Source organism: Lolium rigidum, chromosome 4 (genome assembly GCF_022539505.1).
Source record: "Lolium rigidum isolate FL_2022 chromosome 4, APGP_CSIRO_Lrig_0.1, whole genome shotgun sequence".
NCBI lineage: Eukaryota > Viridiplantae > Streptophyta > Magnoliopsida > Poales > Poaceae > Lolium > Lolium rigidum.
In genome coordinates this window covers 124,893,039-124,965,127 of record NC_061511.1, presented here as the reverse complement: position 1 = coordinate 124,965,127, position 72,089 = coordinate 124,893,039, and the positions used below count along the sequence as shown (strand labels likewise).

Sequence of the window (72,089 nt, the reverse complement as noted above, 5' to 3'; positions counted from 1 at the left end):
CACAACCTCCTACTTTACAGTGAGGTAAAACTTCAAATAAAGCTCCAGAAGAATGACTCGTAATCTATCTTATTGCTAACTCAAGTTCAAGAGCTACTTGGCTTGCTATAGAAATCTAGCTACTTAGGTGCTAGGATTAGGGAAAGGTTCCCTTCTATTACTAGTCTAGGTTTCCATTATAGCTGATACAGAAGTTGACTCCATTGACTTCTTTGATTGGATTCTTCATCTCGTTGCAGTTGACTCCTTTGTCTTCGAGTTCCACGGTAGTTTCTCCTTCGGTGCCTTGATCTAAGAAGGGGGTTCAAACGAGATAGAATGAGTACGCGCGTACTCAGCAAGTTCATATTAGGAAATATGTGTATCATGCACTAGCTACAGCCATAGACTAGAAAGTCATAGGCCAATGCAAGTTTTCATAAACATTTCTTCAAAAGGTTTATTTTATTCTGAAAACTATGCCCGTCGGTCTTCACGGGTTGACCAGAACTTCGTGGAGTTCCTTTCTGCCCGCGTTCGCAGTTCCCTTCCCGGAACAGGGAGTGACCGACACAATTCAGTATCCTCTGCAGAGGTGCGTTACTTTTCCCATAAGAGAACTTATCCTTGATACCAACCGGGTGATCGTTCCCGTCCACACTTCCTTGGTGTGGGGCCAGGTGTAAGGTCCAAGCCAATCACTGCCTTCTCCGCGACCCTGCAAACCCACCCTTTTGTCCAACCGTACACCTCCAGTAGACTTCCCCCGATAATACGGCTTTACTCATGGTGTACTCCGGACAATCCATCATAGATGGTAGAGATTAACATCACTAATGGATGGGGATTTAAAAGGATATCCCAACCTATTGCGGAAGTGCCTCCAACACCCCACCGTCTCTACCAATCCGTTGGCGTGCAGAAGGGAAAAGATACAGCTGACTTCCCCAGAGCCATTATAGATCTTATGGTCAACGCAATATGTACGGCGCTAGAATCACTGGACGGCATTGGTAATTAATCCTAGGGTGATATAACCCATGCAATGGAACCTCCACCATATCAACACATACCATGGTTCCATTGCCCACCACATAGTCATATTCATAATTGTAAAATAATATTTGCTTTTCAATGCATGAGTGATAAGTATAGTACTTTGCATATAGTTTGATAAAAATAATCAAATGACATGAGCAAGCGATGAACTTGCCTTTCTTGACTGCAAGATTATGCAGGCAAAAGCTTCGATACGTGATAACTCCAAATTCTGAAATACCATCATCGTTCGGTAAGGACAATGTTTAAAGAACTGGCAAAGATGCTATAATGCATAGTATGTGATGCAATCGTCCCGAGCGTAACCTAACCTCGATGATTTAGGATGTATGAGTTGTAATGATTTCTTTAGGGTTGGTTGCACTTTTAGAATGGTTCTCAAACAAGGTTCTTATTAGGGTTTGGTTATATTAGCATCGTAATCAAGTGATATAAGACATTATAACAATTGTACACATAAATAATAGTGGTGGAATAATATGTAAGGATCAGTTGTCAATTTCAAGTTCTATAGAACATGGTTGATGATTACTTATACTATACTTCAAAAGAATAACTTTTGAAGAACATGTTGTTTAAGAAATATTGAGTATTTCAAAGAAGGATTAAGGCTTCTAAGGTTTGATTGACACTTGTACTTCAAAAGAATAACTTTTGAAGAACATGTTAAATAAGAACATGAATTACTATAATTAGGGGCTATGGCTTTTAGGATTTACTTATTAGATTCATTTAGTTCTCTAATAGGAACTAGTTGGATTGTTTAAATAGAATTGGTCTATACATAGCAAGTATTAACAATTTATTACTATGGTTGATTATGATATCATTTCAAAGGATGGTTATCCAGATGGTTCTATAAATTAGCCACTAGGGTTTATTATAGTTTCACAATTGCTTTACTACATAATCACTAATAGTTCCTAAGCTAAGTGGATTATCATTTCCTAAATAGGGTTGAGTGGAATGGAAGCATGTGTTGTGAATTATTACACAAGGTTGATACTAGGGTTCATAATTATAGTTCTACTAAGTTATGATGATTAAGGTTGATCCTAATGGTGTGGTATAATGGATTGATGATCAATGGTGCTAACATGTGGTAACAAGCTAGGGTTTATATTTAGGTGGCACTAGTGAGTCATATAGGTTTTAATTAAGAATAGGAACATGAAATGATAATCCCATGGGAATTGGTTCTGTTTTGGTGGATCATGACTTGTATTTGTTGGTCATATAATAAGGTTCTCTAGGTAAGGTGATATTCACATGATCACATGTGATAAGCAACTAGGGTTTTAGAGTTACTACTAAAGTGTGATGATCACATGGATTAAATTCTTAGGGTTTTAGGTTTGCAACTACTATGGATGAACACATGAAATAATGAGATCAATGTCTTACTTAAATTAAAACTAGGGTTTCTAAATTATGGTATAACTCCTAAAACAACAATTGATAAATAGAGTTGTGGTTACTAATTACTTTTAATCAAAATTAGTAATAGTTTAACATTTTATTAATTTTTACAAGTTTTAATAATTAGGGTAACTCCTATTTTGGTTTAATTAAGAATCAGGGTTTAATAGTTGTTATTAGGGTTTAAAATATTTAACTTGTTAACTAAAGATGTTTAAGTAAATAATTGTTGAGCTACCAAAATAATATTGGCTTATAATATTTTCTTGAGTTATTACTATTTAAAGAAAATGATAAATGGTAATTTGCAAATTAGGGTTTATGAATTACCCCTAATAATTAAGTTAATGCAACTATGATAAAGAAAATTAATCTTAACATTTTATTTAGTTACTGAATAGTTAAAATTTAATTTTGGAACTTAATTATTTATTGAATTATATTTTGAATAAATGAAATGGCATAATTAATAAGGTTAAAAATAAGTGAATTTTTATTTTGACACACATTTTTGTTTTATATTTTATTTGAGTAGATTTTATTTTTGTGAGCATTTTGATATATTATTTGCATTTTTCTGAGTTGAAATGAAATTTCTATGATTTTGCAAAGTTTCGGACATTTTCTCGGAATTTGAAATAAAATGAAAATGCTAAAGATACCGGTTCGTTTCTAGTCCGAGAGGCGATCGGTGGGGCCGTTGACTAGGTCACTTGCCACGCGGGCAAAGACCAGTCAACATGACCAGCGGGTCCACCTCCACGTCGACACCACCGGCGGCTTAACGCCGGCGGGTCGAACGCGGCGGCGACACCGATCTCGGGCTCCCGGGATGCGCGGCTAGTACTAATCAACTCCCTTTGATCTACTGAGCACGACGGTGGTGATGGTTTGTGCGGGGACTCACCGGAGCATCGCCGGAGAAGACATCCGCGGCGGCGCTGCTCCGGCCAAGCGGCTAACTCGAGCTAGGGATGATACTAGGAAGCGAAAGTTGGCTCTATAGATGCGCAAGCTCACCGTGAAGTTGATGGTGTGGTCGGCGACGTCGATGACCGCCGGAGTTGAGCTCGATTTCGCCATTGCCGGTGAGGTGCTGCAAAAGGGATCGGCGAAATTTGTCGGCTTGAGGAAGATCCAGGACGATTCCTTCCTCCCAGATGATCTACGGTGCCAGGCGCTTCCAACGAGCCACTGCACGGACTCTGGGGTGCTCTCCATCGACGGCTAGCCGGAGAACAGCCGTCGGTGATTCTTGTTGATTGTGAGAGATAGAAGGCTACTGAGAGAGAATGGATGGGCGGATGAGATCAAGGAATGCTTGGCGGTGCTTTTACCCCTATTTATAGACCGAGGGGAGCTCGGTGGCCTCGACACGACGACGGTAATGGTGAAGAGGTGGCGGCGTCTGGAGAGTTTGTCTGGGCACCGATCTTTTACTTCCGGATAGGCTCGGATGCGAGAGACATAGGGAGGAGTTCTGGAAGCTTCTACGCGTCCGGGACGTCCTTATCGTCGACGAGGATCGTGGCCTACTGGCTCAAGCTCGCTGTCGACGCCGGGGAAGACGACGGTCACGTTTTTCCTCTCGCACGATTCTTAAAGCAACCCAAACGGTAAGTGGTTTTGGGCTGGGCTGATACTGGGCTTGGTGGACGTGGTGGTGATGGGCTGCGACGGTCCAGGTAAGTTTCCCTCCTTTTCTTATTTCAAATTTTATTTGCTGTTTTTATTTTCTGTTTAATTTACTTGGTTTGAATTCAAATTTGAATTCTGTTTTGTTTTACGAGTTCTAAAATATTTGAGTATTAAGATAATTTGATAATCATGTTTACTGCATGGTTTTATCATTTTAAACAAATAATTTGGTTAGGATTCAATTGAGATTTTGTGAGACTTGAATTAAATAGAAATGGTTTAGGTATTTATCTCAACTCTTTAAATTTGGAAATCAAACCTATTTTGAATGATTTTAAGTTTATAACCAAAGCATAGTAAACATGTCATTAAGTTTTGTTATTACTTAACAATAGTGAGGTTCACATATATTTTAATTAAGATTAGAGTTTAAAATGAAGGGTAATGTGAATGGGGTTGGTTCATGATTTTATGTGAATAACTATTTCTAGGGTTTAAGAAAATGGTTGACTTCACTCTGTGTTAAATAATCTTGCTTAGAAATTCTGGCTTGGCTTACTTGAAATAGATCCTAAGCTCATCAGGGTTAATTCACTTGTTAAGGTGACTTTATTTTTTTATACCCTACTATTTCATTTGGTTCACTCAACAAGGTATTTGGATAGCAAAGTAAAATAGGGTATTGGTTTCATTCTACTTACCAAAGGCATTTAATCCATTAGCATATGTGGCTTGGTTTATACTTGTGATCCATGATACACAAGTTAGGAAACAATATTTTATGTGGGGTGGATTCTACTTAAAAGGTTTATGGTTTTTGGGAATACTTTACTATTTGAAGTATGAAATAGGCATGAGGCATGGCAGGGTTCTACTTATAATCCCAAGTTAATCCATGGGTTGGAATTCAATTGTAGTTTAGGGTTTAAGTAGTGATCACCAATGTGATACACAACTAGGATTAGAATATGAGCATAAGCTTTGGTTATGTTTCACTAATGAAACATGGCTCTTATCTACAAGATTAAAGGTTGGTTTAAACAAGTAAGATGTAATACTACTCTAAAATTCTCTAGGATAGACATGGCTATGGTTAGCATCTATAATCTCTCTCACTTCTAAATGTCTTGTAATAGCCTAGGGTCCTACTCAAGATATGATGATATGATCCTCTAAATATATGGTTTGCCTAGGGATTCTACCTTGCAATTTTATGTAGCTTGTTCTTCAGGAAATCTGATAAACCTGCATCTTGTGGTATGCCTCCACCTCCTAGCTTCTTCATCTTGATCCTAGCTAATTTACATGGAGTGGCTCTATGTGTTTGTTCCCATGTAACATGGTACTTGATGAGCAAATGGATGAAGGGTGTGGCTCTATTTATAGGCTTGGGCAAGCTCTAGCATCATGACACAAAGGTGGTGACTCTTGTGTTGGTTTGATGAGTAAGGTGCTTGGTTGTCATGCCCTTATCCATAGCAATCCTTTGAGCATGATGTGGCAAAGCTTGGAAAGCAAGTCATGTAGATATTTTCATCCTATGTGGCAAGATCATTATCCTCTTATATGATTTATTTTTGGATAGCCAAGTGGCATTTGTTACTAAATATCTTGTGGATGGTTTTATTATTGTGGATGAGTCACTATATCATATTGGATTGGATTTATATTATAATATTGATCAAAAGATCAAGGTTGAAGGTTATTCCTCAAATTTGGATAGTCGGTGTTTGATTTCACCAAGGCATGATCATAAGTGTTTCAAAATACTCATAGTCAGTTTGATTCAAATAGTTTGAACTATAAATCGTAATGTAAATGGATTTAGTTTTATGATATTTCATATACTTAATAAGTTATGATTTAAATAAGAAGGTGTGGCTTTTATGCACTTTAGACCCTGTGGTTTACCTTATTTGGTAATAAGTTTAGAAGTGAATTAATTTACACACAAAGGTAGTTGCTAACTTTTAAGTGTTAATAAGTTAGGGTTTGATTCTTAAAGAATGTGTTGTTGTAAATATAATTCCATTTGGTCTAATCCATAGATCAAATCATCTCTACCCAAAACAAGGTTTTAACAAAGATCACGAGTGAAGTTTATAGCGCTTGACTTGATGATCTACTTCAATTCCGGCAAGTCAAGTGAAACTTCGATTCATCGTGGTAAGTTTTATTTGAAGCGCGAAAATTCCCCGGATTTTCTATGCATGAATGCAATGCACACTTTGGTGTTCTCTCATTTTATTGCCTCTAAACCTGGGATATTACAGCCTCTCCCCTTAAACTGAACTTCGTCCCGAAGTTCGAACGCTCTCATGTTTCGGAATGTTGAAATGTCTTGAACAGATCACCATCCTTCAACTCCATGGTGATCACACTAGATATAGTGGAATATATCCCTTGTCCAGATCCTTCCTGGAGTCTTCTGATGTCTGGCACTGATACTGCCTTCTATTCTATGATTTCTTCCAACACTCTAAGCTTATAGGCTTACTATCCACGAGATTCTTGGATTAAGACATCTTATGGTGTTAATGGACTTTACTAATGGTTGTGGTGACATCTTCCTATTTGGGTACTCAAAACTTGGTTCTACCAGCTGTGGTAATCCAGGTGCGATGTATTATGGCACTATGGTGTACCAGCTGCGATGTCCAAACCTAATTCTAAAGGATTTGTTTAAAGTAAGGTATTGTTTTCCCTTACTACCATAACTAAAGTAATGGTACTTGGTAAGGTATTTACAATAGGCATGGTCCTGGTGGTTTATTCCTACGAATGGATTAGACTCATTTAGTCCATCCAATCATGGCTTCTAGTTTATACTAGTTATCCTCTTTTTGGTTTCTTTAGGTTCCATGAAAGGAATCTTTCTACTAGGCTTATGTTTTAGTATGGTCAAACTTCTTCGTATAGTATCTTCTTAAGCTTGGATTGTCCTCCGACATTTTCTTCATCCAACTTCATCATATTAAACTTACTTGAGTTCTCTTGGTCTCGAGTAATCACAATTACCCACTCAAGTTAAGGTCTAACCTTTACTTCCTCGAGATATGAACCTTGGCTTCTGGTCTGACAACCTCCTGAGAGTACTATTATATGGATACTTCCACCCATCTTATGAAAATAGGATCGGACTTCCTCTCAGTTCAGACCTTCTTCTTGGTCCGTCATACTCCAAATATTATATCTTAATACTTCTCATTCAGCCTTCCTCTCCCCCTTGGAGTTTACTAATGATCTTCCAACTTCCTTTCTTCTAATCATTAAACTCCAAGGTTAGGTAGTTGGTTTAAGTCTGGTTTATATTTTGTACCTATCTAAAGTCTCACGAGGAATTCTTTGCGGTGTATCCACACAGTTGTGGATATCCGATGTGAATCCTCCAACTAAATATTTACCAGCTATGGAATACCAGCTGTAAAATACTAGCTGCGGAATCCCCCTTTCTTTTAGGGTAAAGAATTGTTCAGGCTGTGGGCTATCTGGTACCAGCTGCAAACTACCTAGTACCAGATGTGGCTTATTGTAACATCCCAAAAATTTCAAAACAAACAAAATGAATTTCCCTAGTTCCAAATTTTTGGAACCAACAAAAACTTTTATTAAATTAAGTTGATACATAGAGATCTTGTTTTATTCTTGTGCTATTGCCATGATTGCTTGTTTAATTAGTATTGAAATACTCTTAAACCCTAAACCTCACATTCCTTTTTATCATCCAAGTTAAAATAAAATAAAAAGAATTTAAATAAGAAAAAGGCATATGTGCCTATGGCTATTTTTGTAGAACTTTACCCTAGGCCTTTCCAATTTATTTAGAGGATTGGAAAACCTTTATAAACCTTATCTAGTAATTCTCAAACCATTCCCAAGTTGAAACCAAAGAAAATAAAAAGAAACTAAAAATGCCATAGAGGCATATGTGAGTAAAATAGCAAATTTGGGGAATTTGGGAATCTTGACCCTAAGACTTATGATGAATGGTTGGATCACTCCCCTATACCATTTCAACACTCCACAACCTCATTTGGGTCAAGCCAAGTCAAATTAAAATTCAAATGCAACATATGCATAGGAGCATATGTGGCACATAGCCATTTTTTGTTTTTCCAAAACTTGACCTAAGCACCTCTACCTTGCCCAAAGGGTTTGAAAACTTTACTCAACCCAAGCTAACATTAAATAAACCCTAAACCATGACCTTTGATCATAGATAAAGAAAAGTAAACAAAAATATAAAATGCACCTATGTGCATATGGCCAAAAATACAAATTTGAGCAAAAGACCATAAAACTTGTTTCCATTGCTTGGATTGTTTTCTTATATCATATTAAACCTCAAATACATCATTGAGATCAAGAAAAACCAAATCAAATTGGAAATAAGAAGATTCTCCAAATACACATATGTGGGTATGGCCATTTTTCCAAATCTTGAACCTAGACCATTTTGGTTTGCACCATTGGGTGTAAATGGATACTAAACATATATTAACCACTTTGGAAACCATCAAACAACATTCAAATCAAAATTGAGATAAATATGAGCTCACATGTGATATGGTCATATGTGACATTTCTAATCTGGTACTCACTTTGAGCCCCTGAATTTTGAGTTTTCACTTCTACCCTGGACCATTTCTTTGCACCTCATCCAAGACAACATCAAGAACTTCAACTTTGCCCAAAGCCACCACCCCAAATTCATCACCAATTTCAAATGAGAAGCAAGCAAAGTTGGAACAATTTCACATATGTAAGATCATATGCAAAATGTGATTTTGCATCTCAATTCCATTTTGACCACCACCACCACCAAAATGCTCTATTTAATATATGATTACAACCCACCAAAAAGAATTTCAAAATTCGAAAATAATTTTCTTGCGGCCATTTTGACAAACACCTGGCAGGCAGGGGTAAAAATGTTGCCCATGCTGGAAATTTGGGAAGACCAAGTCCAACCCTGGCCTCTCTCTGCACTTCTGGAGAACCCTCTCACCTCACCACATCAGTTCCACCACTTGCACTGGCCATGGTTTGATTTAATCGACCAAACCTTGCCATGCCGTGGCATGGCATGTCCACCTCATGCCATCTCCTCACCTGGTCGATTCCAGCATGCACCACCATGTCTGGCAGCTCCCTCTCACCTCCCTGAACCTGCTCGTGCCCTCCCTTGACCGAGACCGTGTGTGCACACGCCCGCATCGACGTGGCCAGACACGCCCAGGCGTGCACACGCACGCGCCAGTGCGCGCATGGCGAGCGTCCTGGACGCGCCAGAGCGTGACGCCCCCCGTGCCCTCACGTCGCCTCCTCTCTCTCTCTCACCGTCAGTCGACGCACGACGCAGCCCTGAACCTCCGGGACACACCCCCTGGCCCGCGGGAACGCCGCAGACGACGACCGCGTCCACGCCCTTCCGCCATGCCCTGCGAGCTTCCGTCAAGCTCACCGCCGCTGTAGCGCCTCATTTTCACCGCCATCACGCGCGTCGCCTTCGCACGGACGTCGGCAACACGCCGCGCCCATGTCTTGCCCCTTGGCGCCCCGGAACGCCGACGCCGTCGATGACCGGCTCGCCCCGCCACGGCCACCTCCCCCAACTATAAAAGCAGCACCCCTCCCACCGATCCGAGCACGCCACTCACTCCCCATCATCCTCACAGCACTCCTCGTCCCCTCAATTTCACAAGATAGCCACCACACCGCCGCAATTGCTAGCTCACCGCCGCCGCCGATGGCCGAAGCTCGCCGGAGAAGGAGACCTCCCCGACGACGCCATCTGCTTCCGTGCGCTGCCCCATCGACTACAACGTCGCGGCGCACATCTCCGACGACCGCCGGAGCCCCGACGCGCCCTCCGACCCCCTACCGCCGCTGCGCTCGCCGCTGCTTCTCGACGTCGACGACGACAACCCCTGGCCGTTCGATCATCGCCCGATCCAACGCCCCTCCTTTCCCGTACCGATTCGGTGAGTTCCTCTCGGCCGACGCGTGGGACCCGCCGTCGGACGGCCTGCTCGCGCTGGACGCGAAGTGGGCCGGCCCAACTCCTTTTCTCTCTGCAGCCCAGCTAGTTTTCCCGCGCGAGCCCACCAGTTTAAATTTAAATTTCCACAGTAGATGAAATATGCAATCTGATGCTAACTTTGAAATTTAATAGAGACAAATCTACTCAGCCAAATTTTACAAATTTTATATATTTGGAAACCTTATGAAATTATCTACACAATGCCACTGGATTGAACCCTATATCTATTATAGGATTAAAGTGGGAAAATAAACAAGGCAGGGACTTTTTCTGCCTTAGAATAATTATTAAAAATCAACCAAAAATGATTTTTATTTAATTCCAACTCCTATAATTCACATTTCACTTATACTAATTGTTTCTACAAAAATATGCCATGCTTACTTTGAATGATCATGGCCTAGTTGAATTAAATGACCCTATGGCTATTTCTAGCCAAAGATATTGTCCAAAACTATTAAGAAATCATATGGGAGTGTTTCTCTCATTTAAATCTTGTCACCACCAATTCAAAATGAGGTAGAGACTCTGGTCATTTAGGTCTCATAAGAATTGTTGGTGATATTAAATCTTTACCATGCTAGAATTAAATGGTATGAGGTGCTCACCTCATTTAAATCATTTTCTTAAATGATAAGTGTGAAGAGGTTGACCTTGGTCAACCTAGGTCACATATTATGCATGAGAGAAATTAAATCTTAATAAGATAATGAGAGGAAGTTATATCTCTGAATAATTAAAAGTAATATGAGAGGAAATTATTTTTCTTACATAATAAGAAGAACACATCCACCAACTTAATAGTAATGTGTGATGCTAGTTTAAAGTGTGTAATCATGAGTGTGCCTAGTTAGTAAATTTGTTTGGTATGATGATTGTGTATCCCGTATTCGTATTTTAGACGCTAGTACCGAGGAGTATCAAGAGGAGGAGGAGGTCTACTTCCAAGGAGAAGAAGACCACTTTGACCAATTCCCCAACCAAGGCAAGCTAACACTCTTGCAAGGTTCCCTTGTGCAAAGCTCTACAAGAGCAAGGCACCAATATTTTTACCTTATGTTTAATGCTCCTATCCCAAGTTTTTACTTTACAAGCTTTTCTAAATTTTGTTCATCAAAGTTTACCTTTTTGATTCATGATTCACTTGGTTTAGATATAGAGTAGAACAAGAGTATCAAAGTTAGCCTAGAGCAAGACAAGCTAGTTAGCACCCCTCATGACTAGTTGCTAGTGCTAAAGTTTAAAATTTACTATTAGAGATGGGAACTTGTGAAAACCAATGACTTTGAAAACCTTGGAAGGATAAGTCATTCTATTGAAAGATTTTGAAGGTGAATATGACTGGTGAAAGACTCGGTGAATTTTACGAAAACTGATGGTTGGGTTCGGATGCGATACCATTCCAATTTACAAGTACCCCCACAATACCTGATTATGGGTAGGGCTTAACTGGAAGTTTATGTGTCTTAGTATGGGTTCCCTCTAAACAAGCGTCATCGGGGTTATGCCCAAAGCTGCCTCCACAACACAACAGAAACGACGTTAAAGAAGAGGTGAATGTCCGGCCCAAGCCCTGTGCAGTTCCCGGGTTGACTGCGGTTTTCACCGGGAGGCCAAGCTCATGGGGAGAGGTGCTCATACTAGCATATATAAGTGAAAGGTTATGGTTGATGATCCGCGTACCGAGTTACGATTATTCAGGGTTACCCCTGACGGATGTAATCAAAAGTTGTGGCACAAGTGTACAACCTCTGCAGAGTGTAAACCTATTCGAATAGCCGCGTCCACGGTTAAGGACGGTTGGAAAGGCCATACTGTTCCGTCATCAGACCATTTTCAAAAATGTGACATATGACTTGTGATTTTTGCTTTTGAAAGGTGAATGTTGAGTTTGACTTGAATTACAACAAATGTTGTGGGAATGACACTAATGTTCCCACTTGAGTCAGTTAGCACATGAAATGTTTTGATTTCAAATACTTGTGAACTAAAATTGGCTTTATGCAAAAGAAACTAGAGCTTAGCACCCCCTTACCAGAACTGTTCGTACTTACATTAGTATTAGTTTGCGAGTACTTTAAAGTACTCATGGCTTTGTCCCTGGCTATTCAAATGGCCAGACTATGAAGAGGAGTACCAGAACCCGGAAGAAGGACAGCAGGACGTCTATGACAACTAGGACCACTCCTGACGTCAACGGTTGCTCGTGGAATAGATGGACCACGACCGCTACTACTTCGCTTCCGCTATGTGTTTTGTAATAGGATCTCTAGATCCACTATGTTGTATTAAGACTTGGATCATGTGATCCTTTGTTGTAAGACGATTATGTGTTGTAATGAATGATGTGTTGTGATATCAATCTATTATGTCTCGCAAAAACAATATTCCCGGGATTGCGAGGAATGGCATAATAGGCATCTGGACTTAAAAATCCGGGTGTTGACAAGTTGGTATCAGAGCCATTGTTGACCTTAGGAGACCCTAGTTAGAATGGACGTCTGAAAAACATAGTTTCAAAACCAATGAAGTGAATATTTATGAAAACTTATTCTCACTCTTATCCTTGAAATCTTTTCAAAAAGGAGAAGTCCATGCTCTACTTTTCCTTGAAATTCTACCTAAAATTTTGCACACTTGATCACTTTAGTAGAACTCACACCTACGCAAGAGTTGTATCAGGATCCCCTTGTATCGTAGAGCGATGAATGGTTCTTCAAACCAACGGTGTGTTAGATTTGTAATATGTGATGCTTGGTATGAATGAAAAAGTGTTGTCGGTGTTACCCCTGCAACACTACTCAAAATTTCAATTTGTGAACTTTTAAAATTTAACAAAACCAACCATAGAAAGTTCCCTCTTATCTTATCATCTACCTCAATGTTCAGATGGCCCCACCAACCCGCAACACCACCCAGGATGCCATGATGCAACTGCTGCAGACAATGATGGCAGACCGAGAAGCCGAGAGAGCTGAGCGCCAAGCAAACATTGCTGCACTGCAACAGATAGCTCAGAACAATCAAGGCCATGGAAACCACGATCACCCAGGATCGAAGTTAAAGAACTTCCAGAACACCAACCCTCCAATATTCAACAAGACCGAAGAACCCCTAGACGCCGATGAGCGGCTCCGGACAATGGAGAACAACCTCGAAGTTGCGGGAGTTGAAGCCGCGAGAGAAAGTGTTGTTTGCCACGCACTACTTAGCGGGACCCGCAAGAGCTTGGTGGACCGAGCACCCGTGCCATGAATGCGGGACGGATGATGACACGGGAAGACTTCAAGCTGAAGTTTAGCAAATATCATGTGCCCCAAGGACTGATCAAGAAGATGAGAGACGAGTTCCGCGAACTCAAGCAAGGAAGGATGTCAGTGGTGGAATACCGCGACAGGTTTCTTACGCTGTCAAGGTATGCCCCGGATGAGACCGACACCAATGAGAAGAGGAAGGAAAGATTTCTGAACGGACTGCATGACGAGATGCAAACTGTGTTAGTGAACATTCCGTTCGCTGACCTAGAAGCCCTGGTGGACTCAGCCATCCAGATGGAAGGGAAGCTGCATCAAGCCAACGAGAACCGCAAGAGAAGAATGATGAACCAGAATGGACCCAACAACGCCCAGAAGTACCGCAACAACTCAACTGGAGGATTTTCCTCAAGATACAACAAGCCCCCAGCTCAGACTTACCACCCAAGCAACAACAACAACAACAGCAACCAGAACAACGGCAATCGCACCAACAACAACAACCACCCCAATGGCAACAACAACCACCCCAATACTGCCCCGTGGCTGGGAGTAACGCTGTTCCCGTCAACCCCAAAGACAAGTCCACCGTCAATTGCTATGAATGTGGAGTTGTGGGTCACTACTCCAATGAGTGCCCCAAGAAGCTTGCCGGGATTGCCGCCAATACCGCGACGCACCTGCTCAGCAACAGCGCCGCTTTGCCGGAAGAAGGAACCAGAACAACAACAACGGCCGTCTCTACCACATCAATGCCACTGAAGCACAGGAAGCACCTCAAGCCATGCCAAGTATGTCTCCTGTTAATCCAATTGCCCAATCTCTCTTAGGAACCTAACTTTTCTTAAAATCTCGGGACGAGATTCGTTTAAGGGGGAAGGGTTTGTAACATCCCAAAAATTTCAAAACAAACAAAATGAATTTCCCTAGTTCCAAATTTTTGGAACCAACAAAAACTTTTATTAAATTAAGTTGATACATAGAGATCTTGTTTTATTCTTGTGCTATTGCCATGATTGCTTGTTTAATTAGTATTGAAATACTCTTAAACCCTAAACCTCACATTCCTTTTTATCATCCAAGTTAAAATAAAATAAAAAGAATTTAAATAAGAAAAAGGCATATGTGCCTATGGCTATTTTTGTAGAACTTTACCCTAGGCCTTTCCAATTTATTTAGAGGATTGGAAAACCTTTATAAACCTTATCTAGTAATTCTCAAACCATTCCCAAGTTGAAACCAAAGAAAATAAAAAGAAACTAAAAATGCCATAGAGGCATATGTGAGTAAAATAGCAAATTTGGGGAATTTGGGAATCTTGACCCTAAGACTTATGATGAATGGTTGGATCACTCCCCTATACCATTTCAACACTCCACAACCTCATTTGGGTCAAGCCAAGTCAAATTAAAATTCAAATGCAACATATGCATAGGAGCATATGTGGCACATAGCCATTTTTTGTTTTTCCAAAACTTGACCTAAGCACCTCTACCTTGCCCAAAGGGTTTGAAAACTTTACTCAACCCAAGCTAACATTAAATAAACCCTAAACCATGACCTTTGATCATAGATAAAGAAAAGTAAACAAAAATATAAAATGCACCTATGTGCATATGGCCAAAAATACAAATTTGAGCAAAAGACCATAAAACTTGTTTCCATTGCTTGGATTGTTTTCTTATATCATATTAAACCTCAAATACATCATTGAGATCAAGAAAAACCAAATCAAATTGGAAATAAGAAGATTCTCCAAATACACATATGTGGGTATGGCCATTTTTCCAAATCTTGAACCTAGACCATTTTGGTTTGCACCATTGGGTGTAAATGGATACTAAACATATATTAACCACTTTGGAAACCATCAAACAACATTCAAATCAAAATTGAGATAAATATGAGCTCACATGTGATATGGTCATATGTGACATTTCTAATCTGGTACTCACTTTGAGCCCCTGAATTTTGAGTTTTCACTTCTACCCTGGACCATTTCTTTGCACCTCATCCAAGACAACATCAAGAACTTCAACTTTGCCCAAAGCCACCACCCCAAATTCATCACCAATTTCAAATGAGAAGCAAGCAAAGTTGGAACAATTTCACATATGTAAGATCATATGCAAAATGTGATTTTGCATCTCAATTCCATTTTGACCACCACCACCACCAAAATGCTCTATTTAATATATGATTACAACCCACCAAAAAGAATTTCAAAATTCGAAAATAATTTTCTTGCGGCCATTTTGACAAACACCTGGCAGGCAGGGGTAAAAATGTTGCCCATGCTGGAAATTTGGGAAGACTGATACGTCCAATTTGCATCACTATTTTATATCATAATTTGCTGTTATTCATTGATATATTTCATATTGGGGCACAATACTTATGTTATTTCATCTATTTTGCATGTTTCATCATTATTGGAGGATTGAACACCGGAGCCGGGATTACTGTCTGGAAAAAGCACCGTCGAACGCAATATTTCGGAAGATCAACTGCGGAAGGAAATTATACCAAAAATCCTATTTTTCAAGATGACGAAGGAAGCCAGAAGGAGGGGCCAGGAGGAGCCAGGGTGGGCCCACACCCTAGGGCGGCGCGGCCCATGCCCTGGCCGCGCCGGCCTATGGTCTGGGGGGCCCACGACCCCTTTCGCCTCCTTTTCTTCGCGGAAACCTTCGTCCCGAAAACCTAAGCCAGAAGGGGTACCTCGCGAAGAGTTACAGCCGCCTCGCGGGGCGGAGAACACCGAGAGAGAAAGAGCTCTCCGGCGGGCGGGAATCCGCCGGGGAAATTCCCTCCGGGAGGGGAAATCGACGCCATCGTCACCGTCATCGAGCTGGACATCATCACCATCATCATCATCAGCATCTCCACCATCATCATCGCCATCTCCTCCGCAGCACCTCGTCACCGCCGTAGCAATTTGGGTTTGATCTTGATTGTTTGATAGGGGAAACTCTCCCGGTATCTATTCATACTTGTTGTTGATGCTATTGAGTGAAACCATTGAACCAAGTTCATGTTCAGATTGTTATTCATCATCATATCACCTCCGATCATGTTCCGTATGATGTCTCGTGAGTAGTTCGTTTAGTTCTTGAGGACATGGGTGAAGTCTAAATGTTAGTAGTGAACTATGGTTGAGTAATATTCAATGGTGTGATATTTAAGTTGTGGTGTTATTCTTCTAGTGGTGTCATGTGAACGTCGACTACATGACACTTCACCATTTATGGGCCTAGGGGAATGCATCTTGTATTCGTTTGCTAATTGCGGGGTTGCCGGAGTGACGAAACCTAAACCCCCGTTGGTATATCGATGCAGGAGGGATCGCAGGATCTCAGAGTTTAAGGCTGTGGTTAGATTTATTCTTAATTACTTTCTTGTAGTTGCGGATGCTTGCAAGGGGTATAATCACAAGTATGTATTTATTCCTAGGAAGGGCGGTACATTAGCATAGGTTCACCCACACAACACTTATCATAACAATGAAGATTATTTAGCCGTATGTAGCGAAAGCACTAGACTAAAATCCCGTGTGTCCTCGAGAACGTTTGGTCATTATAAGTAAACAAACCGGCTTGTCCTTTGTGCTAAAAAGGATTGGGCCACTCGCTGCAATTATTTCTCTCGCATTTTACTTACTCGTATTTATTTCATCTGCTACATCAAAACCTCCCGAATACTTGTCCGTGAGCATTTACGGTGAAACCTTCATCGAAAGCGCTTGTCAACACCTTCGCTCCTCGTTGGGATCGACATTCTTACTTATCGAAGATACTACGATACACCCCCTATACTTGTGGGTCATCAAGACTATTTTTACGGCGCCGTTGCCGGGAGTGAAGCGCTATTGGTAAGTGGAATTGGTAAGGAAAACCTTTCTTGTTGTGCTGATTTTATTTCACTTTCTTGCTATAAGTCATTATGGAGAGATCTTCTCTTCATTTTCTATTTGGGAAATCTACTACTACTGCAACGGTAGTGGATGAGGCGCCAGGTGAGGAAGTAATACCATATAAAATACCTACGAAAATTATTGAACATGTTATGGATAACCGCTATGAAGGGGATGGAGCTGGTCCATCCTGGTGATCATTTACTTGTTTTTGCATGAATTATGCGGGTTATTCAAATGTGCAGGTATTGCTTGTGGATGAAGTGAGGAAGAAACTATTCTCCTTATCGCTGTCCGGTAAGGCGGCGCATTGGTATAAATTACTTGGATAATGGGGATTCTCTTGAATGGAATGATATTGTGCCCCGGTTTTATTCTAAGTTCTATCCTCCAAGTGAAATTCACAAAGATCGGAATCGCATATATAATTTTTGGCCTCATGATGGAGAGAGTATTGCCCAAGCGTGGGGGAGATTGAAGTCTTTGATGCTCAAATGCCCCATTCATGAGCTTCCTGGTAATATTATTATTGATAATTTCTATGCAAGACTTTCTTTTCAAGACAAGACCTTGCTTGGATACTTCTTGTTACGGATCATTTACACGCAACAAAGAAGAGTTTAAAAGGGACCTTCTTGATCGAATCCAAGAAAATACTGAAGGTTGGGAGAACGACAAAGGTAGAGAATCAGGTATAATTTATGATTATAAATGCATTGAAGCTTTTATGGATACTTGATAAATTTCGTAATATGAGTGCTACATATGGTCTTGATTCTCAAGTCGTTGTAAATCTTTATAAAGCTTTTGCCTCTCATTATGAATTGCCAAAGAAGAATTTTGATAAGTATCATGAACCGTATAAAGATAAAATTGATTCATCTATTAATAAGTGTGTTGTAATTGAAGCTGCTGATCGCGTTATTCCTGAAGCTTATATTGAAAAAACTCCTTTTCCTGCTAAAATGAAAGAGTACTCTGTTATAAATAGTGCAGTTCATAAAAGTGAAAAGAAACATGTAGAACCTGAAGAACAAATAAAAGTTGAACCTGCTGTTGCAATAGTTAAAGATCTTGTGACTGAAAATGTGGAGGATGGTCATATTATTTTCCGTGAAGATGCTTCTAATATTGTTTCACATCCTAATAAACCCAAACAAGCTAGTGTTCCTATGATGTCTGTTAAAATTGGTGATCATTGCTATTATGGATTATGTGATATTGGTGCAAGTGTTAGTGCTATTCCGTATGAGCTTTACACGGAGATTATGCACGAAATTGATTCTTGTGAACTTGAAGATATTGATGTGGTTATTCAGCTGGCTAATAGAGAAACTATTTCACCAATTGGTATTGTTCGAGATGTGGAAGTCTTATGCGGTAAGATTAAATATCCTGCTGACTTTTTGGTACTAGGGTCCGATGCTAGTGATTATTGTCCTATTATTTTTGGTAGACCTTTTCTAAATACTTGTGGAGCTATTATAGATTGCAAGAAAGAGAAAATTTTGACTAAATTTGTTGGTGAATCTTACGAGTTTAACTTCTCTAAATTTACTAAAACTCCTTATAAAGCTGATTTGCCTAGTAATGATTTTAAAATGGAGCGAGTGTGCATCTATTGTTCTTGTTCCTAATAATCCTTTGCGGCAACATCTGGAGGATAGCGAGAGTGAAGTTTTTAGGAAAGAAAGAGAGGAGCTTGAGGAGATTTTTCTTCGCCAACCTATTCTCAAGCATGATTTACCGGTGGAAGATTTGGGTACAACACCGCCACCAAAGGAAGATCCTGTTTTTGATTTAAAGCCTTTACCCGATAATCTTAAATATGCTCATATTGATGATAAGAAAATATATCCTGTTATTATTAGTTCTAAGCTTTCAGAGTTTGAAGAAGAAAGGTTATTGGGAATATTGAAGAAACACCGAGGAGCTATTGGCTACACTCTTGATGATTTAAAGGGGATTTCTCCATCTATTTGCCAACATGCTATTAATATGGAAGATGATGCAAAACCTGTTGTTGAACCTCAGCGTCGTCTAATTCCGAAGATGAAGGAAGTGGTAAGGAATGAGGTATTACGACTTCTTGAAGCTGGTATTATATATCCTATTGCTGATAGTAGATGGGTTAGTCCTGTGCATTGCGTTCCCAAGAAAGGAGGTATGAGCTGTTGTGCCTAATGATAATGATGAGCTCATTCCTCAAAGAGTAGTTGTAGGGTATAGAATGTGTATTGATTTTCGAAAAGTTAATAAAGTTACTAAGAAAGATCATTACCCTTTACCATTTATTGATCAAATGCTAGAAAGGTTATCTAAAAATACTCATTTTTGTTTTCTTGATGGTTATTACGGGTTTTCACAAATTGCTTGTTAAAGCTAAAGATCAAGAGAAAACCACTTTTACTTGTCCCTATGGAACTTATGCTTATAGGCGTATGCCTTTTGGTTTATGTAATGCTCCTGCTACTTTTCAAAGATGCATGTCTGCTATTTTTCATGGTTTTTGTGAGAGTATTGTAGAGGTATTCATGGATGATTTTTACTGTCTATGGGAATTCATTTGATAGTTGTTTGCGAAATCTTGATAAAGTTTTGCGAGAGATGTGAAGAAACTAATCTTGTTCTTAATTGGGAGAAATGCCACTTTATGGTTAATGAAGGAATTGTATTGGGACATAAAATTTCTGAAAGAGGTATTGAAGTTGATAGAGCTAAAGTTGAAGCAATTGAGAAGATGCCCTATCCGAGGGATGTTAAAGGTATTCGTAGTGTTCTTGGTCATGCTTGGGTTTTATAGGAGATTTATTAAAGATTTCTCCAAGATTTCAAAGCCTCTTACTAATCTCCTTCAAAAAGATGTACCATTTGTTTTTGATGATGATTGTAAGGAAGCTTTTGAAACTCTTAAGAAAGCCTTAACAAGCTGCTCCTATAGTTGAACCCCATATTGGAATTTACCATTTGAAATTATGTGTGATGCTAGTGATTTTGCTTGTAGGTGCTTGTTCTTGGACGGCGAGTAGATAAAAAACTGAATGTTATTCATTATGCTAGTAAAACCCTTGATGCTTGCTCAAAGAAATTATGCTACAAGCTGAAAAGGAATTGTTGGTCTGTAGTCTTTGCTTGTGATAAATTCAGATCTTATATTGTTGATTCAAAAGTTACTATTCATACTGATCATGTCTGCAATTAGATACCTTATGACAAAGAAAGATGCTAAGCCGAGGCTTATTAGATGGGTACTTCATTTGCAAGAATTTGATTTACATATTGTAGATAGGAAAGGTGCTGATAATCTCATTGCTTGATAATTTGTCTAGATTGGAAAATATTGCTTATGATCCTGTTCCTGTTAATGATAGTTTTCCAAATGAACAATTGGCTGTAATAAAGGTGAGCTCGCGAGACAGTCCATGGTATGCTTGATTATGCTAACTTTATTGTTTCCAAGTACTTGCCTCCAACCTTTTCAGCTCGGCAAAGGAGGAAATTCTTTTATGATTTGAGGCATTATTTACGGGATGACCCACACTTATATAAAGAAGGAGTGGATGGTATTATGCGAAGATGTGTTCCCGAATATGAACAACAAGAGATATTGAGTAAATGTCATGGCGAGTGCTTATGGAGGACATCACGCCGGAGATAGAACCGCGCAAAAGGTTCTACAATCAGGTTTTTATTGGCCAACTCTCTTCAAAGATGCAAGGAAGTTTATTTTATCTTGTGATGAATGCCAAAGGGTTGGTAATATCTCCAGACGCAATGAAATGCCAATGAATTATACTCTTGTTATTGAACCGTTTGATTGTTGGGGATTTGACTTCATGGGACCTTTTCCGTCTTCGGAAGGTAACACTCACATACTTGTTGCTGGTTGATTATGTTACTAAATGGGTGGAAGCCATACCTACAAAAAGTGCTTGATGGTGAGACCTCTTTAAGAATGCTTTTAGATATTATTTTTCCTAGATTTGGAGTTCCTAGATATATTATGGCTGATGGAGGTTCTCATTTTATTCATGGAGGTTTTAGAAAGACTCTTGCTAGGTATGGTATTAATCATAGAATTGCTTACGCTTATCACCCTCAAAGTAGTGGTCAAGTAGAATTATCAAATAGAGAAATTAAATCTATTTTGGGAAAGAGCTGTTAATAAATCTAGAAAGAATTGGACTGGTAAATTGAGAGATGCACTATGGGCTTATAGAACTGCTTATAAAAACCCCATGGGAATGTCACCTTATAAAATGGTTTACGGAAAAGCTTGTCATTTACCTTTAGAGCTAGAACACAAAGCTTATAGGGCTGTTAGAGAATTAAATAAAGATCCTAAACTTGCCGGTGATAAGAGGTTGTTACAATTAAGTTCTCTAGATGAATGGAGAAGTGAAGCTTATGAAAATGCTAAACTCTTTAAAGAAAAAGTTAAAAAATGGCATGATAGGAGGATCATCAAAAGAGAGTTTAATATTGGGGATAAAGTCCTATTGTATCGGTCTCGTCTCGGATTCTTTGCGGGGAAATTACTCTCGAAATGGGAAGGACCATATGTTGTCGAGGAGGTGTATCGCTCGGGAGCAATCAAGATTAGCTCTCTCCAAGGCAATGCTACGCAAGTGGTGAATGGACAAAGACTCAAGCATTATATCTCGGGTGATTCTTATAATGTTGATGTTGATATTATTCGAGTGGAAACACCGGAAGCTTTCATCAAAGGACAAAGCGACGAGTCCGCCGGAACTCGACTTTGAATAGGTAACGATGCTTGGTAATGAAAAGTACGCAATTTATTTTCCGAACTATATTTTTGCTGTTTTTGGAAAATATGAGAAATTACGAGTTCGAAACGGAGTGGAAAGGACGCACGAGGCGTGGCACCATAGGCCGGCGCGGCCTAGCCGGGGCCCGCGCCGACCTATGGTTTGGCCGCCCCGTCGCCCCTTTCCGACTGCGGTTCGATCCGGTACTTTCCTTTTGTCGAGAAATTTTTTGCTATATAATCCCCGGACCCACGGAGGTCCGTATATCGTGTTTTCGACGTGTTTTGTTTCGAGTTGTTTCGCCGGGATTTGCTTCGGATCTAGAGCCACCATGTCTTTGTCGGAAGCTCCGAAGGACGACTCCGGCAAGGATGTTGGCAACTTGTACATGGAGGAGCTGAAGATGCACCCCAAGGAGTTGCTGCTCGTTGAAGGAGAAGCTGCAGGTCAAGGATGTCCGGGGTCCTAAAGGAGAAGGAAGCACTGGAAGACGGGATGGAGAAGCTAGAACAAGAGGTTTTCAAGTACAAGAAGATGGCTGAGCGTGAGGTGGATATCTTCCACGGGATTGTGTCCGAACTCATTGCTTGAACATGAGAAGGAAGCTGGAAAGCTTTGGAGCGACATCCTCTCACTTCACGACACCACCAACAAGCTCCAAGCACAACTCTATGACGTTCAGAATCAAAGCTGTGAGTATGAAAATAGGTTTAAATACATAAGCCGTGCTTTGCCGGTTTCGGGATTCCCGAGACCAAGATGTCGTTTCTTGATGGAGAGCCTCTTCCTTGGAAGTCTGATGACGGGAATTCATCACCACCATCTCCTCAGGAGTAATTCATCATCGGTATTGGCATCCCCTTGGTTTGTTCCAAGCTTGGGGGAGTGCCGCGGTATCACATTATCACTATCTTTTACTTTTATTGTCAAGTAGTGTCATATCATGAGTAGGGAAGTTATCATATGAGATGGGTTGCGTTTGGAAGTATCTCTCCTTTAGTTGTCTATGTATCCCTTGGTGCGAGTTATCGATATGGAATATCAATGAGAAGTCTTATCATTTACATATTGCACATCTTATTTTAGTTTGCACTTTACGCCATATGATTCGTCTTGTTGTTAGTATAGGTATCACTTTGGGAGCATTGAATAAATCTATTTGGTTTTGGCAAACTTAGCATTGGTCAATAGCAACAACGCTTTGAGGTTTAAATAGAAAAGAGAAATACATGTAGATGTTTCATTGTCTTTCTTGTTAGCTCATAGCTCATTATTCCGAAGTTAAAATTGTTTGTGCTTACAAGGAAGATGCATGATTGTTTCTATCATATGTATATTTGTTTGTTTCCCTCGACTCTTATGCTTGCTAATTAACCTTGCTAGCCAAAGACACTGCATTGAGAGGGAATACTTCTCATGCATCCAAACCTTAACCCAAACCTATGTCATTTGTGTCCACCATACCTACCTATTACATGGTATTTTACTGCCATTCCAAGTAAATACTTCATGTGCTACCTTTAAACAATTCAAAACTTATTACTTCTTATTTGTGTCAATGTTTTATAGCTCATGAGGAAGTATGTGGTGTTTTATCTTTCGAGTCTTGTTAGGCAGCCTCCACTAATGGACTAGTGGCTTCATCCACTTATCCTATAATTTTGCAATAAGAGCGGCAACGGGGTTCCCAGCCCCAATTAATTAACTTTCGTTAATAATTCTCTTCACATGTTTTGCCCTGATTCATCAGTAAGCAACTTAATTTTGCAATAGACACTCCTCCATGGTATGAGATTGTTGGAAGGCACCCGAGGATTCGGTTAGCCATGGCTTGTGTAAGCAAAGGTTGGGAGGAGTGTCAACCCTTAAATAAACTAAAATACATGTGTAAACAAAAGAGAAGAGGGATGATCTACCTTGCTTGGTAGAGATAACGTCCTTCATGGGAGCCGCTCTTTGGAGGTTTGTTTGGCAAGGGGGTTAGAGTACCCGCTACCAGTCGTTGACAACAACAAACACCTCTCAAAATGTTACTTTTATTATCTTTATATGATTTCAAAACTGAGAAAGCTCTAGCACATGATTTAATCCCTGCTTCCCTCTGCGAAGGGCCTGTCTTTTACTTTATGTTGAGTCAGTAAACCTATTTCTCTCCATCTCAAGCAAGCATTTGAGTAGTTGTGATCAAACCATTATATTGTGATTTGCTACATCATGTCTTTTATTCTTCCTTGTTTAGTACAAGTTTTATCTGAATGAATATAGCTTTGCAAGTTATCAATGATTATGAAGAGACCATTATGATTGAGTATGCAAGATTACCATCAGTCTGTTAATATGAGAACACTTGCTCAATAGATGAATATAATTTGTTAAATGTTCTCTGACCAAGAACAAAGTTTGCCACCACCAATTATGATTCCTTATGCACCTTTACTTGTGACTACCTTATACTTGTTTCAAGATTGAGTTATATGAAGAAGTTGTTTACTATAATGTCTTGTGAGAATGAATATGATGCTTCTTGTCCGTATTTTGTTTATCGACTCTTCACTCCATAAACATGTGGTCATGTCTATCGAGTTCAGTTTCGCTTGGGGACAAGCGAAGTCTAAGCTTGGGGGGAGTTGATACGTCCAATTTGCATCACTATTTTATATCATAATTTGCTGTTATTCATTGATATATTTCATATTGGGGCACAATACTTATGTTATTTCATCTATTTTGCATGTTTCATCATTATTGGAGGATTGAACACCGGAGCCGAGATTCTGCTGGAAAAAGCACCGTCAGAACGCAATATTTCGGAAGATCAACTCTGGAAGGAAATTATACCAAAAATCCTATTTTTCAAGATGACGAAGGAAGCCAGAAGGAGGGGCCAGGAGGAGCCAGGGTGGGCCCACACCCTAGGGCGGCGCGGCCCATGCCCTGGCCGCGCCGGCCTATGGTCTGGGGGCCCACGACCCCTTTCGCCTCCTTTTCTTCGCGGAAACCTTCGTCCCGAAAACCTAAGCCGGAAGGGGTACCTCGCGAAGAGTTACGGCCGCCTCGCGGGGCGGAGAACACCGAGAGAGAAAAGAGCTCTCCGGCGGGCGAGGAATCCGCCGGGGAAATTCCCTCCGGGAGGGGAAATCGACGCCATCGTCACCGTCATCGAGCTGGACATCATCACCATCATCATCATCAGCATCTCCACCATCATCATCGCCATCTCCTCCGCAGCACCTCGTCACCGCCGTAGCAATTTGGGTTTGATCTTGATTGTTTGATAGGGGAAACTCTCCCGGTATCTATTCATACTTGTTGTTGATGCTATTGAGTGAAACCATTGAACCAAGTTCATGTTCAGATTGTTATTCATCATCATATCACCTCTGATCATGTTCCGTATGATGTCTCGTGAGTAGTTCGTTTAGTTCTTGAGGACATGGGTGAAGTCTAAATGTTAGTAGTGAACTATGGTTGAGTAATATTCAATGGTGTGATATTTAAGTTGTGGTGTTATTCTTCTAGTGGTGTCATGTGAACGTCGACTACATGACACTTCACCATTTATGGGCCTAGGGGAATGCATCTTGTATTCGTTTGCTAATTGCGGGGTTGCCGGAGTGACGAAACCTAAACCCCCGTTGGTATATCGATGCGGGAGGGATCGCAGGATCTCGAGTTTAAGGCTGTGGTTAGATTTATTCTTAATTACTTTCTTGTAGTTGCGGATGCTTGCAAGGGGTATAATCACAAGTATGTATTTAGTCCTAGGAAGGGCGGTACATTAGCATAGGTTCACCCACACAACACTTATCATAACAATGAAGATTATTTAGCCGTATGTAGCGAAAGCACTAGACTAAAATCCCGTGTGTCCTCGAGAACGTTTGGTCATTATAAGTAAACAAACCGGCTTGTCCTTTGTGCTAAAAAGGATTGGGCCACTCGCTGCAATTATTTCTCTCGCATTTTACTTACTCGTATTTATTTCATCTGCTACATCAAAACCTCCTGAATACTTGTCCGTGAGCATTTACAGTGAAACCTTCATCGAAACTGCTTGTCAACACCTTCTGCTCCTCGTTGGGATCGACATTCTTACTTATCGAAGATACTACGATACACCCCCTATACTTGTGGGTCATCAAAGACCAAGTCCAACCCTGGCCTCTCTCTGCACTTCTGGAGAACCCTCTCACCTCACCACATCAGTTCCACCACTTGCACTGGCCATGGTTTGAGTTAATCGACCAAACCTTGCCATGCCGTGGCATGGCATGTCCACCTCATGCCATCTCCTCACCTGGTCGATTCCAGACATGCACCACCATGTCCGGCAGCTCCCTCTCACCTCCCCGAACCTGCTCGTGCCCTCCCTTGACCGAGACCGTGTGTGCACACGCCGGCATCGACGTGGCCAGACACGCCCAGGCGTGCACACGCACGCGCCAGTGCGCGCATGGCGAGCGTCCTGGACGCGCCAGAGCGTGACGCCCCCCGTGCCCTCACGTCGCCTCCTCTCTCTCTCTCACCGTCAGTCGACGCACGACGCAGCCCTGAACCTCCGGGACACACCCCCTGGCCCGCGGGAACGCCGCAGACGACGACCGCGTCCACGCCCTTCCGCCATGCCCTGCGAGCTTCCGTCAAGCTCACCGCCGCTGTAGCGCCTCATTTTCACCGCCATCACGCGCGTCGCCTTCGCCTGGACGTCAGCAACACGCCGCGCCCATGTCTTGCCCCTTGGCGCCCACGGAACGCCGACGCCGTCGATGACCAGCTCGCCCGCCACGGCCACCTCCCCCAACTATAAAAGCAGCACCCCTCCCACCGATCTGAGCACGCCACTCACTCCCCATCATCCTCACAGCACTCCTCGTCCCCTCAATTTCACAAGATAGCCACCACACCGCCGCAATTGCTAGCTCACCGCCGCCGCCAGTAGCCGAAGCTCGCCGGAGAAGGAGACCTCCCCCGACGACGCCATCGCTTCCGGGCGCCGCCCCATCGACTACAACGTCGCGGCGCACATCTCCGACGACCGCCGGAGCCCCGACGCGCCCTCCGACCCCCTACCGCCGCTGCGCTCGCCGCTGCTTCTCGACGTCGGCGACGACAACCCCCGGCCGTTCGATCATCGCCCGATCCAACGCCCCTCCTTTCCCATACCGATTCGGTGAGTTCCTCTCGCTGACGCGTGGGACCCGCCGTCGAGACGGCACTGCTCGCGCTGGGACGCGAAGTGGGCCGGCCCAACTCCTTTCTCTCTGCAGCCCGGCCTAGTTTTCCCGCGCGAGCCCACCAGTTTAAATTTAAATTTCCGAGTAGATGAAATATGCAATCTGATGCTAACTTTGAAATTTAATAGAGACAAATCTACTCAGCCAAATTTTACAAATTTTATATATTTGGAAACCTTATGAAATTATCTACACAATGCCACTGGATTGAACCCTATATCTATTATAGGATTAAAGTGGGAAAATAAACAAGGCAGGGACTTTTCTCGCCTTAGAATAATTATTAAAAATCAACCAAAAATGATTTTTATTTAATTCCAACTCCTATAATTCACATTTCACTTATACTAATTGTTTCTACAAAAATATGCCATGCTTACTTTGAATGATCATGGCCTAGTTGAATTAAATGACCCTATGGCTATTTCTAGCCAAAGATATTGTCCAAAACTATTAAGAAATCATATGGGAGTGTTTCTCTCATTTAAATCTTGTCACCACCAATTCAAAATGAGGTAGAGACTCTGGTCATTTAGGTCTCATAAGAATTGTTGGTGATATTAAATCTTTACCATGCTAGAATTAAATGGTATGAGGTGCTCACCTCATTTAAATCATTTTCTTAAATGATAAGTGTGAAGAGGTTGACCTTGGTCAACCTAGGTCACATATTATGCATGAGAGAAATTAAATCTTAATAAGATAATGAGAGGAAGTTATATCTCTGAATAATTAAAAGTAATATGAGAGGAAATTATTTTTCTTACATAATAAGAAGAACACATCCACCAACTTAATAGTAATGTGTGATGCTAGTTTAAAGTGTGTAATCATGAGTGTGCCTAGTTAGTAAATTTGTTTGGTATGATGATTGTGTATCCCGTATTCGTATTTTAGACGCTAGTACCGAGGAGTATCAAGAGGAGGAGGAGGTCTACTTCCAAGGAGAAGAAGACCACTTTGACCAATTCCCCAACCAAGGCAAGCTAACACTCTTGCAAGGTTCCCTTGTGCAAAGCTCTACAAGAGCAAGGCACCAATATTTTTACCTTATGTTTAATGCTCCTATCCCAAGTTTTTACTTTACAAGCTTTTCTAAATTTTGTTCATCAAAGTTTACCTTTTTGATTCATGATTCACTTGGTTTAGATATAGAGTAGAACAAGAGTATCAAAGTTAGCCTAGAGCAAGACAAGCTAGTTAGCACCCCTCATGACTAGTTGCTAGTGCTAAAGTTTAAAATTTACTATTAGAGATGGGAACTTGTGAAAACCAATGACTTTGAAAACCTTGGAAGGATAAGTCATTCTATTGAAAGATTTTGAAGGTGAATATGACTGGTGAAAGACTCGGTGAATTTTACGAAAACTGATGGTTGGGTTCGGATGCGATACCATTCCAATTTACAAGTACCCCCACAATACCTGATTATGGGTAGGGCTTAACTCGGAAGTTTATGTGTCTTAGTATGGGTTCCCTCTAAACAAGCGTCATCGGGGTTATGCCCAAAGCTGCCTCCACAACACAACGAAACGACGTTAAAGAAGAGGTGAATGTCCGGCCCAAGCCCTGTGCGGTTCCGGGTTGATCTGCGGTTTTCACCGGGAGGCCAAGCTCATGGGGAGAGGTGCTCATACTAGCATATATAAGTGAAAGGTTATGGTTGATGATCCGCGTATCGAGTTACGATTATTCAGGGTTACCCCCGACGGATGTAATCAAAAGTTGTGGCACAAGTGTACAACCTCTGCAGAGTGTAAACCTATTCGAATAGCCGCGTCCACGGTTAAGGACGGTTGGAAAGGCCATACTTGTTCCAGTCATCGGACCATTTTCAAAAATGTGACATATGACTTGTGATTTTTGCTTTTGAAAGGTGAATGTTGAGTTTGACTTGAATTACAACAAATGTTGTGGGAATGACACTAATGTTCCCACTTGAGTCAGTTAGCACATGAAATGTTTTGATTTCAAATACTTGTGAACTAAAATTGGCTTTATGCAAAAGAAACTAGAGCTTAGCACCCCCTTACCAGAACTGTTCGTACTTACATTAGTATTAGTTTGCGAGTACTTTAAAGTACTCATGGCTTTGTCCCTGGCTATTCAAATGGCCGGACTATGAAGAGGAGTACCGGAACCCGGAAGAAGGACAAGCGGGACGTCTATGACAACTAGGACCACTCCTGACGTCAACGGTTGCTCGTGGAATAGATGGACCACGACCGCTACTACTTCGCTTCCGCTATGTGTTTTGTAATAGGATCTCTAGATCCACTATGTTGTATTAAGACTCGGATCATGTGATCCTTTGTTGTAAGACGATTATGTGTTGTAATGAATGATGTGTTGTGATATCAATCTATTATGTCTCGCAAAAACAATATTCCTGGGATTGCGAGGAATGGCATAATAGGCATCTGGACTTAAAAATCCGGGTGTTGACACTTATTGGATACCAGCTGTGGCTATGTTATAGTTCTAGTCACCAGCTTCTTACCAGCTGTGGCTACTTACCTAGTTTTTGTTAAGATATACCTCACTTCACATACTTTCTCTTCATGATTATCCTATATCAGCTGCGGTCTTATTATACCAGTTGCGACTTCACTTGTCTATTTTCCTTCTTCTAGGGTTTGTTTTGTGAGATAACCACTTGTTGACACTATGAAAATAGTATTTTAAGTGACTTCACTTGCATTCCCTTCTTCCATAAGGAATATGGCTCCGCTTCTACTGCTCCATATTCACTATTTTTCTCACTTCCATGATACTTCCATGTTGAAGTATTCCTTGTTTAAGGATAGAAGTGAGTTTTGGATTGGTCCTACCTTTAGAGTATTTTGATTGCTTCCCACAATTTTACTTCCTTCTTCAAGTGAACCTTCATCTTATCTTCAAAATCCTCAGGATTCGTCACTTCCTTACAAGAATACCTTTACCCTTTAGACCTATAACATCAAGTAAGAGCTTGATATTGCAACATGCATTTGCATATCAAAGTCAAACTTCATGTATGGATCTAGTCAATCCATGAAAATCCAATAAAATCCAAGAAAATTCAGCTTTGTGTTCATAATACACATCCTGATATGCCTGAATAAAATAATTGGGTAAGACATCCCTAAACATCGGGTTCGAGATGTGTAGTATATAACACCACATAAGATAGGTTTAGGTTGTGATACTTAGCACAAATACGTGAATTTCTACTATTTGTCTCAACATTTGTCTTAATTGCACATTTGCAATGAGACAATCTTGAAACAAAATGGCTTGGGATAGTTGGAAATTAACCTAGTTTTCTTTGGAAGTACTAACGAGAATAGTATACCATATATATGTGCTATCGAGGACTACTTCCTATAATACAATTAGTTCTAACATGTTTACTCTAAACACATGATTGTTTAGAATATACCACCTATAACTCTAGGATTTCTCTATGTGATATGCTCTAAATAAGCCTTCTTTAAATTAAGGACTATGGTTCTAACATACTTGGTACAGTTTCCGAGGATTTTAAGGCCTAAGCTTTCGAACTATTCCCTAAATCCTTACTCCTTATCATTCTTTTATTATCGTACTTATGATGTTCTACTCCATCATACCATGATTCTCAAGTGAATCATATAGGATTACCAACTTTACCATGAAAAGTAGAGTTGTATAACTCTTATCACTCTTCCTTACCTCCTATGATTGACTCATCATAGACATATACTACCTTATATAACTTATCTCCCTTACTTAACATCAGTCATTTGACATTTTTAATGACTCTTACTTAACTATAACTTGCATTGGTATACTTCTTCCAATAGGATATCTTCCTTATGGTTGTATCCTCTCTTTGGACTACCATGTATTGTATACCAACTATGGTCTACTACCACCATTTATCTTAAACTCCAATGGTGTTCTAATTATTTGGAATGAAGCAAGATAACTAACTAACTTCACTTAAGAAATATAGATAAGAAAGATTGACTCAAGTGTGTCAGGATTATTCTCAAGTGAATACCCATCTCAAGTCAAAAGAATAGTTGGTTTGGCTAAGACAACTTCCTATAGACACTACCAAACCTATAGGTCTCCTTTAAAGGGTTTTAATCCTAGGGTCAAAGCATTTGCTCTGATACCAGCTGTAATGACCCAGCGTACCACTGCATGGTGTAGTACACAAGTCGTTGACATAACACAAGTGAAACACCGTTCCACCCATATTACATCTCTCGAGTGGTACAACGAAACATATGCGAGTCCAAGGTATGTCTATAGAAGTACACACGAACAGTTTACCTAAGATCCACACAACCTCCTACTTTACGAGTGAGGTAAAACTTCAAATAAAGCTCCAGAAGAATGACTCGTAATCTATCTTATTGCTAACTCAAGTTCAAGAGCTACTTGGCTTGCTATAGAAATCTAGCTACTTAGGTGCTAGGATTAGGGAAAGGTTCCCTTCTATTACTAGTCTAGGTTTCCATTATAGCTGATACCGAAGTTGACTCCATTGACTTCTTTGATTGGATTCTTCATCTCGTTGCGAGTTGACTCCTTTGTCTTCGAGTTCCACGGTAGTTTCTCCTTCGGTGCCTTGATCTAAGAAGGGGGTTCAAACGAGATAGAATGAGTACGAGCGTACTCAAGCAAGTTCATATTAGGAAATATGTGTATCATGCACTAGCTACAGCCATAGACTAGAAAGTCATAGGCCAATGCAAGTTTTCATAAACATTTCTTCAAAAGGTTTATTTTATTCGAAAACTATGCCCGTCGGTCTTCACGAGGTTGACCAGAACTTCGTGGAGTTCCTTTCTGCCGCGTTCGCGAGTTCCTTCCCGAACGAGTGAGTGACAGTCACAATTCGAGTATCCTCTGCGGAGGTGCGTTACTTTTCCCATAAGAGAACTTATCCTTGATACCAACCGGGTGATCGTTCCCGTCCACACTTCCTTGGTGTGGGGCCAGGTGTAAGGTCCAAGCCAATCACTGCCTTCTCCGCGACTGCAAACCCACCCTTTTGTCCGACCGTACACCCCCAGTAGACTTCCCCGATAATACGGCTTTACTCATGGTGTACTCCGGACAATCCATCATAGATGGTAGAGATTAACATCACTAATGGATGGGGATTTAAAAGGATATCCCAACCTATTGCGGCGAGTGCCTCCAACACCCCACCGTCTCTACCAATCCGTTGGCGTGCGAAGGGAAAAGATACGGTGACTTCCCAGAGCCATTATAGATCTTATGGTCAACGCGATATGTACGGCGCTAGAATCACGGGACGGCATTGGTAATTAATCCTAGGGTGATATAACCCATGCAATGGAACCTCCACCATATCAACACATACCATGGTTCCATTGCCCACCACATAGTCATATTCATAATTGTAAAATAATATTTGCTTTTCAATGCATGAGTGATAAGTATAGTACTTTGCATATAGTTTGATAAAAATAATCAAATGACATGAGCAAGCGATGAACTTGCCTTTCTTGACTGCAAGATTATGCAGGCAAAAGCTTCGATACGTGATAACTCCAAATTCTGAAATACCATCATCGTCCGGTAAGGACAATGTTTAAAGAACTGGCAAAGATGCTATAATGCATAGTATGTGATGCAATCGTCCCGAGCGTAACCTAACCTCGATGATTTAGGATGTATGAGTTGTAATGATTTCTTTAGGGTTGGTTGCACTTTTAGAATGGTTCTCAAACAAGGTTCTTATTAGGGTTTGGTTATATTAGCATCGTAATCAAGTGATATAAGACATTATAACAATTGTACACATAAATAATAGTGGTGGAATAATATGTAAGGATCAGTTGTCAATTTCAAGTTCTATAGAACATGGTTGATGATTACTTATACTATACTTGAAAAGAATAACTTTTGAAGAACATGTTGTTTAAGAAATATTGAGTATTTCAAAGAAGGATTAAGGCTTCTAAGGTTTGATTGACACTTGTACTTCAAAAGAATAACTTTTGAAGAACATGTTAAATAAGAACATGAATTACTATAATTAGGGGCTATGGCTTTTAGGATTTACTTATTAGATTCATTTAGTTCTCTAATAGGAACTAGTTGGATTGTTTAAGTAGAATTGGTCTATACATAGCAAGTATTAACAATTTATTACTATGGTTGATTATGATATCATTTCAAAGGATGGTTATCCAGATGGTTCTATAAATTAGCCACTAGGGTTTATTATAGTTTCACAATTGCTTTACTACATAATCACTAATAGTTCCTAAGCTAAGTGGATTATCATTTCCTAAATAGGGTTGAGTGGAATGGAAGCATGTGTTGTGAATTATTACACAAGGTTGATACTAGGGTTCATAATTATAGTTCTACTAAGTTATGATGATTAAGGTTGATCCTAATGGTGTGGTATAATGGATTGATGATCAATGGTGCTAACATGTGGTAACAAGCTAGGGTTTATATTTAGGTGGCACTAGTGAGTCATAAAGGTTTTAATTAAGAATAGGAACATGAAATGATAATCCCATGGGAATTGGTTCTGTTTTGGTGGATCATGACTTGTATTTGTTGGTCATATAATAAGGTTCTCTAGGTAAGGTGATATTCACATGATCACATGTGATAAGCAACTAGGGTTTTAGAGTTACTACTAAAGTGTGATGATCACATGGATTAAATTCTTAGGGTTTTAGGTTTGCAACTACTATGGATGAACACATGAAATAATGAGATCAATGTCTTACTTAAATTAAAACTAGGGTTTCTAAATTATGGTATAACTCCTAAAACAACAATTGATAAATAGAGTTGTGGTTACTAATTACTTTTAATCAAAATTAGTAATAGTTTAACATTTTATTAATTTTTACAAGTTTTAATAATTAGGGTAACTCCTATTTTGGTTTAATTAAGAATCGAGGGTTTAATAGTTGTTATTAGGGTTTAAAATATTTAACTTGTTAACTAAAGATGTTTAAGTAAATAATTGTTGAGCTACCAAAATAATATTGGCTTATAATATTTTCTTGAGTTATTACTATTTAAAGAAAATGATAAATGGTAATTTGCAAATTAGGGTTTATGAATTACCCCTAATAATTAAGTTAATGCAACTATGATAAAGAAAATTAATCTTAACATTTTATTTAGTTACTGAATAGTTAAAATTTAATTTTGGAACTTAATTATTTATTGAATTATATTTTGAATAAATGAAATGGCATAATTAATAAGGTTAAAAATAAGTGAATTTTTATTTTGACACACATTTTTGTTTTATATTTTATTTGAGTAGATTTTATTTTTGTGAGCATTTTGATATATTATTTGCATTTTTCTGAGTTGAAATGAAATTTCTATGATTTTGCAAAGTTTCGGACATTTTCTGGAATTTGAAATAAAATGAAAATGCTAAAGATACCGGTTCGTTTCTAGTCTGAGAGACTGACTGGTGGGGCCATTGACTAGGTCACTTGCCACGCGGGCAAAGACCAGTCAACATGACCAGCGGGTCCACCTCCACGTCGACACCACCGGCGGCTTAACGCCGGCGGGTCAGAACGCAGCGGCGACACCGATTTTGGGCTCCCCGGGATGCGCGGCTAGTACTAATCGACTCCCTTTGATCTATTGAGCACGACGGTGGTGATGGTTTGTGCGGGGACTCACCGGAGCATCGCCGGAGAAGACATCCGCGGCGGCGCTGCTCCGGCCAAGCGGCTAACTCGAGCTAGGGATGATACTAGGAAGCGAAAGTTGGCTCTATAGATGCGCAAGCTCACCGTGAAGTTGATGGTGTGGTCGGCGACGTCGATGACCGCCGGAGTTGAGCTCGATTTCGCCATTGCCGGTGAGGTGCTGCAAAGGGATCGGCGAAATTTGTCGGCTTGAGGAAGATCCGGGACGATTCCTTCCTCCCGGATGATCTACGGTGCCGGGCGCTTCCAACGAGCCACCGCACGGACTCGGTGCTCTCCATCGACGGCTAGCGGAGAACGGCCGTCGGTGATTCTTGTTGATTGTGAGAGATAGAAGGCTACCGAGAGAGAATGGATGGGCGGATGAGATCAAGGAATGCTTGGCGGTGCTTTTACCCCTATTTATAGACCGAGGGAGCTCGGTGGCCTCGACACGACGACGGTAATGGTGAAGAGGTGGCGGCGTCCGGAGAGTTTGTCCAGGCACCGATCTTTTACTTCCGGATAGGCTCGGACGCGAGAGACATAGGGAGGAGTTCTGGAAGCTTCTACGCGTCCGGGACGTCCTTATCGTCGACGAGGATCGTGGCCTACTGGCTCAAGCTCGCTGTCGACGCCGGGGAAGACGACGGTCACGTTTTTCCTCTCGCACGATTCTTAAAGCAACCCAAACGGTAAGTGGTTTTGGGCTGGGCTGATACTGGGCTTGGTGGACGTGGTGGTGATGGGCTGCGACGGTCCAGGTAAGTTTCCCTCCTTTTCTTATTTCAAATTTTATTTGCTGTTTTTATTTTTCTGTTTAATTTACTGGTTTGAATTCAAATTTGAATTCTGTTTTGTTTTACAGGTTCTAAAATATTTGAGTATTAAGATAATTTGATAATCATGTTTACTGCATGGTTTTATCATTTCAAACAAATAATTTGGTTAGGATTCAATTGAGATTTTGTGAGACTTGAATTAAATAGAAATGGTTTAGGTATTTATCTCAACTCTTTAAATTTGGAAATCAAACCTATTTTGAATGATTTTAAGTTTATAACCAAAGCATAGTAAACATGTCATTAAGTTTTGTTATTACTTAACAATAGTGAGGTTCACATATATTTTAATTAAGATTAGAGTTTAAAATGAAGGGTAATGTGAATGGGGTTGGTTCATGATTTTATGTGAATAACTATTTCTAGGGTTTAAGAAAATGGTTGACTTCACTCTGTGTTAAATAATCTTGCTTAGAAATTCTGGCTTGGCTTACTTGAAATAGATCCTAAGCTCATCAGGGTTAATTCACTTGTTAAGGTGACTTTATTTTTTATACCCTACTATTTCATTTGGTTCACTCAACAAGGTATTTGGATAGCAAAGTAAAATAGGGTATTGGTTTCATTCTACTTACCAAAGGCATTTAATCCATAAGCATATGTGGCTTGGTTTATACTTGTGATCCACGATACACAAGTTAGGAAACAATATTTTATGTGGGGTGGATTCTACTTAAAAGGTTTATGGTTTTTGGGAATACTTTACTATTTGAAGTATGAAATAGGCATGAGGCATGGCAGGGTTCTACTTATAATCCCAAGTTAATCCATGGGTTGGAATTCAATTGTAGTTTAGGGTTTAAGTAGTGATCACCAATGTGATACACAACTAGGATTAGAATATGAGCATAAGCTTTGGTTATGTTTCACTAATGAAACATGGCTCTTATCTACAAGATTAAAGGTTGGTTTAAACAAGTAAGATGTAATACTACTCTAAAATTCTCTAGGATAGACATGGCTATGGTTAGCATCTATAATCTCTCTCACTTCTAAATGTCTTGTAATAGCCTAGGGTCCTACTCAAGATATGATGATATGATCCTCTAAATATATGGTTTGCCTAGGGATTCTACCTTGCAATTTTATGTAGCTTGTTCTTCAGGAAATCTGATAAACCTGCATCTTGTGGTATGCCTCCACCTCCTAGCTTCTTCATCTTGATCCTAGCTAATTTACATGGAGTGGCTCTATGTGTTTGTTCCCATGTAACATGGTACTTGATGAGCAAATGGATGAAGGGTGTGACTCTATTTATAGGCTTGGGCAAGCTCTAGCATCATGACACAAAGGTAGTGACTCTTGTGTTGGTTTGATGAGTAAGGTGCTTGGTTGTCATGCCCTTATCCATAGCAATCCTTTGAGCATGAGGTGGCAAAGCTTGGAAAGCAAGTCATGTAGATATTTTCATCCTATGTGGCAAGATCATTATCCTCTTATATGATTTATTTTTGGATAGCCAAGTGGCATTTGTTACTAAATATCTTGTGGATGGTTTTATTATTGTGGATGAGTCACTATATCATATTGGATTGGATTTATATTATAATATTGATCAAAAGATCAAGGTTGAAGGTTATTCCTCAAATTTGGATAGTCGGTGTTTGATTTCACCAAGGCATGATCATAAGTGTTTCAAAATACTCATAGTCAGTTTGATTCAAATAGTTTGAACTATAAATCGTAATGTAAATGGATTTAGTTTTATGATATTTCATATACTTAATAAGTTATGATTTAAATAAGAAGGTGTGGCTTTTATGCACTTTAGACCCTGTGGTTTACCTTATTTGGTAATAAGTTTAGAAGTGAATTAATTTACACACAACGGTAGTTGCTAACTTTTAAGTGTTAATAAGTTAGGGTTTGATTCTTAAAGAATGTGTTGTTGTAAATATAATTCCATTTGGTCTAATCCATAGATCAAATCATCTCTACCCAAAACAAGGTTTTAACAAAGATCACAGTGAAGTTTATAGCGCTTGACTTGATGATCTACTTCAATTCCGAGCAAGTCAAGTGAAACTTCGATTCATTGTGGTAAGTTTTATTTGAAGCGCGAAAATTCCCCGGAATTTCTATTCATGAATGCAATGCACACTTTGGTGTTCTCTCATTTTATTGCCTCTAAACCTGGGATATTACAAGTAGGTATGCAGGGTCGTGAGAAAGAATAGTGATTGGCTTGGATCTTATACTAGGCCTCACACCAAGAAAGTGTGGACGGAAAGTACGCCCGGATGGCAACAAGGATAAGTTCTCATATGAGAAAAATAATGCACCTCTGGAGAGTGTACTAAATTGTGGCTTGTCACTTCCTATTTCAGAAAGGAACTATGAACGTGGCAGGAAAGAAACTCCATGAAGTTATGGTCAACCTGTGAAGACTGACGGACATAGTTTTCAAAATAAAAATAAACTTTTGAAGAAATGTTTGCGAAACATGCATTAACCTAAGATTTTCTGATCAACGGTCGTGGCTAGTGCATCAAACACATTTTCCTTTGAACTTATTGGGTACCTCTATACTCACCCTTTACTTCGAAACCCTTGCTAGACTGTGAACTTGAAGGAGGAGGCTATGCTGACGCACCTAAGGGCAGCTATGAGGTGGTCTATGATGAGCCAAACTTGTCAGGAGGAGTGGAAGGTGTAGACTACAACATAGTCTACGGAACTGAACAGATATAGACGAAAGAGTAGTAGTAGTATCGAGTATAAGTAGCATAGCCGATCAGCATAGAACTTTACTTAAGTAGGCTGTTGAGCTCTTAGGATGTTTACTTTCTTACTTTCTATAGTAGTTAATTTGTTCCAAGTTCAGTTAGGGTATGAGTGGTGTCCTCATTGGACAAATGAGGATATCGAAGAGTTTGTACGCTTTTAGCTTCTTGTAATAAATTTGTAATGTTCAAGACCCGTAATGTTTCTGTTGTACATTCTGAGGGATGTGATATTTGTGAAGAGGTATCTTCATGAATATTATATCAGCGACTTGCGTACTACAACATGCAGCGGTATGCTGGGTCACTGTAGGAATGGATTGGTCACTGCAAACACTCCCAAGCTTAGTCAAGAAATCTTCTTTGTCTCCACCCCGAGCAGCCCCATAAGCTATGAATGAACACCACTTCAAGCAAAGTTTCAAGTCCATTAGAGTCACTTTTATATAGAACCTCCCCACAAAGGTGTCACAAATGGGAAACATGGATAGCCTAAAACCACCTAGAGTTCTACCACTTCTCCCAATAGAATTAATCCATTTCCAATCAGAATTGCCCATGGGGTCAATTTTTCTGAAAAAGCAGTTGAATAATCCTTCTTGATAGTTTCCTGTATTCCAATAAAATCCAACTCATGATCTTTCAATAGGTTAGACAAGAAAATGCTCATACCTTTCTTACCAACACCCCTGCAATTCATAGATGCACATATCATAGATATTTTGGGTTCACTTTCCTTCTCCTAGCTCCAGCCATAATGCCACACAAGGGGTGGTCATTCAAAGCTTTCACCAAGGTAACACTTGATTAGGTGTGTGCTCCTCCTGAGGCAACAACTGATTTTGCTAGTGTTCCTCCAAGCAGAATTTTACAAGCATATTTCTGTTCCTTTCTTTTTCTCCTAGATACCACTAGAGTAAACCCTTCCTCGTCCTGATTCTCACCCAAACCCAACAAAAGGAACTATCCTTCCACTATATGATTATTGGCCACATGATTGTCTTGTACCTCTCCAATAGCATGTCTAGCCACTTCAAGATCTTTTAAGTAATTAATTTTTTCAGGAGAGAAAGAAGCAGGGCTAATACCCATTTCTAAAGTCCTAGCATGAATATCATCTGCATGTAATAAATAAAAAGAGTTGTGAGTGGTAAGGTTAGTACCTGACACATCACTAGCATCGAGAATGGCACATGCCCTTGTGTCAATCCTTGCAAAGTGAAGAACTTGATCAGCCAGCCTAGAGCTCATTCTAGGAGCATGAAGAGGTTGTCCTTCCATAGTGGCAAACATGTGTTGGCCCATGCTGTTATCATGGGAATTACAGTCTTTTCAGGGATTATCAACATGTGGGTTCTTCTTGTGTACAGTTTAACTCTGGTTGAGAGCCATCCATTGAAATCACAATAGCCATAAGTTCATGCTCCAGAGTGTAGAACGATAGAGAGGGATATGCAGAATATGATGGGTGTATTATTGAGCCTCATGAGCGAGTATATATAGGCGTACATGGATCATATTGAAGTGCAAGACAAGACACGAGATCTATCTCTATCCTAGATTACCTAAACCGTACGTATACTCTAAAACTCCCCCGCAGTAGTAGCGTGAGAATCGTGAACAACATGAACGACGTGGACGGTCAGACTGGAAATAAACCGAAGTGGACCCCAGAAGGCTGACACTTCCCCGCAGTCGTAGCGGGAGCGTCGTGGACGGTGTCGCGTCGCGGATGCTTGGACTGTAGAAGAAGCTGATGTGCTCATGCGAGGTGATAGCCCTTTGTGCCGATGTCGAGGTAGTCGAGAGCGTGGGTGCTGCAACTTTGGTCGGGGTAGCCGCACGAGGGGATGCCGTGGTCGATGTCGTGGTCGGGTGCCGGTGTCGAGGTGGCCGCACATGAAGCCACACGCACATAGTCCACGAGGAGGGTGACGGAGACGCGTCGGACAGTCGTCGATGCCGAGTCGATGCAGTCCGGTTTTGCCAGAACCAAGTACGCAAATACGAAGTCGGTGACGCGGTCGAAGTAGTCGTAGAAGAGTCGATGTCGGGGAAGACGTTGTCGGAGCCGATGAGGACGAGGCGCCGATCTGAGCTTGCCAGGCACGGGGACGCGTCGGGGACGAAGGCACGTACCGGTGTTGCCAATACCGGGCGCGCGAGGCAGGGACCATCATGGACCATGCGCCAGTGTCAGGGGGACTAGCAAAGGAGGCCTCCAGAGCGGTGGCGAGACGCAGAGCGGCGTAGAGGGAGAGGTGCCGATGCAGTCCACGGTTGTCGGAGTAGACGAAGTAGTCGGGGACGAGACGATGACGCTGGCGACGAGGTCGTGGTGGACGGAGACGTAGAAGGCGGCGAAACCAGCGGTGGCTAGGAGTGGCCATGCTGGATGCCTAGACTGTGAGGTGGTCGGCGAGGCCTGCGACGACCAGAAGTGGCCATGCAGGTTACCTATGGAGGTGCGGTGGAGGTACTCGAAGTAGGCGAGGAAGAACACGGCGGCTTGACGTAGACCTTGCGCTGGCGGTGGCGTAGTGCGCCAAGGGAGGCGGCGCGGGGTTTGCCTGGGACGTCGGTGCCCGGGGACAACGAAGTAGACTGCGTGCGGCGATGTCTCTGCAGGACGCGAGTCGGTGCAGCGGCGGGATACCACCAGCGACATACACGCCTCGGAAGGTGCGCCGGAGGCCGGTAGCGTGGACCAAAGGCGGCGGCGCTGTGGTAGGCGCGTGCTTGGGGACGTGCTTGGTGGAGACGTGCGCTGCGACCCGAAGGGGCGACGCGGTGGTAGGCGCATGCTCGGGGACGTACTTGGTGGAGACGTGCGCTACACGTGCCATGGTGTGGACTACACGCCACAGATCGGAGTCGTTTGCGACGTTGTCGGTGATGTCCCGGGCGATAACGGCGAAGACGGACCAGCAATGGAGACCGCGCGGACGAGACAACATGTTGTGTCGCACGTAGGCGTCCCGTGTGTGACGTGTGCGGTCGCGCCACGCGGTTGATAAAGATGGCCGGTGCAGTCGACGCCGAGGTTGGACTAGAGGTGCAGGTGGATGACGGCGATGGGCGACTCAATCCGATCTATAATCGGTAAAACCAAAAAAGAAAAGAAAACGTCGGTCGAGCGACCGGCCGACAAAAAGAAAATGATCTACATATGGGAAAAAAGAGACGAGAGGGTAGCCGATCAACCGATCGGCGAACGAACCCTCATACGTGTTGCGCGGCCCCCGGAGTAGATCATGGAGATCGATCTCCCCGGGGGCGGCGCGGTGCGGAAGTGCGACGACGGCTAGGTCAAGATCGGCGTCGCTCTGATACCATGTAGAACGATAGAGAGGAATATACATAATATGATGGATGTATTATTGAGTCTCATGGACGATTATATATAGGCGTACAGGCATCATTTTGGAGTGCAAGACAAGAAACGAGATCTATCTCTATCCTAATTACCTACGTATACTCTAATACTCTAACACAGAGAGGGGCAATAAGAGCAAGGATGCCCTTGACAAGGGTTGATATTAGGAGAACCACCCTCTGCTGCCATAGTCACCCCTCATCTGACTGGTCCTCTTTCTCATTATGTATAGGTCAAGTGTAATGCTTACATCTTTCAAATAATAAAATACTTATTTGCTGAAAAAATTGATCTTCTCTGCGAAGTACAGACATTTCTTTGTTGCCACGTTGTGGTCGGGGTGCTAGAAATTGATCGAAGTGCCACGAAGGATCCCCGGCCAGCTCCTCGATCGTCATTAGCTGGACGGACCGGGCGTTACCTTTCAGCATCAATAGTTAGTTGGTTAACCGGTATTAAATAACGAGATTGACGCCTATCAACCCCCATCACTCTGCGTCACTATACATGCCAAACGCGCGGGAAGAGGTGAAGTGCACGTCGTCACACACACGGAAGCCGAGCCCGAGAAACAGCACGCGCTCTCGGCTCGACGGTAATGGCGGCGCCCGCGCCGGAGGGGGAGGAGAAGGCGGCGGCGGGGCACCCGCTGCTTCGGGTGCTGAGGCGGGACAAGTACACGCACGGGCTGCGCCCGGTGCAGATGGAGGCGCTCCGGGCCATGTGCGGCGCGCTCATCCCGTCACTGCAGCCCGAGGAGGAGGAGGCTCTCGACGGCCGCGTCGACCCTCCGTGCGGCAACAAGGACCTCGAGCGGTTCTACCTCGCCTCCGGCGCCGATGCCACCGTCCCGGACGAGGTGATCGATCGACCTCAGCTCACCCATATACTGTATTACTGTGCTCGTAGTACCTTCCGTAGGTACGTGGTTCTTGCCTTGCTTGGACAGTGAGTGCAGGTACTGTACCAATAATTTTGTGGAGTCAGCGTGTCTGCGGAAGGTAGCTACCAGCCACACATATTATCTTTTCTTCTTCCTTTTGTTATCCACATATAATCTCATTTCCGTACCGACTTTTAGAGCATATATGCAGTACATAGATTTTTTCGGTTTTCTTGTAAGAACTAGCTTAGTTCTTAGTCAGTTGCAACATGAGTTGTCCACGAGGTTGTAAATGAGATTTTACTAGTACTATATTTGCAATGTGGTTTGCAACAGAGAAAAATTATCTTAGCGCTGAATTGCTTTAGGATCCATGTTATTTATGAGTTGCAAATGAAATTCAATAGCATCACGTGGCTGAGAACTAGTTCTGGGTCTACTAAAATTTATGCACATTACTCGACAACTAATATCAAAGGGAGGACAACATGCAACCGATGGACGAAGTTCTTTTTTTTCTGAAAGCTCGATCGACGAAGTTCATGAGTCAGAGCGTTCTAAACTTCTTAGAACGGTGACTTTTTGCAGAGCAACTGGGATCTTCTTAGGACGGTGACTTGACGAATGGGAAGTAAGACTCTCGATGAGCCAACTAAGCGCTTGGTTTGCATATTCTCAGGTTGCAGAGCTGGCGTCCCGGTGCGTATGGGAGGGAGTGGTGCTGGTGAATGTCACCCTCTGGCTCCTGTGTACCAGGCTCGGCACGCTGGCGCTGTGCGGCCGGCTGTGCCTCTCCGGCGAGTTCCCGTACGTGCGCCGCTTCGCCGACATGCCGGTGGAGCGGCGGGAGGAGGCGCTCAAGGGCTGGACCAGGGCCCGCTGGCTCATCCCCGTCAAGATCGCCTTCGCCATCGTCAAGATCATCTGCCTCAACGTCTTCTACACCACGGTGCGCACGTGCTAATCTCGCTAATCTTTGGCTCTGGCTCTGCACAATCATCAGTTTAGCAATCAAAATGAATTATTACAAGCCAGATCGATGGATGTCCTGGCGTGCGGTCCTGAAGAACTCTCTTAATTTGGGTGACATCGCACATGTCCGTGTTGGTCATGAATTTATCTGCACCGGGGTTCCGGTACACATGTTTTGAATTCCTCCCGAGCGCCTCCATGTACTTTCAGTACTACACAGGAGTTCAAAAAAAATTCAAAACATTTTTTTAAAGATAATAATATTTGAATGAATTTTAATAGAAAATTCTGGTTCTTCGACCAAAGAGAAAACAAAAGCACTGAAATTCAGGGATTTCAGTGACTTCTGTAGTGCGTGAAAATTTTCCGAAACTTAAATTTTAAACAATTCTCGTAATCACATCGATCAGAACATATTGATCCATTCGGTACCGGAATGACTTTTTCACCATAAGCGCACATATGTTTTTGAATATTCCCGTAAAATGACACATCTCTTTGAATACAAGTATACAACAATTATAGCTATAAAAATCAAGAAACAAATACTCTCTCCGGTTTAAAATATTTTTTCAAAAAATTAATGTATCTACTCACTAAAACATATCTCGTTCCGATATGTATCTCGCATAGTTTTTATTATTTATCCTTTTGGACTCGAGACAACAAAACGGCTGTGTGCATCCTGGTTATGCAGAGGCTGGATGTAATTGCTTCTAAAAGTAATAAAGCCCTTTATCGAAAAAAAAACTCACTAAAACATATCTAGATACATCCATTTTTCACTAATTATATTGAACCCGAGGGAGTATAATAACTAAGCTAAAGTATATCTAACTTACATTAGCCATTAAATATCTCTGATCCTTGGGTAATTAGTCGTGGGTATCCTATCCTCTTCGGTTTGGAAAAGCGTTCCGAGAAAATGACGCTGAGCACTCATATACCTTCGTCTATGATGGCCATGTCACTTTTCTTTTAACATCTTCTATGCGCCGGGTTGTTTTTTCTCGAAAATGGGAAAATTTAAGCCTCTGCATCAAGATTGATGAACCTGGGCACCACACTGCCAACTCCTTTGTGATCTTTGTACATTCTTTGCCAAGAAAATGGACATTTATTTCATGCTCAATGCATGCAATCGATTCTTCGAAGCATCTGAGGAAATCCTCTTATTGTGTTTTATGCCATGATGCGGGCAGTGTCTTCTGCACTGGATGTTCTTAAGTAAAGTGGTCTAAACATTGCCACCACTGCTCCGTGAAACCGGTACATGCACTCAATGGCAGTGGACTTGGTCATGCGCATGTAATCATCTTGTGTATTACCAAGAGCTTCATAGGCAAGCATCCTCAAAGCATCAATGCCCTTTCGAATTGAGGAAAAGCCAATCGTGCCAACATAGCCTTGCTTGCAAACGAATTAACCGTCGAACTTCAACTCCCCAACGTCCACCACAATCTTCATGAACAGCTTCCGATTCATTCTGAAATGATGCCAAAATACAACATCTTCATGCAATGGATCATCGGCAAAGTATTTGGCGTACTACTACCTCCGGTCATGTTTAATCGACGCAAGGGTAGCTAAGCGAACATGCAGCTAGGTAGTATCAGGCGTCAATTAAACATGACCAGATGGATACATGCAATAGCCCTCCAACCTCTCCCTCAGCTTGCTCTTGCGCCGCCCTGGATTCAAATCTCCATGCCGTGCCTTCAATTACCGGGCATATAGGCCAAACATTAGCTTCTTCCTAAGTAGAGATGTCATCATCTCCTCGTTGTATGAATCCATGGCCATGCAATTCACCAACCACCCGTGTGTCTGCGAGATGGGATCAAAACTGTCGGCGGACGGTGGACTAGGGGCGATGGACATCGAGGTGGGGCATGGGTGGGTCTGCCAGGTGGCTCGGCCTTTCTATCGGCATGGAGAAGGCGGAGGCGAAGAGGGTAGCGTCATCAGTGATTTGGCGGAATGGTCAGGGAAAGGAGTGAAATGGGCCGCCCTTTTTTCCTTCTGTCACCGACAGAATTGGCTCACCCACTTTTCAGCTTCACCTGATGCTCCTGTGCGGCATGGGGACTCTAGATGGAAAAATGGGATGTGCCGGTAGAAAATATGCTATGGGAGCGGTTGAGCAAGATTTTTCTTACAACGCCCCTCATAAAGCTGTTGGGGGGCTATAGGGGCAGTTAGAGATGCTCTAAATAGCTAGGGGGTGGATATTCCGGCAACCTCGAGAAAATCCAGGGCAGCCAAAATATTCGAGTGATAACAAAGAGCCACACAACTTGGCACAACTCAAATTTCTTGGTCGGATTTGAAGTCCGGATATTTGATGAATATCTGCGGGTCGGAAATTTGCCACCGCCAGAATATCTGGTGTGCCATGGCTAGATATTCTGACCTGGGAGGTAGAAGTCTGGCCCCTCCAAATCTAAACACACACCAATAAACACAAATCAAAAACGCAATATCCTAAGCTAGGAAACTTCAATTAAATAAAATCAATTTCATTTGAAAGAGGATGACAAGAACTACCTCAAAAAATCAGCATGTGGGAAATCAGGAAATAGAAAGCAGGAAATTTCCAGGAAGACTCCAACATGTGAATCAACAAGCGGAAATATTACGTTGGATAGTGTTTCATGGCTTGTCCTAGTGACACACACCACTGACTAAGACTACTTATAGTGGGCGTAACTAAAGAAGTAACATGCACCTACATGAATTGCCAACTAGAAATTTTGATGACATAGCATGTCATTATATGAAGAAATAGATTGGTGTGGTAACTAGCAATGCTACCATAACAGCACATGTTTTAAGATAAAATGAGTCTACAAGTTAAATTAATACATCCATGGATGATACTACATCTATGCTAGCATGAAATTAATAACATTGACTAGTGTCATATGCATGACACTACTTTATGTGACTCTCCACTATGACTACTCTAATGTCCTCGTGTTAGGGGCAGGAGCATGCACATGAGTGGCACCTTGCATCATTAATTAAAGTGTTGAGTAATAAAGTTATTAAAAACAAAATTTGGGACACATTGTTACGGACACATTGTTACGGTTGCATAACAGTACCCATAGTGGTGGCATCATAGATAGTATCATGTATCCCTTACATGCAAAAAAAACTAACGTATCTTTATAACTAATGATGAGAGAGACCGTGGTGGTATTATAGGTAGATATACTATCATAGCAAGTAGATCTAGAGAAAATAATGTGAAATAGATCTTATACACAATTTTTCATTGAGGTTCACCAAATTAATAAATATAATAAAACTATGGTGTTACCAGATGATATCATTCATTATACAGATAGAATCATACGATAGTATGATATGCATGATAATATTATATTATACTACCCACTATAAGCAGCATAACTAGTCTTACTGTTTATGGCTTCCCCCGTCTTAAGTGGCTTCATGGAAATGCATGTGGATTTTACTAGTAGGAAATAATAATCTATTAGTATATTGATACTTGCCCCTTCTCTCGACCTGAAACCATGCACTCTAGAAATCTCTATCAACCATAAAGATCTTTGTACTGTTATATCTATATTTAAGGGCACTACAAAAGATAGTTTATGTAAGTGGCACAAATTAATAGATATATTTCGTTAGTCTTTTGATTTTCTTAGACAATTTAATAAAAATTGGTGGATGTGTCGATGGAAATATTTGTGCATATGAATTTTCCAAAATAAGTCTTACAGTTATACTAAAATATTGTATATTGTAAATTTATATGTTTAGTTTTGTAGTTAACTCTAGTAATATAATTCACAATTTTGATGAGTTAAAGTTATAAAGCGAGAGAGTCCATTCTCGTAAACTATGAGTGAATAAGTAAAAATGTTTAGTATGAACTTGATGAGGCTACGAGAACACTCTTCATCTCACTCATATTTGGCTTGTGGCGCTAAACTTCCTTTAGGTGGATCACTCCCTCGCTAAAGCCTTCGCATTATCCGCGAATATTTGGCTAGGAGTCATTGGGTGAATCTCAAACTTCTTGTCTTTGACCTTGAAGGTGTAGACATTGGAGTGACCATCATGTGTAGCCTTCTTGTCATAGTGCCATGGCCGCCAAAGCAACATGTGGCAAACCGTCATTGGAACCACATCACACTCGATGGTGTCTCCATAAGAACCAATCTTGAAGGTGACGGTGACGGTGTGTTGGATCTTGACACAGAAAAGATGTGAAACACACAAACGAAAGGAACTAGGTTAGTGTGACCAAGGAATGACCGGAATAAAAAAAAACTAATTACCAAGGATGGTACTCGTTGTCACACTAACACAATGAGAGGCGATAGCTAGGTTGCATAAGAGATGAAACACCAAGATTCGCACAAGGTCTCTCTTCTCTATCTCTCTTTGTTGCTTAAAAGCTTTTTGTACTCTTTTGTGTCGGTGGCACTTGCACTTCCCTTTTTTCACTAGCACACTATGATCTTCGCCTTTGCAATTGCTTTCCGCCCCGAGCTTTGCTTATAAGCTTTACTCAACACAATCCACACCCTCACGGTCGGGACCTCGTGCAATGTTTCGCAACACTAGATAAGCTTCGATCGGTCGTATAGGTCGCAAAAGGAAGAGGGGTTATAAAGTGGAATGCAAGTTATACCTAAGATGTGTAGGCGGCGATGAACACCAACTTGCGATGATGGCGGTGGAGTCAAATGTACGTTTGCAATTCCAGGGTGTCGAGGTTGTCGTAGCTTTGCTTCGGAGCTATGGGTTAGTATCACAAGAAAGGCACTCAAACTAGGACAAACACGCAAGTTAGAGAAAAATTGGGGTCAAACCGCACGGCGGTGGTTGGCCGGCGGTGGTACCGACGTGCGCTCAACGATGGTACCGGTGACGTGCGAGCGGTAGTGGTGGTGGGGCAGCGGTGGTGTTGGCCGGTGGAGGGGGCGGTGGTACCGGTGGTGGAGGGTTGGTGGTGTCGGTGGTGGAGCGCCAGCAGCGCGCTGGCGGTGGCGTGGGCGGTGGTACCGCGTGGGCAGCGGCGGTAGCGTGGCCGGTGGTGCCGGTCTTCGCCCGGGCGGCAGGAGCTGCGTTGGTGCCGAGGAGGCCCGTCCGGTAGTACCGGTGGCGCGTGGCCGGTGGTACCGGTCGCATGCGGCTGTGTCTTCCTCCTCGCGCCCACGAGCTGTTCTTGAACTGTTCCCACGAGTTGTTCTTGAACTGTTCTTGAGCTGTTCTTGAGCAAATTCGACCCAAATCGAAGGAAACGAAAAATTGGAGGCTAAAAAGTGGGGGAAATAGTAGATCAACAGTAGGAACGCGAAATCAATTGACCAAAACCACTCAAAACTCAACAAAATCGTAGATCCATCAAGAGTCAAAATTAGGGCTATTTTTTGGGGATTTTTTGGAAATTTTCTAGAAAAGAAATTTGGTGGGTGGGGGGTCAAATTCGTGGTAACCAGGAGCTGATGATACCATATGATGAGGCTTGAGCCTCTAGATGTTGTCCCAATTCACGAATTGACCCAAAATCGGTGGATGAGGGGATGGGAAAAGAGGGGAAATAAAACTCAAAAAACAAAACACACTCACACAACCCAGATACAAACCAAATTGAACTCTCTAGCTGGTTAGATTAAGCCAATAGAATCATCCCATGGAGAGACACAAAGGTAGAATCCATGGGGTGAGAGATTGATGTTGTCCTCCTTGGCCGGTGGCTACGGCTGGTACCACCGGCCTCTCTCCTTCTTCTCCTCTTTCCTCTTCATCTTCTTCTTCTCTTCCTTTGTCTTCTACTTCCTTGAACACAACTAGTTGCTCCTTCCGCGTTATTCCTCGAGGCTCGTACCTAAGCATGCAAAGAACACCAGAATGAAGTAGTACGCCATTCAAGTGTGTGTTGAGATTGAGGGTAGAGAGGGGAGAATTCACCTTGTCATGTATAGCTGTCACTCGGGCTCGTGTCATCGGTCCACTTGGGGGACTACTTGGCCATGGTGTAGTCTCGTCCTTTGGCGGGGCCACATCAGAGCTACTTAATTTCAAGAAGGTAACCCTCGGTGGTATGTAAAGGTGTAGGTGGCCAACCCACACCCTCGGACTATATTGTCTGGAAGGTCTATGGAATACTTCATCAACCCTAGAGGGTTGTACCAACCTTTGTAGCCCTCTTGACAAGAAGTTTAGAATGTAGAACAATAATAACATTGAGAGAGATAGGTCATGTAGAAAGGCATAGCAACGCATCCTCGATCTAGTTGTGATCCTCCATGGCATGTTTTTCAGCTTCTTCTGTTACCCCACTCTGGAATCAAAATGTTGGAAGCAAAGGGTGGAAGAAATGGTAGTGCCACTCGGCCAATTCCAACTCTCTCAAGGAGCATCATGTCTGCCGACAGAAGGCTCAATGATCGCGAGATCAAATCTTAAATCTTCATGTGGTAGTCAAGGTCTTCACGATAGAGAAAACATCGAGGACCACCGTGCATTATGTTTAGCGAAAATTTCTCCAAGTTTTAAATAAAAAAGTGGAAATACTAAGAAATAAGATGTGGAAATTTCCACGAACTTAGAGTGGAACCTCTCTCAACGAAGAACTGGTGGATACACAAATACCGAAAACACAATAAGATTTTTATACGAAACTGTTTTTGGTGAACTAGATCTTGTCATGAGAATAAGGAAAAGCTCTAAATCTTCGCATAGATAATATCTAAATAACAGGCAAGAAATATGATGCCAAGGATGCAAGCGTTTGAGCACTATCCGAACGATACGATCAAATTACTCACTCAAGAGAATATTTTTATAGTATAGCTACTGTAAGGGTATATTGCCCCTATGTGTGGTTTTGGTAATTAATGATAACCCCTATGGACTAATGTTTTCATTGAGTTTATATGAAGGAATATTTCATAGGAATTACTTGTATTCCATGTGTTGGATTCAAGTATGGATGCCATGAAGATAAAGATACACCTTGTGTATTGGCATCAAGATCATCGATCAAGATAGTATGATAGAGCATGAGAAGATACAAGGTTGACCAATACAAAGAGTGAAGAATAGATTCAAGTTTGGTCAACACATGAAGCATGAAGAATGTGCCACGTGAAGTAACGTGGTATGCCCATGAGAGGATGATGGCAAGTGGTGATCGTCATCAAGGTTGAGTTGGACAAGTTCAAGTTGAGCATCTCGAGAGGATCATATGCTTGAAGCTTGCCGTCCATTTGATGATAATGGATATGTGAAGATGTACATCAATGGAGCTTTCCCATCATAGTGTATGGGGGAGCATTTGTGAGTCTTCACGAAGTAACGATGATCAAGCAAGGCATTCCGGCTTGAGTGGAGCTTGAGGAGCTTCCATCAAGATCAAGCGGGATGCGCAAGGCAAAGGTATGACCTTGATAGGTTTTCTTTTTACCGGTCTCAAGGTGGTTGATGGGAGACCGGATTATAGGATAGATAGCCGCACTATCAAGAGGGGCTTTCGGTTGGGTAACTTGATCACATCGTTTTAGGGAGCTCAATCCTTTGCATACTTTGCATATCCCTATTTCTTCTTGGTGTTTATTTGTGTGAGGTTCTTGAGCTTGTTTCTAGCTTTACAACAAGCCAAAGTTCATCGAAAACGGAGTTCGTATGACTCTTCTATGATATTTTCAAGGTTGGGTGATTTTACCGATTATTCATAATATAAGGTTCTACCTTTTATATTCATGATAAAATCCCCTCCTACAGATTCTTATGTTTTCACTTTCTATAGGATAGCATTTGTTGTTATCTTTCAAACAAAATTGGTTTCATTCAATTCGGAGTTCGGGAGCATTTGTTATTAAAGAAAAAGGAAAATGCGAAATAAAAAGAAAAAGGGGGCCAGCCACCGACCGGCCAGCCGGCCCACCCGGTCTGTGCCGGATCTAGCACTGGTGCCAGCCGGGACACCCACTGAGAGGTTTCCGGCCTGGTCCCGAACGATTATATTTTCTCTTGGGCTATAAATAGCCTTTCTTCCACCTTCGGCTGAATAAGTTCTTCCACTCTCTCTCCTCCATTGTTGACTTTGAAGAACTTGCCCTCTCTCTTGATTCCCCCCATGATTCTTGCTCATTCTTGAGGAATCTAAGAGAGGAGATCTAGATCTACAATCCCCACCAATCCATTTCTCCTCTAAGTGGGGGGAACCCCTTGGATCTAGATCTTGGAGTCATTTGTTGATTTCCTCTTTGTTCTTCCTCTCTAATCTCATCCTAGCATTTGTTGCTTTGGTGGGATTTGAGTGTGAAGGATTTGAACACCTCTAGTGTTCTTGTTTTGCATAATTGCATAGTGTTGAGCTCTCCACCCCGATTAGTTCGAGTGAGAGATCGTGAGCTTGTTACTCTTGGAGGGAGATCTCCTAGTTGGCTTGGCGGTTGGTGCTCCGGTGATCTCTTCAAGGAAGATTGTGAAGAGGCCCGGGCTTCTCCTTCGTGGAGCTTGTGAAGTGGTTGTGGAGCTTGCCATCTCCGGAGTGGGGGGAAAGATAACCATAAGAAAAGGTCCATTATCCTTCGTGGGTGTGGCTCGGAGAATAGGGTGAGCCTTCGTGGCATTGGGGAATCCTTCATGGGACCTCCACTCCTCCAAACGTGACGTACCTTCTTGCCAAGGGAAGGAACACGGGAATACATCCTCGTCTCCGCGTGCCTCGGTTATTTTTATACCCGAGCTTACTTTCCTTGTGATAGCCATTGTGCTTGAAGTACATATATCTTGCTGCCTATCTTGCTTAGCTCTAGTTGTTGTTGTTGCACTTAGGTGAGCCTAGCATATTTAGGGTTTGTGCTTGTGAACTAAACGTTAGTTTAATTCCGCATTCTTACAAGCCAAATCCGTAAGAGTTTTTAAACGTCTATTCCCCCCCCCCCCCCCCTCTAGGCGACATCTCGTCCTTTCAGCTATCTATCATATAAACCAGTCTTCCAACTAACACCACGAGGCCGGCAAGAAAGAAACTCTACCAGGAACAAACATTTGTCTTGCGCAAATTCCACTTGAGCTATATGATAGAAGATCTTGGCCGCTTCAAGATGGCACACATTCCTTGATTGTGTTTGATTAGTGAATTCTTACGACTTGCTCCCCCATACTCTACTATGGGACAACCTCTTCTTCGACACATCTTCACATATCCATGATCACCATATGGATGATAAGATTCAATCATATGATCTCTTTGAGATGGCTTATCTTGAACTTTGCACTTCATTTCTTCTTCCTTCCAACCTTGACACCAGCATATGGTTCAAGCATTCACATGGATGACTCCTACAAATCTAACTCAATGCAAACATTATTCCATAATGATTTCCATTAATTATCAAAACCACACATGGGGGCTCCATGTACTTTCACACAGCCGCCGCCGCCCGCCACTTATTGGAGGGGCGCTACTTCCGCGCCACATCTTTGCCAAGCCCAGCCCTACCACTACGCTAGACTATCGCATGGATTGTGCAGTGGGGTTGCATGTGCACATGGCTACATATGTCGCCGTACCTTACGGGGAATCAGGAGGACCAGCCGTGTCGTCGCTCTAGCCATGGACCGTTCACCTTCGAGATCTCGAACTACAACGTCTTGTGCAAAGAGGCAAGGCTCTCATACCGGCTGACTACAAGCCTTTCCTAAAGTCGAGTGGGGTAGGGAGGAGAGTTTGGAGGTGGGCATCTACGGCTGCCGCCCGAGCCACTCAAAGCATGGGAGCGACGTGGAGGTGTGGGTGTTCAGCACACCTCTCAGATGTTTAACATTTTTATGTTATTGACTTAGACGTAATAAAATCTCAAATGAATTATAATTGTGTGTGACAAAGAATATCTTAATTCTCAGTTGTGATCATTCAATCTTAGTTACAAGACATGTGGAACTCACTGGTCTATCACAAAGTACATATTTTTGCACTATATTTGGAGCAAAATTTTAGTTGCAACCCCACTTCTAACCGAAAAAATATCAACTAAAACTTAGTTTCAACTCATATAGCGCATGAATCGCGATACAAGTTCAATGTCTTAGAACCTTACTAAGTTAACCAAGAATTAGCAAAATGTATTAGATTTCGATTATTCTACTTAGGGAACGTGTCTTGCTAATTTTCTGCTTGCGCTGGTAGGCATTAGCACGCGTGGTCTTCTAGAATGGGGTTCCCAACAACTACGTGCATGCAAGGAATCTTTTCACAGTCAAGAAATTCTAAATAAAATTTATCTTGAACCGTTAATTTAATAAAATTTGTATTGCCAAGTGTTTTAAAACACGATCCTATCTTGTTATGTTTCAACAAAAAATATTTGAGTTGCCAGATTCTAATAACGTAACTACAAGATTATTGTTAACCGTTACCAGATAACTTTTACATGTGGTTTTTGGTATAAAAATGATCTACATATTCTTCGAATGAGTATTCGATTCACTCTAAATTTTGTTTAAACATCTGACAAGTTTAATCTGGAAACTAACTATAGCTAACCTGGTGACCAAGTGTCTATAATCTGGCAACTAGGTTCAGAGAAAAAAGTTGTCAAAACATATCAACATGGGATCTAGTTTTGAAGATCTCGTCGCGAAAAAGTTAAGCGTGAAAATAGATTTGAATTTCAACTATGATTCAAGACATAAAATATTTTAAAGTTTGAAAAATAAAAGAAATCCTATGTGGGAGTGGGTTTTTTTTTGAAAGAAACCCCTACAGTGATTTTATTTTTAAATAATAAGAATCTAAATTCGTGTCCCTGGGAACTTGAACCTGGGTGGCTGGGTTGTACATCCACTTCCCTAACCAAGTGAGATAGACTCACTTCTTTGTGGGAGTGGGTTGCATCTATGCAGTTGCTATATTTAATCTGTGCCCAGAGATTGTCAATCTAGGGTACATGTCCTTAGGCTAATCATAGTGGGAGTGGCATAGGTAGTAACATCACACATCCCAAGATATTTTGGTGACATGTCATGACGATAAATGAATAAAGAGAGTGAGGTGATAACTAGCTATGTTACCATAACATACACTTCCCACGACAAGATGAGTCTACAACCTAATAAATATTGTTTTGCATGATACCACACATATGTTACTACCAACTATAGAGGTACTAACATACATTAGTAACATGTGCATGTTACTACTCTATGTTACTCCCCACTATGACTAGTCTTAGGCATTTCACAATACATTGTATCTTAGTGCACTGTCGTAGATGCTAGTGTCTAAGAGACAACCTTGTCAATGCATTGTATTTTAAAAGTTCTATCTATATTTAATGATTTGTTACATGGATGTTTGGGATTGGGTTAGCAATGGATTTTGCCTATGGCTCCGCGCAATGGTTGTATCTTAGATACTCCATCCGTCTCAGTTAACAGGCACGCACGTAGTTTAAGACAAATTTTCACAATTGATTTGGTTAACAAAATATAAATTTTATGTCTACAAAATCTATATCTTTAGATCCGTATGAAAAAAAGCTTTCCAATGATATAATTTTTTTGACATGTATTTCATATTTTATTGATCAAAATAATGGTCAATGTAATTTATTAAACTATGTGTGCGTCTGTTAAACCGAGACGGAGGGAGTAAGATACAACATAATTCTCTCTCCTCATTTAGTTTAGTTTCACATAAACAAAATATTTAGGATACCGTTCTACGAAACATACCTTATTAAATCATGTTCAATACTATAGCCAACTGTTGGCTATAAAGGCATCTCCAGCGACCCGACCCAATCCGTTTTGGTCCATTTGGGTTGTGCTGCGGATACCAAAATGGATGCCAGACCTCATTTGTCCTTTTAGATCAACGGTTTCCCCAGCGGCCCGATGCAAAAAAAAATGGAACTTTTCATTAATAAAACAACATAATTTACATAGGTTAAAAAATGAAAAAAAAACATACGTAAAACGGGCCTCCAAACCCTAGCCTAGGCACCGACGACTACCTCTCCTCGTCCTCGTTCTTGGTCAAGTCATGGCCAGTTGGGCACCGACAACGGCATGCAAATACGGGTGGAGGAGGAGGGGGAGCAGCCGTCCGGCGTAGGCTGCTGCTCCCATAACGACGACATGGGTGGTGGAGAAGGAGTAGAGGCCTGCAGGGCCATCCTGAGAGCCTCTTCCTCGGAGAGGCCTGGCAGCATGTGTGTCGTGGCGTACCGAGACAGCTGTTGCAACGGCTGCAGCTGTTTCGATATTTGCGCCATGAGGACGACGAGCCTCGTCACCTTCTCCTCGATCAGCTCGTCCGGCTATGCGGGGATCTTGTTGAGCATGCCCTCCTCCCTAGCCTTCCGTGTCTCCTACAGTAGGAGGACAATGTAGTCGTCGGTGCTATCCTGGTTCTCCTCGCCCGGGAGGTCGTGGATTTACTTAGCATTTAAATTTCTACACAACATGATGAATATCTTGTCAAGTTTCATTCCCTTAGGGGCGGAGTCTAAATTAGGTGCAGCCATAGATATGAGCAAATACACCCGTTATGATGGTGCCTAGAGCCATTTTCATGAGAAAACATAGGAATCATTAATACATAAATATCCCATCATAGCAGTTAGTTCATTGGTCCCTCACATGATCCCCTCTAATACAACTCAAAATATTGGAAAACCCTTCCAACCCTTATCATTACATAAAATTGCAGCCCTATGAGCCCATATAGGTGAAGCAATATGAGGTCGACGTTCTCATTAAACATTGTAGAACCACATAAAGATAAAAACTTGACCACATACTCATTGCATATTATATGGAAATCATAGCCAGATCACCCTATGTCCTCAGGAACATGGGGATCTACTCACAAGTGCGAATCATGGTATGTATCAGAAGCATATGGATTAGAAAACAATCTGAAAATATAATCTCTCCACCAAATAAAGACAAGTTGCTAATCACAATCATGCAAATAGAACTCAAACGATATCCGGGGTTCAATCAATCACAAACTATGAGGGGGATGAAGTAATCTCGAAGATGGAGAAGGGTGATGATGATGGTGTTGATGGAGATGTTGATGAAGAGGCCTCCCCCTACGCCAAGGAGGAGTGGTGATGATGATGCCATCGATTTCCCTCTCACCGGAGGCTCCGTGATGCAGGATCTGCCCTCTCCCGGAGTAGGAGAGGACTTTCGCCTCTGTCGCTGCCTCTGTAAATCTCGGAAAAATTATGGCGTGGGTTTTCTAGCGTGACGGAGGTTCTGTCAAATGGAGGGGTCGAGACGGTGCTCGAGGGCCAAATGGGCCTGGGTGGAGCGCGCAGCAAAGGGGGGTGAATCTCGAAAAAATTATGGCGTGGGTTTTCTAGCGTGACGGAGGTTCTGTCAAAAGGAGGGGTCGAGACGGTGCTCGAGGGCCAAATGGGCCTGGGTGGAGCGCGCAACAGAGGGGGGTGCACCACCTGGCCTCTTTTGGTCCTCGTGGCTCCCCTTTCGTATTTCTTTAGCCCAAGATCTTTATCTCGATGAAAAACTGATCAGGTTTTTTCCCTTTGATTTTTAGGGCAAAATATGAAAAAGGAGGTTTTCTACCTCCCAAAAATTAAATACCAATGAAAACGAATGTGTAGGAAAGTCCGTAAATCAAGTAAAAAGACATAAATAATGAGTGATCATGGAAAATATCATTCAAAACTAACCATATATGTATCTATATTGAGGATGTAAAATGCATGTAACAACCGCCTATGGACGATCCGCCCAACCCAAACATGGCACCGACGACATGGGCATCCACCGGTGGCTGAGGAGCCGCCCTTCGGGCAGGTGCACGTTGTCCCAGCCCTCACACGGCGTCCTCCTGTTGTACATGGCCCAAGCAACATCGGTGCGGACGAGCACCTGGTTGCGCAGCTTCGCCTCCTTCTTCTTACCCATGGCCTTGTTGGTGAGGTCGGGATGTCACCTAGTCGGGTGGGAGCAGGTTGTGTCACGAAGAAGGTTGTCGATGGGGGCGGTGTGGTGATGGCAAGGACTTGCCGGTGTTCTTATAAAGGACGGCATAAAAGGAGGCCTTCAATACGGAGCGGTACTCCAAGCGTGTGCCGTTTATGGCGGCGCGGAAGTCTAGCCGTCGAGCGCCATGCCTGGCGTGGCCGTTGGAGCTAAAGCGTGTCATTGATGGCGGCGCTAAGGAAGGCTACGGGAGGCGGCGGCGCCGAAGCGATGTGGCCGAAGCAGTGCGGCCACTACCAAGCGGGTCCAAATGTCGGTCAGTTTGCGTCGGGCCGCAGGGCTGAGCTTTTACCTAATTTTCATCAGCCGAAAAAAAAAACAGACACTTGTAGTACTTCCTCTGAGCACAATCCATTATATTTACCTATTATTCGAACATCAACTTCCATTCGATTACTTTGTGAATTGTCCTTTTTTTTTCTTTAGAGAAGCTAGTTGGGTCATCAAACTTTTATCTCCGTTTCCAAATTGCAGGTGACGAAAAACTCTGAGAATCCATGCTGGAAAGCAATAGGTTACAGCGTGCCAGATGTGGAAGAGCAACGGAGGGAAAGTCGAACAGAAGCGAGCACGCGGCGTTCTTTGGACAACGGCGTCGTGCAGACCAGGGAGCTCGACCACGCAGCCCTGCTCAGGTCACTCGCAGACAAGGGCCTCGCGGTAAAGCCCACGGCATCGGGCTCGCACCACACGCTGGAATGCGACGTCGTCATCGTCGGTTCAGGTTGCGGCGGTGGCGTGGCTGCCGCGGTGCTCGCGTCCGCGGGGCACAAGGTGGTTGTCGTTGAGAAGGGAGACTATTTCACGGCCGACGATTACAGCTCGGTCGAGGGCCCATCCATGGAGCGCCTCTACGAGCAGGGCGGCATCTTCTGCACCACCAACGTGACGACCGTCCTGTACGCCGGCGCCACCGTTGGCGGCGGCTCGGCGGTGAACTGGTCGGCCAGCATCCGCACGCCACGGGAGGTCCTGCAGGAGTGGTCGCGCGAGCACGAGCTCCCGGTCTTCGCGGGCGCGGCGTACGCGCAGGCCATGGACGCGGTGTGTGCCCGCCTCGCCGTCACCAACGTGTGCCGGGAGGAAGGGTTCCAGAACAAGGTGGTCCGCCGCGGGTGCGAGGCGCTCGGACTGCCCGTCGACGCCGTGCCGCGCAACTCGTCGGAGGAGCACCACTGCGGGAGCTGCTTCCTCGGGTGCCCGACGGGAGACAAGCGCGGCACCGACACCACGTGGCTCGTCGATGCCGTCCAGCATGGCGCGGTGATCCTGGCAGGGTGCAAGGCCGAGCGCTTCATACTCGAGAGCGGCGGCGGCAGCAAGAACGGGCGGAGCAAGAAGTGCGTCGGCCTGGTGGCCACATGCACGAGCAACAACGGCATCCCCACGAAGCTGCGCATCGAGGCCAAGGTGTCCATCTCGGCGTGCGGGGCGCTCATGACGCCGCCGCTGCTGCGCAACAGCGGGCTCAGGAACCGGCACGTCGGCCGGAACCTGCACCTCCACCCGGTGTCCATGGCGTGGGGGTACTTCCCGGACACGAACGACATCACGGGCAAGTGCTACGAGGGCGGCATCATCACCAGCATGCACCGCGTCACCGACCGCACCATCATCGAGACGCCGGCGCTTGGGCCGGGCGCCTTCGCCTCGCTTGTGCCGTGGGAGTCCGGCCGCGACATGAAGGAGCGGATGCGCCGGTACGCGCGCACCGCGCACGCGTTCGCGCTGGTCCGCGACCGCGCCGCGGGCACCGTGGACGGCGAGGGCCGCGTGCACTTCGCCCCGAGCCGCGACGACACCGAGGAGCTCCGCAAGGGCCTGCGCCGCGCGCTGCGCATCCTGGTGGCGGCCGGCGCGGCGGAGGTGGGCACGCACCGCAGCGACGGGCTGCGGCTGCGGTGCAAGGGCGTGCAGGAAAAGGACCTGGAGGCGTTCCTGGACGAGGTGACCGTCCCGAGGGGCCCGCTGCAGGCCGGCACGGACACATGGGCGCTCCTCTGCTCGGCGCACCAGATGGGCAGCTGTCGGATGGGTGCCAGCCCCAAGGACGGCGCCGTCGACGGCCGCGGCGAGAGCTGGGAGGCCGAGGGCCTGTACGTATGCGACGGCAGCCTCCTCCCCACCGCCGTCGGCGTCAACCCGATGATCACGATACAGTCCCTTGCCTACTGCCTCTCCGTGGACATCGCCGAGTCCTTGGCGCAGAGCAAGAAACATTCTTGACGGAGGGTCGTGTATGTATGTGTGCACTACTGACATACTGCACTGTCCACAACTCCAGATGATTCATGACGGATATGTATCTGATTGTTATGTAATTTCTTGCTGTTCAAATGCTTTCTTCTTCTTGAGAAACAATCTTACTGACCAAATTTGGGCAACGAGTTCTTCCTTGTGTTAGCACGTACATGCACAAGGTACAACTGACATAATGGCTGTGCTTGCCAGAAAGAAAACTGAGGATATATTTATGTTGCCGAGCAGCCAGAGCATATAGCATTATAATCAGATAAAAGTGAATAACAGCACAACAGGCACACTCGGTTCAGCTAGTGAAACAGCATCATGGTCACGGGCATCGCTTATATGGGCACTATCCAATTGAAAATAGGCTATTCCAGCTCAACTTAGCAACTGAGGGGAGTAAGAAAGGAAAATACAGTAGCCAAGTTTTACTGCTAACTGCTGTTCTGTCACGAGTTTCTGCAACGAGATAATCTAACATAGATATAGTTGTATTCAGTTGATCCACAGAAGGCTGCTCCATGACCCCTCAAGATTATAAGAAGCCGTACAGGCCATCAATTTGGTACCTGAAAGTTCCAGAGGATAGGAATGGTAAGCAAAGTTGATTTCATGGCAGCACTCATCAGTACAAGAACACTGTGCAATCACTAGCAACATTTTCTGTTTCTTTCTATCGAGGTAGCAGTGAAACACGGAGGTAAGTACATCAGAGATTCTGGATATGCAATAATACTTGTCATGAAAGGTAACAAGGTTCTTTCGCAAAAAAAAAAAGGTAACAAGGTTCAAGCACAAGTTGTGTTCAAGCTAAACCATACTATATGATAAAGATTCAGGTACGAGGGGACTACTAGAAACATAAACAACAAGAATACCATTCACACAAATGTGGTTTAAATGTAGAATAGAGCAATAAGTTATATCTAAGTAGACTGGAACCAAAACAAGGAGAAGATGTTTCAGGAGTCTGATTTACCTTCTCTATGAACACCATTCTCTTGCATTCTGGAACAGGCGCAACCAAGGACTGGGTCCACTCTTCTCAACCTGCCACCCCTTGGGATACCATGGATATTGCCACATCATAAAAGAACGCTCCGGGTGTGGCATCAAAGCAAGATGCCTTCCATCCGGGGAGCAAAGGGCCGCAATACCAAGCGGGGATCCATTGGGGTTGAAGGGATAGACCTCAGTCACATTATTAGCATCATCGCAGTATCGCAGAGGGGCCAGATTGGACTTAACAACATCAGATAAGACATTTTCATCTGGGAATAAAGCTCTCCCTTCACCATGAGCACTCCAGATGCCCAAAGTAGAGCCTTCCATACCTTTCAACATTATAGAAGGAGAGTCCCCTATGGCCACACTAATAAACCGGCATTCAAAACGACCAGATTCATTGTGAGTAAACCTTGGCTGGGACATGTCTCCCCCTGCACCAAGGGAGCCTCCAATGTCTGGTCCTGGCACCCAACCAAGAAGAGCCATGAGCTGACACCCATTGCACACTCCAAGGCTGAACGTGTCCGATCTATTGTAGAAGTCCTGGAACTGCTGTATAAGGGGCTGGTTGAACCTGATAGACGCAGCCCAACCTTTCGCTGAGTCTAGAACATCTGCATAGCTAAAACCACCAACAAATGCAATCCCACGGAATTCTGTTAGAGAAGCCTTTTGATTCAAGAGATCCGACATTGTGACATCCCACGGTTCAAAACCAGCAGCATGGAATGCAGCAGACATTTCCCTATCACTGTTGCTCCCTTCTTCACGAATAATGGCAACCTTTGGTTTCAAGGATGAAGTCAATAGTTTCTTATCTGTAAACCTGGGTGTGAAAGACAAATGCCATGGAGGTGATGTTCGACTTTTAAGCCTTCTTTCTCAAGCTTGACACAAGACTTCAGACGCTGTAGCTCCTCAAGCTGGAAACTTGTTTCTTCCCACAGATCTCTGAGGTCCGACATTCTTTCCTTCAAGCGCATTTCACCATCAACAAGCAGCTCTATTTCTGGCGCTGCAGTAACTTCTCCTATCACATTAGCAGAAACCCCCGCTGCTTGAAGCTTTTGCTTTACAACATTAAGGTCTTCTGAGTGCACTTCGATAAGAAGACCAAGCTCCTCAGCGAAGAGTGCTTGAAGAAGCTCATTATCTTTTAATTCTATTTTGAGGCTAACACCACAGTTGCCAGCAAATGCCATCTCAAAAATTGCAACAATAAGTCCACCATCACTAATGTCATGACCGGCAGAAATTAGGCGTTCACTGAGCAACTCTTGCACAGCCTCAAAGACTTTCTTCAAGTAAGGGACATCTTCTATATCTGGGCAATCATTTCCAATTTGGTCAAACGCTTGTGCAAGAGCAGAGCAACCGAGCCGTCGTTTCCCTTTAGCTAGGTCAATGTGCAACAAGACTCCATCATTCCCAAGCTTTAAATCTGGAGTAACCGTCAGAGTTATATCAGGACATGTCACATAAGCACTGATGACAAGATTTCCAGGAGCCTTCACTAGCTCGCCATCACATTGAGCTGCCATAGAAAGACTATCCTTTCCTCCATCAATTGCAATACCAAGTTCAATCATGCAGTCAGCCATTGCAACAGCGGCATCATACATATCGGCTCCCTCTCCATCAAGCTTTGCAGCATACATCCAGTTGCCACTTGCCTTGACATCAGCAAGGGATGAAACCTTAGCCCAAACCAGGTTGGTCAATGCCTCTCCAACAGCAAGTCTTGCCATGGCCTCAGGATTAAGTAAACCCTTTATTGGTTGTTCCCCAATGGCGCATGCACCACCTGTCAGATCTGTATATGTCTGTGCAATTACAGCAACATCAGCAAGTGGAAGTTGGAGAGGGCCAACTGTCTGCTGTTGTGCAACAAGACCAGTAACACACCTGTCAACCTTTGTGGTCAAGAAACGCTTTGAACATACAGAAGGAAGCTTCAATACTCGCTTAAGAACATCCATTAGTGTGACCTCAGGTGCAATGTCTAAGGGCTCACCCACTCGAGAAACTCGCTTGAATTCAAAGGTTTTCTGAGGCATGTCTCCTAGAACTTTTCGAGCTCAAGATCAACAACGGGCAGTGGAGGAGGAAGGCCACTCAACTTCGCATGCTCCACAGCAACACTGTCAATCAACACGATCTTTCCACTACCATCAATTTCCCCAAGGACAGCCATGGAAACTCTTTCTCTCTCACAAAGTGACTGCAACAGGCTTCTGCTCTCAGGCTTCACCAATAATGCATCTTGTTCCTGGTATTCAGCACCCCAGATCTCTAACACAGACAATGTGTGATCACCAACTATAACTGAGCGGATATCGATTACAGCACCCTTGGGATAAATTATTTCTTTAACAACATTGCAATTTCCTCCAGCTCCCTGGTCATGAATGCTGATGATTGGGTTATTCTCTCCCATTTCTGCACATGCCCTGATCACACGATACAGTTTTTGCGACATCTCCGCATCTCCACGCTGCACTGCATTGAAATCAAGCTCTGCATCGTTCTGTCCACTAACCATACTTGAGGCAGCACCACCACCCATACCAATTCGGTATGCTGGACCACCAATCTTCACAACTAGCATTCCGATTTCTGGATCCCCTTTAGATATGTGTGCATGGTCTATTTGCCCGATTGCTCCACTGAACATTATTGGCTTCAGCCATTCACGGCGCTCCCCATTTGGTAACCTCGAACCAAAATTTCTTGTAAATCCCTGAATTAAAGGCTCACCAAACTTGTTCCCATAATCAGAAGCACCGTCACTAGCGTCAATAAGAATCTGCAATGGAGGAGCTAAGTTTGATGGGTATGAAAAAGATGAATCCTCCCAGGGTGCATATGATTCTTCCATTTGAAGATTTCCAACGCAATAACCAGCAGTAGAAGCAACAATGAATGAACCCTTTCCAGTGGCATGTGTGTCTCTTATACGACCACCTGCACCTGTTTCAGCTCCTGGGTAGGGCGCCACAGCACATGGAAAGTTATGGGTTTCTGCTGTGAATAGAATTCCAAGTTCGCGCATCATAATGGATAACGGTGAAGTGGAACCTGGTAGCACTGGACGTAGGTGATTTACTGGGTAACCTCTTATTGCACTTGAGTTATCCTTGAATCCAATGATAGAGTTATTATGATTAGCTTTCAAGGGACTCTTTACTAACTGAAACAAAGTACTCGCCATGGTCTCTCCATCTATGTCAATCTTTCCGTTAAAAAACCAGTGTCTGCTGTGCTCACTATTGGATTGTGCTATGTCAAACAGTTCCACAGTAGTTGGATTGCGCTTGATATCATCTCTGAATAGATGGGTGTAGTACTTGATATCTTGTTCATCAAAAGCCAGCCCCATTTTCAGATTTATTTCCTCCAGTGCTTGCCGTCCCATTTCCATGACTGGTATAACACTTACAGGTTCTGGAACTACATCTGACCGAAATGATGTGAGCTTGCTAGGATAAACACACTCAGTCATTCTGTCGTGAACCAAAGCAGCAAAGGTGTTGAGTTGGCTTTCGTCAAGTGGGACACTACCAGGCTGAAGGCACAAAAGATATCTTCTAGATCTCTCCAAGCGAGTTACTTCCATTACTGATAGAGCTTTACAAATTGATACAGCATTTGTCGAGAAAGCTGTTGAAAATGTCATCCGCGGACCGACCTCAACGAGGAATGAGTAAGGACTCCCAGAAACTTTCTCCTCCAGAAAGCTCCCAGTTTGTAAGTTCTCAGGTTCATAAGTTTCAGCTAGGAGCCACTGAAGTGTTGTGAGCTTCTCAGAACTTAGTGCATTCTCCAACTCAACATTGAAGCATTGCTCAGTCTTAATGTCAATAATACTAGAAGAAACCTTTGCCTGCACTTTCCTGAGTAACTCCTCTGTCTCACTCTGCTGAAGAAATGGTTTGCGGTAAAAGTGAATAATTCTTGAAACTAAGTCCGAGTCACCAACAGATTCCTCTATCAATTGACTATTAACACCCCTAGATACTGCGGCACTTTGAGCAGGCACTGATCGGATGTTCGGAACAGTAACTCTTCGATTAGGTAACCAGCACAGATGGCGTAGATCCAAGCAATGTCGAGCCATTCGTGACTTTCTCAAGGAAGGGCCTCTTGCAGAGACAAAACTATGCCTTTGTTTTCCCTGGGGAGAACATACAAGATAACAATTATATATAGAAGATAGAAGCATGATCAGGTGATGGTTCAACTTGGTGCATACCATATTAGCAGGAAAGCTCTGAAGACGTAGCATATTGTTTCCTATCATTTCAGCAGGAGATGCCATATTAATGCAAGTCTAAGATACTCCAAGAGCCTGTGAAACACAGAACATGAAATCAGACACTGAGCATAAGTGAAGTCTAATCTGCAAACCTGCAAGTGTTGAATAGATGAAATTAATTTTATTATGTTTTCAGTGCACACGCATACCCACTGCAAGACCAAGATCGATATGTCTGTTCAGTGTTCCAGGATACAGGAATAAAAATACAGAGTGGTCATCGTCGATAACTGACACGAACCCACCCTTAGGCAGTTTATACAGAAATAATTCAAATAAACAACTAGCTTGTTCAATCCAAATGTTCATGAAATTTCAGTATTTTAACAATCACATACTCACATAGACATAGTTCATTAATTCCTTGTTTGTGTGAATCAGAAGGCACCTAAAAATGATATGGAATAGATTTATAGAAGGTCTGTCAAATGCAAGTTATTTTATCTGTAGCAAAATGAACGATTCAATCCAGGTTCAGCAAAAAAAAAAAAAAAAAACATAAGTAGAGCCAGCAGCTAAAGCCAGCAAGTTCGTCAGTACTTGCAACGGCCAAAATAGCACTTAGAATCTTAGATGTCCCCTATTTGCTACAACGAGCAAAGATGAAAGCATATGCGATCCAAATTAGCAACCGCGGAAAAAACACACGATAGATAAATTATTATTAGGAGACAACACCTGAATAACGAGAATTAAATCTAGCGCGTCGAACATGAACGACTGAAAAGGCTAAAGAAGAGAGGTGAGGGCATGAACGAACAAACGAGCATCAGTATGCAGATGCAGGCATGCAAATACGCAAGCTACAGAGCGGACATGAGCGGTGATTGCAGACTCCAGACTGTGCAGTGATATATTACCGGCGAGGATGGCGCGCGTGGGTCGGCGCCGGTGAACCGACGGTGGAGCTGCGGGACGATAGTACGGGAGACGAAGACGGGAGGCACGAGCGGAGGACGCGTGGCTCCGGCGGGGGGGGGGGGCGGTGAGCTCGCGGTACGGTGGAAGAAGTGGCGGCCGGCGGGCACCAGCGGGCGAGGCGGCGCAGAGCAAGGACAGGGACAGCAGTATCGGAACGAGCGGCGGCTAATAGGGATTCTCATTCTCCGCTGCCTTTTGTTTCCTTTTTTCACTTCACTTGGGCCGTTGTCTTTCAACGTTCTTCTTTTCTGAAGTGGGCCATCTTTGTGCGATCACGTCAGAGTTGGACCTCTTCGTCATTGGGCCGGTTGCGGAGAGTCTTGCACTATGATTTTTTTTTCCATCAAATAATGCAAATGGTACATTTTCGAAAATGGGAACATATAATATCAAGGAAGTACCAATTACATCTGTCCTCTGCAACAGTGAAATAGAAATATATTAATATCGAGACATTAATTTAAGAATGCAAACTACCAAAAAAAGATGAAGAGAAAAAAATATGGCACCTGGGAAAGTGATCAACGACTCGCAGTAGCATGGAAGGAACACCACCATTGACAACATGTAGACTGCGAAAGAGGCTCTCTAGAAGCAACGACTCAAGGAAGGGAACAGTGCACCGCATCGTTGTCGCCTGATCTAAACAAGTCAGATCATAGGACCTGAACAATTTGCGCTTGCGGTAAGCATCTGGAAGAATGGGGCACCAATTAAGTGCAAAATATTCATGTGGTTGGAAGTGCAGTATCATCTTTGAACGTCGGAAAGGAGGACGAGACACCGCCCGTAAGCCCAAACTTCAGCATGTTTTGTCTACCTCTCCCAGAAAAAGATAAGCTTGATCACATTCTGGTTCAATGTGTGCACGCCCGGCAGGAATGGTTTAGAGTATTCTAGGTTGTTGGAGTTACTGCAAATGTGCCCGAATAAGAAAGAACACTAGAAGATTGGTGGAATTTAGAGAGAATTCTTTTAAGTAAGAAGGTGAAAAAAGCAATTTGATGCCTTGGTTATTCTCCTACGATGGTCACTTTGGAAGAATCGCACTGCATGGTTTTTTGGGACCCAGAGGTCAGTGACACAACTAGTCGACTGCATCGTAAAAGAATTAAAGCAGTGAGTCTTAGCTAGGGCTAGTCTTGATGGTGTTTCATAGATCTTGCGATAGAGTAGCCAGAGCATGATCTTGTAAAAAAATTATGCCTTCTACAAAACTAAGGTACACCTTTGGCACATTCTAAAAAAAGATCATGGGTTTTGACTCTGGAGAAAATCTAAGAAATATCCACAAAATGCCTTGAACAAAGAAGCGACAAGAAGTCGATCATTGTTGGGTACAAACAATAAAGGCCATACCTAAGATTTTCACTTGGATACTGAGACTTGGGATGCGAAGAGTGCCACCAGTAATGAAGTCACCTTGTATCGTCGCCCCCCTTATTGAAGACAGTGCTTCAAATTAAGCGTCAATCACCACAATCATGGTCGTCATGCACATAATGTTGATGTGGACATTGCCACGCAAACTAATAGTATTTGTACTTCGTATTGTGAAGTAGCATCTTCTAATTATCCATTCCTACATGGCATTTTTTTAATTTAAGCTTAGTTTAAATGTTTTATCACCCTGTTTAAATTTAAACTCAGTTTACAGCAGGGCACTATGCCATGTGTATCCTTTCTCACTTGCGGTGTTGCAGCCCACAAAAGACACTGCCAGCATTTTATCCTCCTCGACAGGTGGTCGTCGCCGCCTTGCTTGCCTCCCCATCCTCCTCCACAATAGCGCTGCACCGTCTATCTCTACGTGTCCCCCCTTCCAGTGGCGGACCCAGAAATTTATTGAAGCCTAGGCGCACCGCAACATAAATAATTTGTTTCTCGAACGCATAAACATCACATAAAGCAAATTTTTTTCATAATAGTTCTAATGCAAAATCATGTACAATACATACAAGTTCAAAAGAAGCTTTTGCATGCATCGCACTTCTCGAGACTCCATCATCCACGGCTGCCACCTGCCGGTGCACCATCGTCAACCGTCGCCTCTGGCCTTAGCTGAGTCGTGGGTACGGTGGGGACTAGGCAATGGTCAAGGGTTTTGCCGCTTCAGAAGTTGAACATTTTTTAACCTTACGAAAAAAATTAAGGCTAACCATTTTTTTTGAAACCAAGCATGTTTTAATTGTACTCTCTCCGTCCATAAAAGGATGTATTGTATGTGTTAAAATTTATATGTATCTAGACACTATTTAATGTATAGATACATTCTATTTTAAAAAAATCTAAGACATCTTTTTATGGACGGAGGGAGCACTTTTCCATACCACGCGACGTGCAAGCATTTTTAAACCTCGCGAACATTGTTGAAACCTCGCGGTTACATTTGAAAGAATATGAACATTATTTTGAATCTCAAGAACAATTTATTAAACCTCGCAAAGAATTGTTTCGACCTTATGAATATTTTTGAATCTTACAAACAACTTTTAAAACCACCTAACATTATATTTGAATTTTATGGGGAAATGCACTTTGGCTCATAGGAGCATATGCTCCCATTATGTGAATCCACATTTCAAAGTGTCAAAAAATTCTAAACTAAATTTTTACATGTACATCTAGACATTTTATGTTGGTACACAAGTTTTCAAAAAAACTAAAAATAATTGTGGCTCCTGTAAAAAAGACAAGTTTTGATGCTATAACACGACTACGTACAGGATATTTTTTTGTCTTTTTTGTACACGCCATATAAAATGTTGTTTCTCCACGAAAATTTGTGCACTAACATAGAATGTCAAGATGTACACAAAAAAAATTATATCAGAATTTTTTAACATTTTTAAAATTGTTTTTTAATTATTTTATATAATGAGAGCATTTGCTCCTATGAGCCAAATTGCCACCTCCAATTTTATGAGCATTTTTCTCACGATTGTAAACAGATTTCATTAAAAACATCGTCTGCTAGCGCCTTGGACTGCGCATCCTCGGATGCGGCTTGATGTCTGGGAAGTTCAACCCCATCGTCACAGCTCCGGAAATAGCCATCTCGCTGGCTTGCTTTTCAGTGACTACAGGAGCAGCAGGGCGCAGTAGTAGGAATAAAGAGTTTCTGGATAGGGAAAAGCCCCAGTTGAATCTGGGTGCACGTGAACCCAGGTTGGAAATGCATTTTTTTGTGTTTCGATTTTTTGAAACATGTTTTGACATCACAAACTCACTTTTGAAAAAGTGGGTTCACATACACCCAGGTTCACAAAAGCCGGTCTCGATAGGATAGCTGCCTCAGTAGCTCAGTTTGAGGGCCGAATATTGCTGGCGTGGGGCACGGCCCAAGAAGTCGCATGTTCAAGCCCGGGCATAGCTACTTTTCGTCAGCGATTTTACTGGTAGGAATCGGTAGACAGCACATTCCAGCGACGGAGAAGCCCGGGCAGCCGCCCGGGCAACAGGGACGGTAGGTCCGCCAGTGCCCCCTTCTACTCCCCATGGTCCCAGCGGGTGGGCACCTAAAAAATTAAAAAAAATTACCTACTCCTTCTAATCCATTATAATGTTGTGGTTTAATTTAGATTAAACTAAAGTCACGACAGTTATTATGGATCGAAGGTAGTACTATTTGCCAGAGCCCAAAAAAAGAATGGCCCAATACCACCATCTTGCCCAGGCTCAAAACACTCATGAATGTGCCACCATAAGATTTACAAACATTTGTAATTTGTGCAGTAAGTTTTGAATTACTACACACTAGTGTCAGAATCTAGAAAACTCTTAAACTGTGGGAGCTTAATTAGCTTGGGAAGAGAGATATTCGTTGCTTAGTCGATCTATGCACCTTTAGGATCACCCAAGTGATCAACAGGTCACCATCCAAAAAGGTTTACGTTCGTCTTTCCGTTCCGTAGTGGCCAATCCTACCTTCTTTAGCCAACCGACTTACTTTCTCGAAAGAAAAAAAAAATCTAACCGACTTCCTAAAGTTCTCGGATTCCGAACTGTCAGACCTTTTTTTGACACCCCGAACTGTCACCTACTATTTTATCCACCATTCCAACTTGCAATCCGACACGTGTTTCTGTACTTCCTCGGCCAACCGACTCTCCGTGCCCATAAATGTGACGCACGAATGGGAGCCGTGTCAGCAATGCTATGGCTTCCTTCAAGTCCACTAACGCACGGACCTGCGGCCGCGTCGGCACCGACGACGACGACGAAAGACATGCCAAGAAGTCGCGGCACATCAACGCAACCTCGCCAACGATCTGCATCCGGCCGGCGAGCCGCCGAGTGCAGGCACCCGCTCCCGTCGTCGACCGGCGCCGAGAGGCCGCCACGATCGCGTACATCAAGGCACACGCGCAGGAGCGCAAGGACAAACCGATCGTCTCCTCGGAGCAGCCTCACGTCCGCCTCCGCGCCGACGCCCTGCGCTCCCTCACCGTGCCCCTGTCCGAGGACGGCCCCGAGCGAAAGATCCTAGCGGTTGTCCTGGACGCGTACATCGAGCTCCTCCGCCGCCGCGGCCGCCAGGGCGGCGCCGGGCACATCACCAGGAACGGCCGCCGCGTCCTCCTGCTGGGCGTCGAGGAGCAGGACTGGCTCCAGTACCTGGGCACCCCGCCACGAACGGCCGAGCACCGCCTCACGGAGCAGGACGCCGCCGAAATGGTCGCGACGGCGGGGAGGTACCTTGAGAACGACCTGGTGTTCTTCCTGGTGAACCACCGGGAGCACTTCTTCGCCGCCGCGCTCGACTTCCGCAGGGGCGAGTACCAGGTGCTGGACTCCGGGAACTACGCGCGCCGCAACGGCGCGCGCTTCTACGAGGAGGCCACGTCCAGGATACGGCGCGGCGTGGCGCGCTGCATGAAGGAGGCCGGCAGGGCGCACGACGCCGCCGGCTGGAGGTTTCGCCGGGCGGCGGGCCTCCCGGAGCAGACCGATGAGTCGTCGTGCGGCCTGTTCGCGCTCAGGTGGATGGAGCTGTGGGACGGGGAGGAGCTCGCGCGGAGCTTCTCCATGGACGAAGTGCACGCGTTCCGGACGAGGCTGGCCGAGGAGCTCGTCTTCTCGGAGATGAACCAGATGCAGGACGTGAAGGAGGAGATCAAATCCATGATGACGCAGATGCGCTCCAACTGATCAACCAACGGTCCTTTTTACTGGGGTATCTTGATGTAGCGCATCATTAAGACAGATCGTGCAACACGCATGCAGTACGCCCTGGTAGGACTCCGTGCCCAGAGACCTGAAATGATGTAAGTTCGCATATACTGTATTGGAGTATTATTAGTGAATACATATATGAAAAATGAACTTATCCCATGCAAGGAACATTCATCCACCCATGATTTTCTCTTTTCTCGTTTGAGATTTGGAGATGGAGGAATCTTTTACATGCATATCACACACCCCATAGTCTCTCTTCCATCCATTAGCCTACTCGTTTTATTTTCCAGTCTTAAATTTAAAAGCTCCATATGTGTTGGAATAGTTATCAAGATAACAATTCGTTTAAATCTGCGTTTTTGTTTCTATGGTATTCTTTTAAACATGCCAAACATTAACGATATTTGAAAAGGTAAATGCCAAAGATGCAGGACGTGAAGGTGGAGATCCAGTTCATGTCGACGCAGATGGGTTCCAACTAATAATTCAACGGTCCTTTTTACTCTCGAGTATCTTTATGTAACACGCATCATGTGTAGACAGACCGTGCAACGCGCAGTACGCCCGGGACTTCATTCCGTTCCGTTCCGAGAGAGCTCAAATCTTGTA

The 72,089-nt window shown here is 43.1% G+C and overlaps 1 protein-coding gene and 1 pseudogene across 1 annotated transcript; one reads left to right on the top strand and one right to left on the bottom strand.

The window, feature by feature from the left end:
* The first annotated feature begins 42,509 nt into the window (after positions 1-42,509).
* Positions 42,510-60,186, top strand: LOC124705541 (long-chain-alcohol oxidase FAO1-like). Its single transcript, XM_047237242.1, has 3 exons — positions 42,510-42,796; positions 43,500-43,769; positions 58,286-60,186. The coding sequence occupies exons 1-3, from the start codon at positions 42,536-42,538 to the stop codon at positions 60,035-60,037; spliced, it is 2,283 nt and encodes a 760-aa protein (XP_047093198.1). The 5' UTR covers positions 42,510-42,535; the 3' UTR covers positions 60,038-60,186.
* Positions 60,187-60,261: 75 nt separating this feature from the next.
* Positions 60,262-66,276, bottom strand: LOC124705540 (annotated as a pseudogene).
* Positions 66,277-72,089: the final 5,813 nt, after the last annotated feature.

Excerpts from the sequence above, each read along its gene's own strand:
- LOC124705541 (XM_047237242.1), top strand. The coding sequence starts at position 42,536 with ATGGCGGCGCCCGCGCCGGAGGGGGAGGAGAAGGCGGCGGCGGGGCAC. Across the intron at positions 42,797-43,499 it reads ATGCCACCGTCCCGGACGAG|GTTGCAGAGCTGGCGTCCCG; the intron begins GTGATCGATCGA and ends GCATATTCTCAG. Across the intron at positions 43,770-58,285 it reads TCAACGTCTTCTACACCACG|GTGACGAAAAACTCTGAGAA; the intron begins GTGCGCACGTGC and ends TCCAAATTGCAG.